The 61,479-nt window shown below is 34.4% G+C and overlaps 6 protein-coding genes across 7 annotated transcripts in view; 3 read left to right on the top strand and 3 right to left on the bottom strand.

Moving 5' to 3' along the window:
* Window positions 1-821: 821 nt before the first annotated feature.
* On the bottom strand, window positions 822-6,269 carry LOC110775895 (transcription factor MYB11). The gene is made up of 3 exons (XM_021980492.2): window positions 5,894-6,269; window positions 4,779-4,908; window positions 822-1,856 (listed from the first exon to the last, which is right to left on the bottom strand). Exons 1-3 carry the CDS (start codon window positions 6,024-6,026, stop codon window positions 968-970), a joined length of 1,152 nt encoding a protein of 383 aa, XP_021836184.2. The 5' UTR covers window positions 6,027-6,269; the 3' UTR covers window positions 822-967.
* Window positions 6,270-19,617: 13,348 nt separating this feature from the next.
* Window positions 19,618-28,758, top strand: LOC110777283 (dnaJ protein ERDJ3B). The gene is made up of 10 exons (XM_021981892.2): window positions 19,618-19,948; window positions 20,066-20,214; window positions 20,801-20,933; window positions 22,500-22,611; window positions 23,882-23,998; window positions 24,403-24,489; window positions 26,130-26,189; window positions 26,325-26,402; window positions 27,081-27,152; window positions 28,322-28,758. Exons 1-10 carry the CDS (start codon window positions 19,872-19,874, stop codon window positions 28,478-28,480), a joined length of 1,044 nt encoding a protein of 347 aa, XP_021837584.1. The 5' UTR covers window positions 19,618-19,871; the 3' UTR covers window positions 28,481-28,758.
* A 6,938-nt stretch (window positions 28,759-35,696) lies between these two features.
* LOC110777276 (phospholipase A1 PLIP2, chloroplastic) lies at window positions 35,697-40,904 on the top strand. The gene is made up of 5 exons (XM_021981885.2): window positions 35,697-36,743; window positions 38,092-38,586; window positions 38,927-38,986; window positions 39,142-39,558; window positions 39,957-40,904. Exons 1-5 carry the CDS (start codon window positions 36,063-36,065, stop codon window positions 40,536-40,538), a joined length of 2,235 nt encoding a protein of 744 aa, XP_021837577.2. The 5' UTR covers window positions 35,697-36,062; the 3' UTR covers window positions 40,539-40,904.
* A 3,532-nt stretch (window positions 40,905-44,436) lies between these two features.
* On the bottom strand, window positions 44,437-50,378 carry LOC110777267 (transcription initiation factor TFIID subunit 13). 2 transcript variants are annotated; one of them, XM_021981873.2, is made up of 6 exons: window positions 50,220-50,378; window positions 47,684-47,861; window positions 47,572-47,609; window positions 46,332-46,391; window positions 46,179-46,253; window positions 44,437-44,918 (listed from the first exon to the last, which is right to left on the bottom strand). In XM_021981873.2, exons 2-6 carry the CDS (start codon window positions 47,784-47,786, stop codon window positions 44,808-44,810), a joined length of 387 nt encoding a protein of 128 aa, XP_021837565.1. In that variant the 5' UTR covers window positions 47,787-47,861; window positions 50,220-50,378; the 3' UTR covers window positions 44,437-44,807. The 2 variants fall into 2 exon arrangements, with proteins under 2 accessions (XP_021837565.1, XP_021837570.1); XM_021981878.2 differs by having other exon boundaries at window positions 47,684-47,864; window positions 50,220-50,375.
* An 811-nt stretch (window positions 50,379-51,189) lies between these two features.
* Window positions 51,190-55,020, bottom strand: LOC110777257 (uncharacterized). The gene is made up of 3 exons (XM_021981865.2): window positions 54,676-55,020; window positions 54,355-54,574; window positions 51,190-51,694 (listed from the first exon to the last, which is right to left on the bottom strand). The coding sequence occupies exons 1-3, from the start codon at window positions 54,873-54,875 to the stop codon at window positions 51,479-51,481; spliced, it is 636 nt and encodes a 211-aa protein (XP_021837557.1). The 5' UTR covers window positions 54,876-55,020; the 3' UTR covers window positions 51,190-51,478.
* Window positions 55,021-57,083: 2,063 nt separating this feature from the next.
* The window catches only part of LOC110775885 (BRCT domain-containing protein At4g02110), a 6,621-nt gene continuing 2,225 nt past the window's right edge, over window positions 57,084-61,479 (top strand). The window contains exons 1-5 of the mRNA XM_021980483.2: window positions 57,084-57,292; window positions 57,391-57,480; window positions 58,538-58,642; window positions 59,345-59,368; window positions 59,763-59,847. Of these exons, the coding sequence (XP_021836175.1) occupies window positions 57,200-57,292; window positions 57,391-57,480; window positions 58,538-58,642; window positions 59,345-59,368; window positions 59,763-59,847 (397 nt within the window). The 5' untranslated portion in view covers window positions 57,084-57,199. The remainder of the gene's footprint in view (window positions 57,293-57,390; window positions 57,481-58,537; window positions 58,643-59,344; window positions 59,369-59,762; window positions 59,848-61,479) is intronic.

Below are 61,479 nucleotides of genomic sequence, written 5' to 3'. Positions count from 1 at the left end.
AATAGACAAAATGTTCTCTTTCACTACATATATCGATAACATTAGGTGGTAATAAACAGAATCAGCGGCAACGAGTTTATACATACTTTTCACGTCCACTTCGATCATTTTCTCGCAATAGGAAAAGAGAGACGACATTGGGGCCGAAAGCAGAAAACAGACAAAGTACGTTTGCTTTTAATACAGGTATCAATAACATTAGGTGGTAATAAACAGAATCAGTGGTAACGAGTTTATATATAATTCAAGTCCTCTTCAATCATTTTCTCGCAATAGGTAAAGGGGCGGTCTTGGGGCAGAAAGCATAAAATTGACAAAACGTTCACTTTCAATACAGTATCAATAACATTAGGTGGTAATAAACAGAATCAACGGTAACGAGTTTATATGTAATTTTCAAGTCATCTTCAATCATTTTCTTGGAATAGGAAAAGAGAGACGGCCTTGTGGCAGAAAGTAGAAAACAGACAAAATGTTCTCTTTTACTACAAGTATATCTATAACATTAGGTGGTAATAAACATAATCAGTGGTAACACTTTTATATGTAATTTTCAAGTCCTCTTCAATCATTTTCACGCGATAGGGAAAGAGAGATGGTCTTAGGACAGAAAGCAGAAAACAGAGAAAACTTTCCCTTTCACTACAGGTATCAATAACATTAGGTACGTGGTAATAAACAGAATCAACGGTAACGAGTTTATATGTAAATTTCAAGTCCTCTTCAATTATTTTCTCGCGATAGGAAAAGAGAGACGGTCTTAGGGCAGAAAGCAGAAAACAGACAAAACGTTCACTTTCACTAAGGTATCAATAACATAATAACTACACCAACCAAAAAAGAGGGACAATATTGAGATACGAAACCAAAGTCAACATCAAAAACACCAAATAAAGAGACATACACACAACTTACAAAAAGTCACAACTTTTTTTTTCTTTTTTTTTTTATTTATTATTTTATATATTTAAGAAAGAAGCCAAGCAAACATAGCTTGTTCTTTCTCAGCATCTAAATCAGCAGAATTAAGATCAGAAAAAACAGGTTGATGATCAGCTTGTTGTATTATATGATCATCATTTTCACATAACCAAGAAATGAACTGCTCCTTCTCATCCCACAGCTTAAACTCTGGTCCCACATAATCAACGGTCCCTATTTCCCAATCCCAATCAAACCCTCCATGATCTTGATGATCAAAGTTTGATGATGATGAAGCCGTTGATCCTGATCCTCCACCGTTAGATCCTGTAGATGAGCTCACATTAATATTATTCTGATTATGATGATGATCTTGATGATCTTGATGATCTGCTGCTGCAAATGGGCTCATTCCCATAGGCCCATTACTCTCACTGGGGCCCACACCACCATCACTTTCAAGTCCACTGTCCTCATTTGTGGTTGCTAAAAGCCCATCAAGGCCCATTATGTCTTCAATACCCAACAACTCTGATTCTTGGACATCACTAAACATTAAATTCTCATTTCCCATCTCTTCTTTATTACTATCATTATTATTAATATTACTAATCTCATGGGTGGGACCCATTGTTACTAAAACATTGTTGTTAATATTGGTAATCTTGTTGTTGGTGGTGGTGGCGGCGGTGGCGGTGGTGGTGTTGAGGGATTTGTTGTTTCTATTCCTTTGCATAGCGGCTCGGCTAGTTCGGCCGCCGCGGCGCTTAGGTGGCGCGGCGGCGTTGCTCATGTTAATTACGATTTTGCCACCACTACTAGGGTCGCAATTAGGCCTCCGAAAAGTGTGGATTTTCCTGCTCAAATGAGAGTTCCAATAGTTTTTAATCTCATTGTCGGTTCTTCCTGGTAGTTGCCCAGCAATCATGGACCACCTGAAACAATATAAATGTTACGTTATAAACTTATAATATAAACTCATGAGTTAGGAACAAATGTAAATAATTCACATGCAACATTAGTTTGTTGGTCTATTTAATTTGTACTACCAAAAGAAATAACAACAAAATCAGACAGGTCGTTACGAAACAAATTAAAAGTATGAGATATGACATGTGGTTGGACTAAAGTACGGACTATGGAGTAGTTTCTTTTCCTTGTCAAAATATCAATATCATGCATACCCTGTCTCCCGGGCCATCTATTTATGTTAGAAGGTGATCAAAACACGGGCCGGGTCGGGTAGCATTGGGTCATCCCTCAACACAAACGCTCAAGCCCAGATTCATAAAAATTGTTTCTGGGTCGGGATAGGGCTTAAACTGCACTGTTTTTGGGTCGGGCCGGTCATTTGATCTGGCTATAGTTGACCATGAGTAATTTTAACTTACTTTTACTGAAATAAACTTTATAATTATTATTTATTAGTGTTTCGGTGTGCATATTACTGACATGGGATCGAAAGTCGTCTCATGGTAGGGTTTTTCTCTCTTCACTCTCCATGCTACTAGGGGGTGACCACAATCCAAGTCATTTTCAAATAAAGGGCAAACATGTCAGGAAAACAAAACATTAATGAAGAATCAAGAATAGGGACCAAAGATGAACAACTTGCACACCAAAAATAAGGTCACTTATTATTAGACTCCAATTTCCCATTAATTGTATTGGTTTGATTCATGAGATCTTAACAAGTGAAAATCAGGTGAACGGAATACACATTCAGTGAGTTTTGTCAAAAATCAAAATTATAATCGATCATTTGATAACACGTGATTTCATCATAATTCTCAATTTAACAATAATTCTGTTTGATTTCATAACATTGAGTTTAATTATGAGGTCAAATATTTACCACTATGTCAAGTCTTGTTGTGCAATACCGCGTATATGATTTTAACGGTCATCAACGGATGTAGTACGTATACGGTCGTATACGTATACGATTTCTAATTCAATTGCTAGAAGCCTAGAAGTTCCCATAATAGTCCCCACGGGCCGGGCCCGGAATTTATTAAATGAAAGCGCTCTTATTTAGTGAAGTGGCCATGCATGCATGGCCCTTGACGTGTACTACTTTCGCACAAACCAAATGAATTTTAGGAATCTATGTATTCATTTTATTTTGATGGATCAACGAATGTTGTTCCTTTGTACAATTGATTTTTTTAGACTATTTTGACGATAATATATACTGTACATATACTGTATCATGCATGAAAGTACATACGTACATTGATATATACATGCATATAACTAAGCATTTTGAAATAAGTAGCACTTATTAATTTATTTATCGTATAAATCCCCCGAGTTATTAGTTAAGGATAATCGATCATGCATACATCACGTACGTACGAGTACGTCTACAATTTTACTAAAGAGTGTCTTTTTCAAAGTTCTAAAGAGAACATTTTTGTTAAAAGAATATGTCACGTGGATGTTAACTATCTTTTTCTTTTCTAAAGCTTTTAGAAATAACTAGAAAATACGAGTTTGAAAAGACTGTTTTTTATAGACCAAGTTTCAAAAGTTTATTTCAAGATATTTCATAAAAAACAACATACAACTTCGTAGTAAAAGCTTATACTCCGTATGTTCACGATCTAATTTAATTCATACGTAGTACTTTGTACTTCGTATTTCATAAGTTCTTAGATCTGTCATCTGTGTATTATATAGTTGCCGCGTGTTTGTATGACATGCACCCAACAAGGTACGATCATTGTGTAGGAATTGAATAAGGTTACCTCATTAATTTATGACGATATGGACCATGCATGCAATATCAATTTTATTACACCCTTCAAAGATCGATCATATTAAAAACTCAACTACGTTACATAAGAAAGTACTACAACTATATACTCTCTTTATCCCTTAATACTCGCATCGTTTTGACTTTTTGCACTATTCACATAATTCATTTTGACCCTATTTTATTTCTAGTATATGAAAACAAATGTTAATATATAATATATTGTTAGATTCATCTTAATATATATTTTCAAAATATTAATATTTTTACAAGTTTTTATAATATGTAATTAAAGATATTGGTGGTCAAAGTTGTGCATTGGCAAACGTGTCAAGTAGAAACGGTGCGAGTATTAAGGGACGGAGGGAGTAATTGGTAAAATTGACTACACATTGCATATTTTTCAGTATTTTTCTGATTTTTCTACTACGTGCAAGCAAACAAGCCACACTTCTTGATTTCGGCCACTTTAATTAGTAGTCCCGTAAGACCAGGGGCTTTAAATGTACTCGTATTTCAACTAACACCATTTAGTTCAAGACATCATAAGACATAAATAGTCTATTTCCCACTATATACATTACTCGGTAAATTAAACTGACTGATAAAACTGCGTAACGAAAACTCATTTTGGCACACCATTTTATTTTATACGTACGTTATATGTAGTCTTGTATTGAAATATGCTTACTTTTGGTCCATTTTTCTATCACCCCGTTAAGATTTATGTTTTGTTCTGTTCAGCTTATTTTCATTTATTTCAGGAAAAAATATGTTCAATATAAATAAAAGTTGACTAAATACAATTTATAACTAAAAACAAGTTTTGATAAGTTCTAATAAGTTCAGCTAATTTCAGATAAGTTCACATAAGATAAGTTCAGAAAAAATAAGTGAAAATCAGATGAATAAAACGCATCCTAAATTATGGACAATCGTTTGACCCTCTATCAAGGGCATAGTATTGAAAATAATCAAATATACTTTATTAAGGGGAAAACAGTCATTTTCCATAGACAAAAATGTCAAATTACAAAAATGTTAGCAACTATTTTAAAGTTTCTCGAAAAATAAAGTGTTGCAACAGAAAAGAACTGACCTATTACCCATTGTCGAACGGAGTTTAATAATGGTCTCTTCTTCTTCCGGTGTGATATTTCCTCTCTTTAAATCAGATCTTAAGTAATTAATCCACCTTAATCTGCAACTCTTTCCACACCTTAATAACCCTACATTTTAAGCAATTTAAACAAAGTACCAAAATTAGTTTGGTATTTCCAAAAATAGCCAAACCATTAAAAATAAAAAATAAAAATCCAAATTTAAATTTTTCATTTATGTGAGTCCGATTCTCATCAAGTCGGCTAGGGAAAAACTTTGTAGAGTTGTAGGCCGGGCATTTACTCACTTGGATACAGAAATATTTAATTAAAACTTGTCCTTTCATTAATCAAACAATTGTTTTTTTTTATCAATTTATGGGTTCCACGAATTTAATTATTTTTGGAAATTAAAAGATTGCCAACCAAATTGAAGGTGATATGCATATAATTTCACCACCTAATCATATTTTAGGACCAACTCCAGCAAAGTTTCTTGCTATTAAATAATCTTTCGTCTCATTTTAATTACTCCATTTGACTAAAACATATTAAATAATCTTTTGTCTCATTTTAATTGCTCCATTTGACTAAAATATATGAGAATTTTTTTAGCAAATGGAGCAAGTAAATTAAAGTAGTACCATACATTAGAATTAACATGCATGATTTTGTAGGGAAAAAAAAATACCATTCAATCATTATTAGTAGGTATAATCATCTCATTTAATGTTTTTCCTAGAGAATTAAATCAATTATTTTCCTTTTTGGAATTAAAGTTGACTAATTAACCGATGACACAACTTAGTATTTCGTATAAACCAAAGGAAAGTGGGACCAAATTCCTCAAGATTTATTTATTTCTTTATTTAACTATAATCATACTTCGTAGAATTGATAGTAATAAAAAATGATTTATAAAAATAAATGTGTTTAGGAACAAAAAGAATAATTATTTGTTCTTTAATTCATCTTTGAAAAAAGAGGTTCATTATTAAATACTACTCCATGCTACATTTATGAAATTACCTAATATCGTTTACTAAAGTTGTGTATGTAATACCTAAAATGGAGACTAATTAACAAACAAAAAATGAAGTAATTAATTAAAAACCTGCATTCTTGGGCATTGCCCTCCAAGATCCTTCCCCATTTTCTTGAATGTACTTCATCAACTTATCATCTTCTTCTTCGGTCCACCTCCCTCGCTTCATCCCCACCTTCTCGCAACACGGCGCTCTCCCCATCGTTCTTCTTTCGTGTTCGGTCTCGATCTGATTTGAGCTGAGCTTAACTTGTTTTCGAAGTCAGTTACGAGTAGTCGAAAGTGGTAATGTGACAAAAGAAGAAAGTGAGAAAATGAGATCGAGATTTGGATTTGATGAGAAAGGAAAGTTTGTTAGAGGGAAAGATTTTTTTTGTTGAGTGTTATAAGTGTGTAGTGGTAAATTGCATGGGGGGAGTGTATGTACTATAGTACTACTTACTATAAAGTGTGACACCATATAAATATATATAACGCCTCACAAAAATATAAAAAAAAAAGTGAAAAAAAGTTTATGACAGAGTGGAGGTTTATGTGGGGCCAGTATTAGTATTAACGGCTGTGGATTGGGCCACGTCGACAAGGACATGAATATTGGAGACGTGGCATTTTAAGGGTCGGACGCCTCGTGACGGGGCTTTCCATCCCCCACGTTGATCTCTACTAGGGAGTACTTGTTTCTCTCTCTAGTTTCTCTCTCTAGATTCTTCTTTTTGTTAATTAAAAATATTATTTTGGTCTTTGAGTATTTTCTGATACAAACTTCTAGTTTAACTACAATCGTTGGATTCATTGCTAGGACAAATTTGTACTTTAATGACTAAGATTTGGGTTATCAACTATTTGTAATAATAAAGTAATCATCTCTATTGAAAGTAAGGAAAATCGAGCAGCGGATTTGATAGCTAAGGGCTCGTTCGGTATTACTGTAGGTTTTCAGTTTTTGGTTTTGAAAGTCCTATGATATTAATTGAATCAGTAAGTAAAAAGTAGTCATACTTATAGTTATAGTAATCATGTTGATTTTGAAAACTGATAACAAAAAACTGGAAATTGTTTTTTTTTGTTTTCATATTTTGGTTTTTAGTTTTATAAAATTCAGAAAACCGGAAACAAAAAACGATACTGAACGGGACTTTAAGCTAGCTAGTTGTAATGTGTTGACATTTTTTCGATACTAAGGGCGCACGTGCATTCATAAAGACGTGTCCTTTACTGATGTATTTGTATCTTGTTGCATGTTACGTTATAGCTAGATAGTATCCTTACATGCTATTTCCTCGATCTACTATTGTTGCGTATGTTCATTGCTTGTTGTGTATATGAGGTAGGCTGGTCTGGATAAAGCCTCGGTAATTCAGACACCGTGCAAGCGGTTAAAAGGCTCGTCCAATGACATAGCGTTCTCTTTATTGGCGGAACCAAAAATTATACATAAAGGGCCAAAACTAAAAAGGGCCAAAACTAACTTACAAGAATTTTATAACAATGCAAAACAGAAAGAAAAATAAAAAAAAATAAGAAAATAAATATTAAATCATCAAATGTTGATGATTCTCAGAAGAACTGAAGAACCAGTTATGGGTAAGGAGAGAGAAGAAAAGAATTTAGAGAGAGACAGTTCTCTTTGTATATTTTGGTAAAATGTTTTACAAGCCAAAAACTTTTTCTATAAGTCAACCTTTAAATATAAATATATTTACACCACAAAATATCCCAGTAATAAAAAGCAAGTATAAAAGTAAGGGGGTAAGATTTGAATCTTGTACCTCCAACAACTTCTAAGGTAAAATTATCACTAAAGTTATATTAACATGAGTTCATAATGCTATTAATTTTTTAAACATATCATAGGGGGTCCACCGTCCCCGCCTGCCCCCTAATTCCACTCATTATTCTCTTTATTAGAATTTCATCTCTTACTTTGTACGAAGTATTCATTTCTATCGTGCATTATCTGAACTCATAATTCTGAATTAATCTTATCGATCTGAAATCATTACTAGGGTGTAAAATAATGATCATATAAGGGTGGCTATTTGATCGATCAAATTAAGGAATTTAAGAAAATGAATAAGCAATGTAATATTATTGTCTTTTTATAGGAGTTATTAAGGTACTATTATTGTCCTACTTGGAAGAAATAATGTATCCAACAACCTTCAGAAATAATGCACCCCTTGTAACTTTGCTCTTTTTAGGTCCACTGTCTTAATTTCTTCACAACAACATTCTATTTCTCTCCACACACTTCTTTATAAATTATAATCTTCTTGTTTTTTTAAAAAAAATTATGTTTTTCGAATCTCCCATTTGGGGAAACTTGAGAATATTCCATGTTACTACTTGGAAGATTATTTATACTATTTTCCTAAAAAAAAAAAAGATTATTTATACTATGGAGGAATAAAAAAAAATCTAGGTTTTTGTTGTGATGAGACATCTAGCTAGGGTTTATCGAAGGACAAATAATATACCTATGGGGGAAAAAAACAACTTTAATTTATACGTAGTATTTTATTTTTGTTTTGATAAATTTAGAGTGAGCACAATTATTTAATTTAGATAATTTATTTACTATATATTCTAGCAATATTTCACTTGTACTTTTGAAACATATGATATTACATGGAAAATAACGTGGTGTACTTTCTTATCAAATAGTTAAGTCAAGCATTGTAATTAATCAAATAATTACACTATCTGGTCAAGTAGTTAGACTTTGTCATCGTATAGTTATATATATTTTCTTTTTTTCCCTAAATATCGCACCATTTTGACTTTTACACTATACCCTTGACAATCTATCTTTGGTAACTTATAAGTAGCACGTAAGAAAAAATGTAATCATGTAGGATCTTGGTAGTTTCGTTTCGATAAATACTTTCTAATATCAATTTTATAATATTACTTATGCATAATTTAAGGTATTACATGTCAATTTTATTTGTTAGAAAACGTAAAAGTCAACATGGTTCAATATTATTTAATTACAAATTTTCACTATCATCCCTTGACTAAAATATTTGCCTCATGTATGATGTATGAAGTACGTATCTTTCTTCTTAGGGGTGGTGACGTGGTGCCCTTTCCCATTTGGATATTCATAATGGACTTATTTTAACCTATTTTTAGAAATAAAGATTTTTCCCAAACTCAAAACTTTTATTAGTTGAAGAAATAAGTAAAGATATTTATATTTTCCCCTAATGTAATACTATAAAGGGTAACCCATTTTCTAACGTCCTAAAAAGTCAAAACCAGTTTTGTACAAGAAAAAAAATAGGAAGAACGTACCAACAATAGTGATTCTCCATCACATCGTATGTCTCTTCTAATAATCGAAACCACTTTTTTCGGAAAACTGATTTTGGCACATTGCCTTTTACGTACATTACGTCGATATTAAGATCAATAATTACACTCAAGTTTTTTGTTTCTTCCTGGTACACATCACATAATAACGTAAAGCACACGATCTCGTATAAAATTCTGACTACTAATATGTAGTGGCGAATGTTCCATATGGCTCGGGTGGGTCCGGCCCAAAAAATGGAAATTTCATAGTGTATTTTTAGTTACGGTCTCCTAAGAATTTGTTTTTATTGTAGAAATTACATTCTATAAATTGCTTAATTTTCTACTGACCTCCTCATACAAATTTGAAGAATATTGCAATTGACGGATAATATGAAATGAAAAGAGTTACTTACGACTTACGAGTATATTTATTAGGGTGAGCTTATCCCTTAGATTTTACCCCAATTTTTCATACTCTGCCACATTAGCTTTCCATTAATCTTTACATTTTTTTTATTTTTTTATTTAGACTCTCCCTATTTTTACACATTATCCTCAGTCCCCAGACTGACCTCTATCTCACCTAAACTCCTAATAAAGTTAATTAAGTAAGATAAATTGTGATGATGTGACATAATTTGATTTGGTTGGAAATTAAGAATGAAGTCCTTTAGTGAGTCTTGGATTTCCAAACTCAGTTCTTTTAACACATTATCCAAGAGTCTAAAGCCCAGTTTTGTTTACCTTATTTCCACTTATTTCAGAAAAATAAGTTTAGATAAGTTTAGTTAAGTTTAGATAAGTTCAGATAAGATAAGTTCGAAAAAAATTAGGGTTGGTCAAGTACAATTTATAACTAAAGTAAATTTTGATAAGTTTTAATAAGTTCAGATAAGGTAAATTCAGAAAAATTAAGTGAAAATCAGGTGAATATAAAACAACGTTACTTCCTTCCCGAATCTCCTACATACTAGAGATAAACTCATTAATTCTTAGTTTAATATGACGACATCTTAAAGCTACATACACTTGCAAGTTCCTTTCATCTCGACATCTATTTAATTAGCTAATAACTAGGTAGATATTATTGTATTCTTACTTACTAGATAAACTTAAACTCAAACTAATGATATATGTAATAATTAAATCAAGTAATACCAGTCTATAACTTTGTCCATATTAGCTACGTGCGTCACACCATCAAATTGATAGTGTGGCTGGTCACACATGAGACGCGCTGTAAAGCTACATGTACACTTGCACGTTCCTTTCATCTCGACATCTATTTAGCTAATAACTAGGTAGATATATTGTATTCTTACTTAGTAGATAAACTTAAACTCAAACTAATTATATATGTAATAATTAAATTCGAGGAATATGCATATGTAGAATGATATAAATGGTTCAAAGTGGTGACACAATTACACAATTCTCACCAAAGTCTCGAGCATTCAAAGTTGTACGTAAAACATGTAGCGTGGAAGTAATTGATCCAATTGTTTATGAATGGCTTGTGGTTCATCATATGACACTAGTAGTGCTGCAAAACAGTACTAATTGTTACCATCATCATTAATTGCTAATTGCTAACTTACACCCTTTACTTTTGTCGTTTTTTAATACACTTTCAAGTTTCAATCTTCTTCGATTTATGACAATATATTTAAGTTTTTACGATAATCTCGTACTCTCTCCGTCCCTTAATACTCGTACCGTTTTGACTGGACACGCTTTTTAATGCACAATTTTGACCATTAATATCTTTAATTACATATTATAAAAACTTATAAAATATTAATATTTTGAAAATATATATTAAGATGAAGCTAACAATGTATTATATATCTAATATATATATATAAAGGAGGCATATTTGCTGAAATATTAGAGCGCCACCTAGGATTACTAATGGTTTCGGCCAATGGAAAATAAGATTTATAATTTATTTTTGAATTAAAAAAATCGAATGCCACGTAGATAATTAATTAGGTGCCACGTAGATATTTAAATTAATTAATTAAATACTAATATATACAATTCCATCCAAAATCAAACGCTCTAATAATTAAAAAATAAATCTAAAATAAAATTCATCCAAAATCAAACACTAATCTAAAATAAAATTCAATCCAAAATCAAACATTAATCAAATATTAGAGCGCCACATAGGAAATCTAATGGTTTCGGCCAATTAAAAATAAGACTTCAAATTTAAGTTTGAATTAAAAAGTCGAATGCCACGTAGATAAATAGTTAGGTGCCACGTAGATATTTTTATTAATTAATTATTAATATTTCTTATATACAATTTCATCCAAAATAAACACTATAATAATTAAAAAATAAATCTAAAATAAAATTCAATTCAAAATAAAAAAAACTAATCTAATCTAATATATAGAATATAGCAGTTGATATATATAGGAGTTTAATTTTAACGTAACAAATTAATAGAAACCGTGCGTCGCACGGGCTAAAATCTAAAATAAAATTCAATCCAAAATAAACATTAATCCAATATTAGAGCGCCACGTAGGAAATCTAATGGTTTCGGCCAATGAAAAATAAGATTTCAAAATCATTTTTGAATTAAAAAGTCGAATGCCACGTAGATAAATAGTTAGGTGCCACGTAGATATTTTTATTAATTAATTATTAATATTTCTTATATACAATTTCATCCAAAATCAAACACTATAATAATTAAAAATTAAATCGAAAATGAAATTCAATCCAAAATAAAAAAAACCCAATCTAATCTAATATATAAAATATAGCAGTTGATATACATAGGAGTTTTATTTTAACGTAACAAATTAATAGAAACCGTGCATCGCACGGGCAAAAATCTAGTTATAAATAAAATAGGGTCAAAGTGAATTGTGTGAATAGTGCAAAAAGTCAAAACGGTGCGAATACAAAGGGACAGATGGATTATTATTTTTATTCTATTAATAGCAAAAACCGATAGAGAATGGCTATTTGGAAAGAGTATTTTTATTTTTTAAAAGATATATAAATATTTGTATCATGTTAGTGGGTGCATCCTTTCACAACCCTTGGAAAATATCGGAAATTCAATTATTTGGTGGGGAAATGGAAATCTAAACATTTTTTTTAATAGGAAACCCGAAAATGATTGTGATAGGTTGAAATTCAATTGATTATGCGGGTTTATGCCATATAAGATACTCACTCTGTTTCAAAATAATTACTTCGTTACACGCTATTTTAGACATGCATGTAGTTAATAAATTAAAGGATGAGATTTTATAATATAAAAGGGTATTTACTATTTATGCTCTGTTTGTTTTGACGGAAAACATACACTTTTTTTGAAAAATGATTTTTCTTTTGGTTGTTTTATAAAAGGGGTGAAAACACTTTCCTTTTGAAAAGAAAAAATGTCACATTTCCTCACACCTCTACATATACTCCTTGCATTTTTCGTTCTCTTCTTCCACCATCTCCTTTCCACTTCTATTTTCTTTTTCTCTATTACTCCTTTAAGGTTTTTTAACTGCTTCACTCTTACTTTGACACTATTCATATACTATGTTTGACTTGAATGTATTTTGTGAATATATAAAAGTCAAAAAAGTGTTGGATTAGTGACAATGTATATTTTCATAATATAAACTTTTTACAATTATCACAAATAAAATTAGAGATATTTAATGGGAAATGATGCATTGTCAAAATATATCCGTTCAAGTGATGCATTTAAAAAAAAGTGAATGTTTTTTTTCTAATGAAACAAATAAAGAAAAATTATTCTACCATTGTGTTTTTCTTTGGAAAAAAAAATCCGTGAAAAAAATATATTCTATTGAAAATGTTTTCGTTGAAACAAACGGATCGGGGATATGTGAAGGTACGTTGGTGAGAGTAATTTTTACGGAGTAGTAGGTAAGGTAAAAACATTTTAATATTAGTGAATCATTTGAGAATATAAAAGATCAAGTGTATATCAATTATTCTGACACAATAAACCTATCGGTTATTATGAAACAGAAAGAGTATATAATAGTTGTTCCATAGTCCGTTCAAAAAATGCTTGTAACATGCAATAGGCCGGTTAGCATGTGTGGTTACTACTTAAGCAACTTGGTAACCAATGCTAGAAAACAACATCTAGCAAGTTATTTCAATATGACATCTAAAGATTTTTTGGGTCGATACTTAGGCGTTCTTTTCAACACTACGTCGTTTACCAAACAGAATTTTAACCATTAAGTCATAAAAGCGGAACAAAAAATGAATAATTGGTCTTCTAATTTAGTTTCAAAAGCAGGGAAAACAATTCTAATTCAAAGTGACGTAAAGGCCCTACCTTCTTATGCTATGACGACCGCTCGTCTTCCAAATACTATTTCTAACTCTTTAGATCAAATTAATCGTAATTTCTTTTGGAAGCAATCCCCAGAAAAGAAAGATTTTCCCATGATTTCGTGGGATAAAATTTGCCAGCCTAAAAACCAAGAGGGTCTAGGACTGCGAAAAACTGAAGTTGTTAACTCTGCTTTCTTGGCAAAGTTAGGTTGGAAGATAGATCATAATAATTTGTGGGTTCAGACTATCCATGCCAAATATTTGCAACATAATACTTTTTTTGAATGTAAACCTCAAGCAAAGGATTATTGGATCTGGAAAAAAATCCTCCAAATTAGATCCCTTCTTCTCAAGGGTCTCGGGTGGAAAATAGGCTCGAGATCTAATGTCCTTTTTTGCCTCGATAATTGGTATTTTTCTACCAATTTAGTCAATCATTTGAACTTGGACATTTCTGTAATCCAAAATCTAGATCTTACAGTCGATCATTTTATCACAGATGATCGAACTTGGGATATTCCTACCCTCTCGTTGATTCTCCCTCTCTATGTTGTGCAAACTATCAAAGGAATCCCTTTACCAGTAAGTGACTTACCAGATGAACCTTGTTGGGGTTTTTATAGTAATGGTGATTTTACAGTTAAATCTGCTACATGGCTAGCACATACTTTTTGTTCCCCCACTAAGTGAGAATTTTCTTGGATATGGAAGCTAGATATTGCTCCAAAGTTAAAAATTTGTGTTTGGCAATTACTGCATAAAAGCCTCCCGACCCGAGATAATTTATCTTATCGTCATATAAACATTCATAATAATTGCCCTTTTTGTACTACTTCTAGAGAAACGCAAGACCATTTATTTTTGCATTGTCCCGTTGTTAGAGAATATTGGGATGCAAACGCCTCAGTTCGATGGATTGGTACTCATCTTCGATCTTCTTCTATTCTTTCTCTCTTCCGTGAACTCCGTAATAATGTAACCTTATCGACTAAAAAGATCATAACTTCCATTTGAAGTATTTTGAAAACACGTAATGCTCACATTTTTAGACAATCTCCTGTCTCATCGATGGGAATATACAGTAGAGCTTTCAGGATTCTTACGGAATGGAATATGCATACACGTCTTGATTCATTGGATGTGAACATTAATAATAATTCTCTTTCAAAGTCTCCACGTACCACGCAAGTTGCTTGGACACCTCCGACCCGTGGTATTTGAAAATTAATTTTGATGGGTCAATTCGTAACAACTCTGGAACAGCTGGTGTAGTAATTAGAGACCACTTAGAAAATAATATTGTTAGTCGAACCTACAATCTTGGAACATCCTCTCTGATTCTTGCTGAAGCAACAGCTCTTCGTAATAGTCTTCTATTAGCCATCGAAAAAAATATACGACATGTTTTCATTGAGGGTGATAATTTATTAATCATAAATATTTTGCAGTGAAAAACTCAATGTCGGTGGATAATTTAGTCAATCATTTGAACTATCCAAGTATTGATGAATGATGTCAAACAACTTTTGAATAATTTTGATAGTATTTATTCTCGCCACATTTATAGGGAAGCCAATCGCGCTGCAGATTATGTTGCCGCATTAGGTCATCGCATACAAATGCATTAAGAAATTGACCCATACATAGATAGTAAATTTTCTTATTTTTTATCTTTAGATAAGTTAGGATATAGTTTTGAGAAAAGACTATCCTAACTTTTATTGTTTCTTTCTGTTTAAAAAAAAAAAGAAGTTAAGTTGATTATAATTTAAGTACTTGTAGATTGTATTGAGCCACGCATTTAGAATTGGACAACCGGGGACAAGGCAATCAACTAACTAATCTTGAACATCGAATATTTAAGGGGTGGGGTTAATCATATAATATCAAAATACTAAATTCCATTTTGTATAATTTCATCAAAAAAAGAGATGGAAAAAGAGTCCAAAATCTCTAGTAGTTTTGACAACATATTGTGGATTGGACTTGATATAATCTACTTTAAATTTGTTTCTAAATGACTTGGTTTATTACAATTATTCATTTAATATGACAAATATTTTGCCAACATCCATATGATTTGCAAGAAAAAAGAAAGTGCTTTGGATTCGTTTCAAGTTAAATTGAGTGTGATTTGATTTTCATCTTAACCGTACTCACAATTGATTTCAAGGTAGAAACTCGTCATATAATATGGTTAGCGTGTGCTTTACCTAAGTTTGGGACCACCGAATAGTTTCTAGAACTTCGTTTAGTTTGTAATCGTGCATCATATGAATACATCATTTTGTCATAGAGTTAACTTGCTTGTTTGCTTGAGAGGGATTTAACATCTTAATTGTGTCATTATCTAAACAGTTTTTCACCCTCCAAGAAAATCAAAGTTTACTTGTGTTCTTCAAGATACTGATCTTAACAACTATTGTATATATGCCCTCAATCATAACCACTAGGCTGGTCAAGACTTCATTGGTACTTTATATATATGTTAGTATGATGAAAAAGTGAATATATCACATGCTTTGTTTTAGTGTATTTCGGTTTTTATTTTTGAGCTTGGCAATGCATAAATGCAGCCGATAATATTTAATTATCAATAACTAAATTTGTAAAATCATTGATATTTGAAAAACGTACATTGAGACATATTTAGTAATTTTCTCCCTCTTTCCGTCAAAAACATAGTAATTTTCTCCCTCTCTGCTGGCTTGAGAAAGAGAATGCATGGATTGTTGTATTTGGTAGTGATACCGCTATTAAAGAGGGAGATCTTGTCGAAAATGTATCAGGACTCAAGTGATTCACCAAAGCGACGCTCTTAAATATAAATGAAAAATAGTCAAAGCATACTTTGTGAATGCAACAAAAATAGACATGTTGCAAACGAAGCTTGTTTGGCGGAGATTGAGAGATGGTGGAAAACTCACCATGTAACTTAAGTTCGAGCCTCTCTATCTGCTTGTGGTTGGGATTGAGAATTCTCTTACCATTCCCCTTACTCTCAAGTCTCAATAGATATAAGTGTTGATTTAATAAGTTTTTTTTTCTTTCCATTGAAAAAAAAACATGTTGCAACTAAATAAATTGGAGGATGGAGATAAAATGACACAAAGAACCATTAAGGGCTATACTACGCATGATTATGGCCCATAAGAAAGCCCATAGGGTTGTCCAATGTGTTGAACTGCTTTTCTCATTACATCTTCCAAGTTGGAAATCACTAAGGGCCCTTTTGGTCTATATGTCCGTTCTATTGTCCAATATCAAGAGTTCAAGACTAAGCATTGGTGAGTTGGGCCATATTTAGTCATAGACTCATAGGTCAACACTCAACACTAAACATTTGACACTATTATAAAAATAATACGGAGTAATAAATGAACAATGATAATAAAGCTAGATTGATCAATTGTTTGGTGGTTTAGTGGTGATTGAGGCTGAACTTGGTAGATAGGACCCGTGTTCGATCCTCTACAACAATAATTGGGAGGGGACTGGAACCTATCCACCCAGAACTCGCCCTAAATCCGGATTACCCCTAAGGATGGACCGGGTTTTAACACAAAATAAAGCTAGATTATAGATTTGACCATTGTTTTTCTTTATTAAAAACAAGAAGTTTGTGAGAAGCGATTACTCCAAAGTCACAACAAACTTTAGGTGTTATTGAGTACGCCCGTTGAGATAAATCTGTATGAATGTATTAATTGCTAACTTTCTTAGTCATTTGGAATCAAACAAGTAAAATTATCCCCGAATAGGCAACAAAAGTAGTTTGGAATACCTATCTCTATGTGTGAGTAAAATGACAACATTAAGTCATTAACTATAATATAGTCGGAAACAATTACTCCAAAATCACAACAAAATATCAGGTGTTATTATTTTTTTTTAATAGGTAAGAAGAAGGGACCCTAACTGAACCAGCATCTAGCACAGGTTAACCCGCCCAGCTTCCGCAGGTCATCGCTTGAGCCACTCCCAAGCATTTTGCAATTGATGGGGCTCGAACTTGTGACCTCCAAGTCACAAGGTGAGTTCCCCACCAACTCCACCAACTTATGTTGGTAATATCAGGTGTTATTGAGTACGCCTATTAAGCTAAGTATATGTTGTATCCGGTGCTAGCTTTCTTACTCATTTAGAACTAAACAAGTAAAAGTAATCCCGAATGAGAAATATAAGTAGTTTTACCTATATCCATTTGTGAGATTCTAAAAAAAAGAACTTGCATGAAGAAAATTCATTCAAGTTTGTTATTGATGTCTAGCCTCTCCAAGCAAATTCTTTAAATTAACGAGACTCAGTCATTATTGTCCATTTAAATGAAATCAAGTTCACTTCAATTTAAAGAGGGGTAATTTTTCCAGGACATGTATAGGTAAGTGCCGGGGCTATAATCATTCCATAACAATCGGGCCCTGTGTAATTTTTAAAATGGGGCCCTCAATTCATTATTTTAATCAAAAATTCAATTTTTATTAAACAAAAAACCACCCCTTACAAAAGAATTGTCAAAAAATTAAACGAAATTTAATTTGGGGAAGAAGAATAAAATTAAATTTGAACAAGATTTGTGGAAGAATGGATGAAATTTAATTGAATGATTTGAACAAGTTGGGGAAAATTGAACGACAGTTCCCATAACTGAAGGAAATAATCATTGTAATTTCCGAAAAAAAGCCCAAGAAAAAGTCAAAGTCCCAAAATCAAGCGAGCAAAAACATAACTTTTTATACTTTTGATTTATTAGCATATTACCTTAACCAATGCTCCAATTTAGTGTTTATGCTTATTTAGGAGACTATTTACACTATATTTAAAGTTAAAATTTGGGGGCCCTGTTCCGTCGCTCACCCCGCGCTGCCCCAGAACCGGCCCTGGTAATAGGTTTTTGTTAAATTGAATCCCAATCGTGATATATGTAGAGATCTAATCACTGGCACCGCTTTTGTTATGGCCTAAAGGGGTCATGTCGCTCTTACCTCAAAAATTAGTTAATTAGTGAATTTTTAATCTTCCCCTCTCTCTCCCAACTTTGAGTAAATTGTACAAAACTTATACTATATGGCCTAATTTTCTAGTAGCCAAAGGGCTATCAGCCATATAGCTAAGAGATCATCTTCTAATTTATAGAGTATTTACATAAAATTTTCAAGATCGTAACTTAAGAGGAGCGTTTTATTCCCCTGTGAAACATGAACCGAACATAACTAAATTTGTTGGAACAACTTAAAAGTTGATTTATCGACCCGATAAGACATGATCAAACATGATTGGAACTTATTGGAATGATCAGATTCGATCGCAAGAGAGTTAACTTAAGATAATCAACTTGAGAGAGTCAACTTATAAGACCTGATTGTAACTTATAGACCCGATATGATATGATTGCGACTTACTTTTTTTTTTTTTGAAGGCGAGGAAAACACACCATAAATCTAACAAAACACAATCCAAAATAAAAGACCAAAATTCAAACATGTATTTGAAATGAAATGTTCCTTTAGACCTTGTGTTTAATACTACCTCCGTTCCTAAATGATCTTTACGGTTACTATTTGCACGGTAATTAAGGAATTTTGGTGAACATGTGATGGTGGGGTAACAAATGGAAAATGAGTGGCTATAAATTGTCCAACAATGTGAGTGGGTGGAAACTAATATTAAAGTATTGTGAGTGGGTAAGTTATGGTGGGCCAAATAAGAGTAAAAATGGAATAAAGTAGGAGTGTAAAGAACTTTCAGGAACGGACTAAAACGGAAAGCGTAAAGAACTTTTAGGAACGGAGGTAGTACAACTTAATTTAACTGAACTTAATTTTTTTTTTTTTTGAAATAACTGAACTTAATTTAACTGAAAAGAACTTATTTGTTCATTAATGATGCGAAAAAACTTATGTTTATTAAATTTATTTTTATTAAAATAAGTCAATATAAAAAATACGTTCAAGTCCTTAACATGAAAATTCAAAGTTTTACATATCCCAAAAGTCCCAATGTCTCATATCGTCCATGCCGTTCTGAAACGGCAAACACCCAACTTTAACGAGAGCATCCCACGTGGCGTTCTCCCATTGGACACAGCCAACAAAAACTGCATTCTGATTGGTCGATTTCGATTAAGAACACGTCGGTTTGATTACCCAGTCGTACTTTTTACACTCTTCTTTCGCAAAAACAAACAAAAATTTCACACTCCTGCTCAAAGAAGAGAGCGCAAGCGAAAATCCGAGTTTTGTGGAGATTGAGGGAAGCATTTCAATTGTTCAATTGTTCAATTGTTCAATTGTTCAATTGTTCAATCAATCAATCAATCGTCAGTTTAGAATATCCAGACATTTTCTGAATTGAAACCCTAGAAATTTGAAATTCGGAGTGGAGAGATCACGAATCTCTCCTGAGCAAATCAATGGCGATTCGGAGAACAACGTTGAATCTGTTGTTTCTCGCTTGCATTTTATCTTACACCGTTTTCTCCATTGCAGCGTATGCTCATTTCTCTCTCCTCTTAATTTTTGATATTTTTTTTCAATTTTATGTATGAAATTGTGAATGAATGAACGAAGAGCTGATTTTTGTGTAATTTGTTTGGGTATAATCTAGGAAGAGTTATTATGACATATTGCAAGTGCCGAAAGGAGCTTCAGATGATCAGATCAAACGAGCTTACAGGAAACTCGCGTTGAAGTATCATCCTGACAAGAATCAAGGCAATGAGGAGGCCACCAAGAAATTTGCCGAGATTAATAATGGTAATTCACTTTTTTTATAAATCTGTTCCAATTTATGATCAAATTTGGTATCAAATTACAGTACGGAGTATCATTTTGTTAATCAAGCTCGAAGTGGTGATAGATTTGGGGTCAAATTAGATAAATTATATTAAGTATTAACAATGTCAATAAATGTAGTATGTAACTGTATACTTTTGTTTTACAAAGTAGTTATTTAAATTGCTATAGAGTATAAGTTTGTTGTATTAGTTACGGAGTATTTGCAACTTTTAAATTGCTGGAGTTAAATAGATAGTGATTTAATTTAACATCTAATTATATTTCCATTTTGTTAACAAGTGCGAAATGGTGATCAATTTACACTCAAATTAGATAAATCATAGCAACAATGTCAGAAAATCTTGCTGCTGGCAATTTTTTAGTTTATGAAATACTAGTTAATTTGAAATTGTGCTTTATATTATTATATATGGTAGTTGTATTCAAATGTTGGTTTGATATTATTATTTTTGGAATATTTTTATTTTCTTAAAATTGTCAGAGGTTAATTAGGTAGGTGTTTTGGTTTAGGATTTGATTATTAAGATTTGTTTGTTTTTGGCAGCTTATGAAATTTTGACAGATAGTGAGAAGAGGAATGTATATGATAGGTACGGAGAGGAGGGTCTTAAACAATATGCCGCAAGTGGCGGAAGCCGTGGTGGTGGTGGTGGTGGGTTCCAGGACGTATTCAGCCAGTAAGTTAATATATCCCTTGTACTGGCACTTCTGGAAAAGTGAAGCTGATTTTTTATGTTGTTAATGTTTTAGTTTTTCTACTGGAACGAAGTTGGTTTTCTTGTCAATCCTTCATTGAAAGAAAACGCTCTCCTTTACTTGGATAATGTGGACAATGTGGTACTCTGAAATGTTCTTTCCGAGAGCATTTAATTTCGAGATTAGGACAATTTGGGGTAGAATAGACTTAAAGCTCAGAAATAGTTAGTAGGTTATTGGGTAACAAATCAGGGAAATAGGGGTTATGAGTGTCATGCCAATAGTGGATGGGATATGGGTTATGCTTATACATAGTTTACTGCTAAAAATTTCCTCCTTGATAGAAAAACAATGTCAGTGTTCACTGAAACATATTGATAAATGGAATTTTGTACATTGAAATGTTTGAAGGAAAAGGAAGAGAAGGATAACTATTTAGTTGAGTTAGACCATTTTGTTGGTCTTACAAGTTGGACATAAGTGTATGGGTAACCGGGGAGTGAATTTTCAAATCATTTACTGGTGGTCTGGTGCAACTGTCATCATATCAGGCTTAGTAGTTAGAATGAACTCTGCCTATACATGTAGAGTGCCAGAAGGTCAAATGAACAGAAGGAACTTGTGGAGACTATTTTTTATTATAAATTTATAATAAAAAAGGAAGTTGTGAACATTGGTTCTCTTTTGACAAAAAGAAATAAATGAAGACTGGTTCTTCTGGTTAGAAAGAACCTTGTGAAGATTGTTTTTTACAAAAAGCGCATCTTATTATTAGCTTGAACAAATGTTTAAAAAAGTGCGCTTGAGGTGCAGAGCGTTAGGGTCCATGCGCTTTCTGTGGTCGTGGCAAAACTATTTCGAAGAAATCTGAGGCGCACCCCCTGAGTCAACAACATTTTCTTTCACATTTTCTAGTTCATTAGGTGCACTTCACTTCAATGAGGTGCGCCGTAGGGAACTCCAAATCTCCTTGGTGCGCCTTGACTCCTTGAGCTTTTTTATACATTGGCCTGGACCATTTCATAGTGTAATTCTTAATTGCGACTTATAGAAGGAAGGTTTTTAAACTAGCCTTTCTGCAAATACAAACTTAAAGTGGTCATTTTGCTCCCCCCCCCCCCCCCCACTCCCAATTAAAGATAAGTAAATTAATAATCCATTGTGCACCAAACCATAGGACTCTTTTTGAAACATATGTGCGTTGGTCTTGATGATATTTCTGTCTCATGTATATGATTTAGAATACATGTTAAATATCCTTGTTTATCTTTTCTGCTTTGGAACTCAAGGATATGTAAGAGTTTTCTCGTTTGGTAGTAAATATAATAATTGTTAAACTTAAACCAGATAGAATTTGGTTAGTAAGTTCTTTTACTTTAGAGTTGAGACCCTGCTCCAAGGACAGTAACGTAGGGTTGTGGTTATTGTCAACAAAGTCTAAATCTACTTGCTTGATGATGCGCCTTTTAATTCTTTGTGCATTAGGTTAGCTTAATAAATGGCCATTCTGATCTGCAAGCTAATTCACAATTTTGATGTTTTTATAGATTCTTTGGAGGAGGCATGGAGGAAGAGGAAGAGAAAGTATTGAAAGGGGATGATGTGATTGTAGAATTAGAAGCATCATTGGAAGATCTGTACATGGGAGGCACAATGAAGGTAGGTTTATATCATTTTCTGAATTAATTAATGCTATTTAATTATAGAGAGACCTTTTTGCTGCATGAATTGAGAAGGACACCAATCACATCACCGTAGAGGCGATACAAAAAAGAAAATATAGAATGACTGCATTTTTTACAACCAGGAAATGTCTCACGAGTTATGCATTTAAAAAAAAAAACATGCATAAGTTGTGGAGCAGCATTTCTCTACCCAATTAGTCATCTGAAATTTTGCTGTAAATTATTAATCCTCGATTACTGTCAGAAGTTATGAAATTGAGTTCAGTGGATGAACATAAGTTTTTGTCTCTCTTTCGTAGTTCCCTTTCCTTTTTCTCGTTCAAGGTTGGATTACCCTGTTGTTGACTTCCATTGTGGTTTAGTTTGCCCTTCTCTTGACTGAAGTTACTGATTTTTTATTTTGAAAATAACCCTTCTCTTTAGTTCTAGGCAGTAGTGAGTCCATATGGCCTGGACTGTGAGCATCTACATCCCCATTTTGTAATGATTTGGCCAGCTTCTTGGCTCAGATCAGTAAGCCTATACTTTTGTTCCCCCTTTTAGATCAAAACGCACATAAGAAGACAACTAGACAAGGTACAATTTACCAGTTGTCCAAACTCTAAGGTCTAAAGCAAGCCATCATTCATTCATTCCTTAGCACGCAAAGACTGAGGAGAATAAGTGAGAATGTGACCTGTACAATACTATTTATATTGTTTTTTTTGTATTTTTTTGTTGTCTCTCCCGTGAGGTTAGAAAATAATTTCCCCTCGTAGTTTTTTTCTTCCTCCTTCCTCAACTGAATCATTCATATTAGTGAACATTCAAGTATTACAAAAAAAAAAACTTTGGTTTTCTTGAATATGGATCTCGCCTGTAGCTGGATTAGGAATTTTCTTCAAAAAAATTAAAAAGTACTTTTGTGTGTTATAAAGTTGCTTTTGAACCCCAAATTAAAAATTTCTAGATCCACCACTGATTCTAGCCGATCTTTTTCCTTTTAGTACTACTCTGTGTACCTAACCCAACAGAAAGCAGAGCTCCTTCTTACTTTAAGGCTATCTAATCTCATGTACTGTGAAAGCATGTCCTAACCCACTACAAATATTTTTAGAATAAGTAGTGTGACCATGCTTTAGCGGTGTTGTATGCCAGCAGGTGACTTGAGAGGATGTTATTTATAATTTGTACTAGAGAGCTGGACATAACTTTTCATTTTGAGATGATCACTATACCTAAATTATCTGGCTTGTACATGCCAGGTGTGGAGGGAGAAAAATGTCATAAAGCCGGCATCAGGAAAAAGAGACTGCAATTGTCGTAATGAGGTCTATCATCGCCAAATAGGTCCAGGAATGTACCAGCAGATAACGGAGCAGGTATGGCATTTATAAATGCTTTTAAGCTACTATCATGAAGCCTCTTTTTTTCCTGCAGGTATGATTGTGCTTATTAGTGTCATAGTATGCTTTCCGTGTTTTGTGACTTTCGCTAGTAGTTGGTGTGTTGTTCACCCGGTCATGCTGTAAATCTGTAATAGGCTAATAGCTATAATTTATCCGTAATCGTTTATGACCCGGCTGTCTGGGTTAGAGTTAGACTGTCATGTATTTATGCTTGACCTTTCTTTTGAAGAGTCTCGGGGGTGGGGTTGGGGGGGAGGGTGGGTGTCATACAGTCTTAACAATCACTATGATCCATCATGTTTGAAGTTTGATGTGCTTTATTACAGGCGCCATTGTATTTTATCTAACTAATACACTCTTCATTCTACGTTTTGCAGGTTTGCGACAAGTGTCCAAATGTAAAATATGAACGCGAAGGTTATTCTTTAACAGTAGATATCGAGAAAGGGATGAAAGACGGAGAGGTAAGGTTTTATCTATTTTTAGAGGCTTACATCTGATGTCTTTGAACAAATGTCTTCGCTTCATACTATGGGACTCTTACTGTACTGTGTACTGTATTTTGTCTGGATAATGCAATGGTAAAAGACAGTTCTATTGGGTGTTGGGTTGGGTCCCATGTATATAGTGGAAGGCTGTTTTGACTGATAAGCTTAGATCCCGTGCTTCCTTGATCAAATGATGTCTTTTAATGTTGGGATAAATACTAGCCCATCCTGGACCGTATTAAACCATTTCCCTTGGCAATTTAATCATGAATTCATGTTTTTTAATCAAATCTTATTCCAGTTCTCAGAGCTGAAGTCGCTTTCAACATTTAGCCTCACATTAAAATTGTTCTACATAGATGGTGCTGCAATAATCCACTTTGTACATAAACATCAAGAATCCCTTACTATGTACCTGTTATTGGTTTGACAAATTGACACTACTCTAGAGGCTATCCTGGAAAACTCGTAGAAAAAGGAAAGCAAAGATCTAAGTGAAAATAGTTGGACTCATAAGTCATAACTCATTTATAAGGCTTCAGGTTCTCGGGTACTTGAATTTGATACATCTTTTATCTTTGAACTCTTGGGAAAACACCTGTTTCCTCCTTGGGTACCTTGAGTTTTTCCGTATAAGAATCCAAGTCATAAAAATTATATTGAGGGCTAGAATTGAATAAGATGGATGAGTATACATGCAAATATCTCTATATTAAGGTTAGAAGGACCACCTCCTTTAAACATGTCGCAGCAAAGTCATTCAGAATCAAGCTGGTGAATATTCTTGCTGGAGTGTTACCCTTCATTCCTGGTGTGTTAAGGGTAAAGGAAATAATACTTGTGGACAGCTAGATGGTGGATAGATCATGTTTGCAATTATAAGCTATAGTGTCGGCAACAACAAGACCCGTTCAGAGTTGACATTACCTGGAATTGACATGAAATTGTCACAAATTAAAAGGAGTTGACATTACCTGGAATTGACATGAAATTGTCACAAATTAAAAGGAACAACCCGGTTGCATGTAGAGCTACATGCAACCAGGTCGTTTTGTAATTTTTTAACACCTCAAGAAGCACAAATTTTAGTTGGAAAACACATTTTTACGATTAAAAGCACATTTTACAATTTCCACGCAGATATGTTTTTTCAAATACTGTAATACGGTTATACGGAGTGCCTTCTTCCAATTAAGAAAAAACCTAAATCTAAGAAGTGAGCAAGCAACAACAATTTACATATCCTCTCAAAGCCTTTGCGCTCAAATTTGAGAACTCCAATTTATTCAAGTGTATATTTTTAAATTTCCTTAATGGTTAATTGCATACCTTTTGATAATATGTTCTTCTAAGCTGTAAAAATGTGATTTTACTCTGTAAAAATGTGCTTTTAACTATAAAATGTGCTTTTAACTATAAAAATGTGCTCTTTGAGGGGTTAAAATTATAAAACAACCCGGTTGCATGTAGATCTACATACAACCGGGTGTACCTTCTACCAATTGAATTGAGAATTCCCTCTACCTCCTTTTATCCCACATTCCCCTATTAATTGTTAAATTGTCTTAAAGGTTGAATTATCCTTCTTAACACGCTGCACCTTGTATACTTTGTAGGAGATTCTTTTCTATGAAGACGGCGAGCCCAAAATAGACGGAGAAGCAGGAGATTTGAAGGTAGGCTTTCTATGTTGTTAATACTCTGTTTCTAGATAATAAGCTCTTCCTACATTGTGCCGTTTAGAAGTATTATGTTTGTATGAGAAGTAGTTTAAAGACAGTACATATTAATAACCACCTCCTGTTCTGCAGTTCCGTATCCGTACAGCGCCCCATGATGTATTCAATAGAGATGGCAATGACTTGCGTACAACTGTTACAATAACTCTGGTAATTATTACCTTTGATTCTTTGAATATATATGTATCCAAGTATTGTAAGTTGCTCAGTTGCTCTAGTAGCTCTTTATTGGTGTTTTTATTCAGTTTCATGGGCATGCTTTTATGTGCCACAGGATAACCAAATTTATTTGACTTATAACCGGTAAAGGCCAAAATCATAGCAAATCATGCTATGATTTTTATGATGTTACTCCAGAGTAACATTCTTCTGTTCATATAATTTTACCCCATAACAAAGATAAGGAATTAGCTAGGCATTCTGTTTAAGCTGATTTATTGCCACATCTTTGCTAGCTGTTAGTTTGTACTTGACCAGTCTTAGGATCTGAAGTGTTTTGCTCTCAAATTAAGTACACTCGGTAAATAATATAGATTGTTATCTAGCAAGGAGACAGAAAAATTTGTGTTATTGTTCATATAACAATTAAGGAGTCATCACTAATACTTTTTTATGCCTATATTAGGGCTCGCCTGGTGTGAGAGTATTTATTAGGGGATTAATTTTGAAGGGGGGAAACAGTTTCCAGTAATTTTATGCCCATACTTTTTATGCCTATCATGCTTTGGCCAATTTAGACAGATGTTATTGCTTGAAATTAGGGATGCATCTTTTAATCCCTGCCGTCTCATATTATTTAAATTTCATGATTGAACTTTGTGCTTTCAGGTTCAAGCTCTTGTTGGATTTGAGAAGACAATTAAACACCTTGATGAACACTTGGTCGACATCAGCTCAAAGGTGAGAGTTCAATCACTTGGTTATTGCAACAATGATTCATGTGCATTACTACTAATTTTGTTTATCAAGCTTATAATTTCATATTTTCTACCCAAATAGATAAAACCTGTTATATTCTCCAAGATTATACTTCATCTTGCTAGTCTAAAATTGCACATTTAAGAAATTTAGTTCTTCATACTTCCCCACAAATCATACTCAAATTACAAATACTTATTAATCTTAGAACTGAACAAATAACTTGTTGCAAACCAAATGAAGCTCAGGATTGTAGAAATACTAATTTTGTTTATCAAGCTTATAATTTCATAATTTTCTAACACAAATTCAAAAAGCCTGTTATATTCTCCAAGATTATACTTCATCTTGCTACTTTAAATAGCACATTTGAGGAATTTAGTTCTTCATAATTCCCCACACATCATACTCATAATACAAATACTTACTAATCTTAGAACTGAAGAAATAACTTGTTGCAAACCAAATGAAGCTCAAGATTGTAGAAATACTCCGTACTAATTTTGTTTATCAAGCTTATAATTTCATAATTTTCTAACACAAATTCAAAAAACCTGTTATATTCTCCAAGATTATACTTCACCTTGCTAGTCTTAAATAGCACATTTGAGGAATTTAGTTCTTCATACTTCCTCACAAATCATACTCATAATACAAATACTTATTAATCTTAGAACTGAAGAAATAACTTGTTGCAAACCAAATGACAATAAATTGTAGAAATACTAAGATCATATTTATCAAACATCAAGAGTTGGACTTCAACCGAATAAAATATAATCTTTTATATTTCTCTCTCCCAAACACCAAACCCAAGACCAACAATATTTGACAATATTTATCAAACACCATCTCCAAAATGTCACTTTGCAATTAAAACACCATCTCTAACATGTCACTTTGCATTTTTTGACCAAAAAAAAACAATATTGTTTGGTCCCCTAATATGCCAGATGTCAAGTCTTCCATACATGGAATTGGTTTTCCATTTGATGTTCATGAACACCAATTTTTAAATGGTTTCACTCTCTCTCTCTCTCTTCCTTTCTATCTACCTATTTTATTGTTTTTTATTCAATTTTCTCTCTTGAACACCAAAAGTTGGTGTTCGATAACATGCTCTAATCTGGCAAAATCTCAATGATGTTCAGAGTATTACTAAACCCAAGGAAGTGAGGAAGTTTAAAGGAGAAGGAATGCCATTACATTTGAGCAACAAGAAAGGGGATCTCTATGTCACATTCGAAGTCTTGTTTCCAACTTCATTAACAGAAGAACAGAAGATCAAAGTCAAAGAAATTCTTGGTTAGATTGTTGGAATTTTTTGTTCTGTCAAAAGACGTTCTAATGTGTCCACTGTAACATGAACCTTCTTACCTTAGATTTCATGTGCTTTACCTTATTCTTCTTAAAATTTTCCTTCTCGGTCTTTAAAAAAAAAATATGAACTAGATTTAGGGTTTTCTTTGTATTGCATTTGCAAATGTCCTGTATTTGTAAGGGGCTTCTGCTGAGGTTACAAAAAAGCACCATTATTGGGATAATTTAGGATTATTACATGATTAATATAGCATTATATTTTTTTGGACTTTGATGGACATTATAAACTACGACAACTTTTGTGTAAGACCGCCTTACCGGAAAGACCACTTTCACTGTTTAACTAATTGATTTCATTGCTTAACTAATTAGTTTCAGTGTGTAACTAATTAGTTTCATTGTTTAACTAATTGGTTGTAGTGCTATACTAATTAGTTATAGTGTTTGACTAATTGATTCCATTACTTAACTTATACTCCAATGAAAGCTTTTTTATACGGTTTTTTCATGAAATGCCCATGAGGTTTGCAAAAACGCACCAAATACCCTCGCGTCTTTTGAATCACATAATATGCCCCTATTTTTTAGTACTGTTCATGAGATGCACCTTCAGTTAACAGACGTTAGTCTGTCGTTAGTAGTATTTTACTATTTTACCCTTAATACATGTTTTTCGACATAAATTCAAAAAAAAAAAACTCTAACCTCTTTCTCTTTCTCTCTCCTCTCAGATGTTCTTCCTCCTTCTCTCTAGTTGCCGCTTGATTTAGATATCGATCAGAGTGGCTTGCCCAATTCTGTTTTGGTAAATTGATCTGCAATTGCAATTGTGTAATGATCACATTATGAACTATGGGCAGATCTGATACTCCCAGTAGCAAGCCTGCTTCACCTATGCCAAGAGTAGCCAAATTAGGTAAGGCAAGATCACTTAAATCAGATGCTGATGGTGGTCGACTTGGCTTCGCGGAGGGTGGTCGTTCTCCGGTGGCCGCGTTGGGAAGGTTATCGATTCTCCGGTGGCGCGGAAGTTTCGCGGCGGTGCGTTGGCTGGGAGGGGGTTGCTGATGGCTGCGACAGTAGGTTGGTGGTTGCTGATGGCTTCCAGAGTCTTCTAACAAGGTCCAATTAAACCCCCATTCTTTTCTTTTCAATCAAATTTATAAGTTGTTTTATCATTGATTTTGTTTCTAAATTGCTTCGTTTATCTCTATTGCACCCACATCGTGATTTCAGTGATATAAGAGTAAATCTAATCTGGGGTTGTTGCATTTTTGCGTAAATTTTGTTGCTTTTGATCTAATTCCTATTGATATAGCTAGGTTAATTGCATTTTTGCTGCATCTTTGTTCTAATCTATCTGAAAGAATGTTGTTCATAGTTGGTTGCAAATGCCCTAATTGTAACTTTTGGAGGGTGTTCTTGATTAATTTTTAGTGTTAATTGAAAATTAAAAAGATAAGTTTTGCCTAAAATGGTTAATTTGATGCAGCTGAACTCTGGGAAAGTGGTTGTTGTGGGTCCTGGAAGTGTTATAATGTGGGAATAGTAGTTTCAGACTACTCGCAATTAAATGGGATTTGTAGGAATGTAATGTGCTTTGATATGAATTGGTCTATTTTGTTATTATCTAATGTCAGTTTTCTGTTTTTGATCATTCAGAAGCCACTACCGCGTATGAGGCTAATGAGTTGAAAGAGAAGAATCATGCACTCAATGAGTTGAAAGAGGCAAAGAAATAAGCAGATGAGGCTAATGAGAAACTTCAGGAGTCTTTGGTGGCTCAAAAGAGAGCTGAAGATACTTCAGAGATTGAAAATTTTCGAGCTGTTGAATTCGAGCAAGCAGGATGAAACAAGCAGAATGGAAAAAAGAGTTAGAAACTGTGAGGAGCCAACATGCCTTAGATATGACTTCTCTTCTAACAGCTAATGAAGAGCTTCAAAGAATCAAGCAAGAGCTGGTCATAGTTAGGGATACTAAGAATCAGGTGGCTACTTGATTTAGATGTAATACTGCATTGACTAATGCACTGATTGATATGTATACCAACAGTATAATTCAATTCAATCAATTTCTTATTGGATTTGTTGTTTGAGCATTTCAATTTTCTTTGATTATTACTTCTATTTTTGTTTTAGGTTTAACTTTTAGGTTGATTAATTAGGTGAACGATTAGTGGAAATCAAATTCTGAAGTTTAAAAGCAGTTTGAGTATTTGGTGCAACTTAGTTTCAAAATAGGTGTATATTGTGCAATAAGTTTACACATAGGGGTCTTCTGTGAATTATAAACACGACTTAACGGAGGACTAACGGAAGGTCGGTTTAGGGGTATATGGTGCAAACTTGGGAAAAAATAGGGGCATATTATGTGATTCAAAAGACGCGAGGGTATTTGGTGCGTTTTTGCAAACCTCAGGGGTATTTCATGAAAAAACCGTTTTTTATAAGACCGCCTTATATAAAAGTTTGTATATAAACTATGCCTTCTTATGAAGTCTTTTTTATAGACCGCCTTATATGAAAGTTTGTATATAAACTATGCCTTATTCTCAAGACTGATTTTCAAGCATTATATAGATTTTTTTTTTATTAAAATTAAATGAAAAATTTTATCAGTAAAAAATAGACAACTTTTACGTATATAAGGGTAACTTTTAAGTATTTTACGTCAACTTTAACCTCTGTGTACAATATTTATCGTACAACCCATGTAATTCTGAACCAAGGGAACCTACTCAGTACTTTTTTTCTTTACAGTTCGGTAAACTCAAATCCCTTGGGCTTGTCTTGTTAAAAGATACTCTCAACCACAATATTTGTGGCATTAATTTTCTGGGACACATACATGACCACAAACGAAGAGGTAACATCAGAACAGGACATGCTCCTTTTAAGTCATTTCACATTGGTTAGTCGTCTTTACACATAAGGAGTACGGACCTACCTTTTCAGAAAAAGAATGAACAACCTTAACTCAGTATGGTAAGTATGGTAACCCATAAACGAACTTCAGTGAAAGATCTTGGTCGAATCTTGTTTAGGTTTCGTGATGTTTACTTCATTTTACACTTAGTTTAAGACAAAATAAGTTCAAATATAGGTTTATAAGTTTAGATAAGAGTTACAAGTACTATATTAAGTATAAATAAGTTAAGTTTAAGAAAAATAAGTTTAGGAAAAGTAGAGGAATATCCAAGGTGAAAGTAAGTTATAATACTTGGGTAAAATAGAACGAACCATTTTTTATGCTTGCAAAAAACTGTAAGCATGAAGTGTAGGTAATTCCGATTCCCTTCTCATATTCCAAATTTCAACCTTAAATAGTAGGCTAGTTGCCGTTCTATGAATTACTCCACATTGTTGTAAAAAGTGTGTTGATCTTGTGTATGGTAGACTAGTAATTATCTGATTTATTTCCCTATCTTAGAATTTCACTTCATTTTATGATTGTTTCACCTGTATAAGACTAGTATTCTATGCACGTGATGTGTGTCGATATTTTCAAAAAGATAATTAGGATATGTACTTCCTAGAATTACTTCCTTAAAAGATTACTCTCTCCGTCCCAGATTAGTTGTTGCACTTTTCTTTTTCGTCCGTTCCAAATTAGTTGTTACATTTCTAAATTAGGAATGACCCCACAATTATTATATTGTCTCTCTCTTCCCACTAAATTTTTTTTGTCCCAACACCCCATCTCATTCAATTAAAAAAATACCCACTAACTCCTATCGCATCTACTTTTTCAATAAAATAACAATTGATAACCAAACAAGCACTTATCACCTAAAACTTTGTGCAAAAGTAAGTGTAACAATTAATCTGGAACGGAAGAAATAGTTTGGTTTTATCTTCAAGAATTATTTGAATCACCATAGTCATATATATAGTACGTAGTAAACTATATTTGGTACTAAACTACTCCCTCCGTCCCTTAATACTCGCACCGTTTCTACTTGACACGCTTGTCAATCCACAACTTTGACCACCAATATCTTTAACTACATATTATAAAAACTTGTAAAAATATTAATATTTTAAAAATATATATTAAGATGAAGCCAACAATATATTATATATACTAACATTTGTTTTCATATACTAGAAATAAAATATGATCAAAGTGAATTATGTGAATAGTACGAAAAGTCAAAACGGTGCGAGTATTAAGGGACAGAGGGAGTATAATCTGTAACATACTAACATAAATACGTATTTGATTCCAAATTTCTTATAGAGAAAATCTTACCAACTAACTTTGCCGCCAATAACTTATTCCCAACTACTCATCTGAAGTATTTAATTACTCACCCAAACTATCAAATGAATTTGATTTGATGAATGAATTTGATTTGATGAATGAATTTCGTACAAGAATGCTGCAAAAGTGCAAAATGGTCCCACCTACTCTCCAACTACTTTGGGCACATGCAAACTTTACCGAGTCAAAAGATCTCCAAGCACTTCACTCGCCTTTTAGTTTTAGCCCTGAAAATGTGGTCAAATTTTAATAATTCATCTTCCACTCAACAAGAAATGTATTGTCATTTTATTTTCATTGTCAATTATTCGTTTTTAATGTTGTGATCAAATGTGAATGAGATCTTACAAATTGCATACAACAAAAGTCTAAATTTACGGAAAGTATGATAGATTCAAGTCCGGATCTTCTAGAGTTTTAATAAAATTCTACAAAATAGAGTTGTATCTAAATCATATATTTTAAAATTAATGGCTCGTATTAATGGGAAGGGGAAATTAGGAAGTGGATATTGGTGAGAACAAATAAGAGAGATCACTAGATTTTGGAAAGAAAATATATGAGCCATTGATTTTCCATTCAATGGTTGATATTGCTCAAACTCTACCGCGTAGAGTTATTTTAGAACTCTAGAGGATCCAAAACCGATAGATTCAATGAAAAATAATGAGCGAAAATCAAGTGATTAACATAGTAAGCTTAAAAGCCAATTTTTTAGCCAAAATAGAAAAAAATGATTAGAAATTTAGATTATCTTTGTTACAAAACTAGATTTTGGGATACTTTGATCACTTATTTTACAAAATACTCCTCCAGTTTTTTAAAATTGCATCATCTATGAGTTAATCGTTTGGTAATGCATAACTTTAGTTATTTTCTAATAAAAATACAAATTCTTGTAAAGAAAAGAAATCTCATTTAATAGTTAATACCTACCTGGTGAATTATTGAGCATGGTTAGATATTTAAGTAAATATCAAACAATCTTACAAAAGACAACCTAATAAGAACCCGCATTACTACAAGTAAATTTCGTTGTATAATTACTCCTTAGTTAACTAAAACAATTAAACAACCAATAGAAACAGTTTACCTGTACCATAGACACCAAGTGCAGTACTAAAGACGCACTTCTTATTTATTTACTCCCTCCGTCCCGGAATACTCGACCCGGTTTGACCGGCACAGAGTTTAAGGGACTTGAATTGACTTATTTAATTTAATAGGTAGTAGTTGATAGTGGGGTATTATTTTAATGTAGTTAGTGGGAGGTGGGTTAAGAGGTGGGGTTGGGGGAGAGAAGGAGTTGAATTTTTAATTATTTTTTGTGTGGAGTAGGGGGTATGTGGGTTAATAGGGGTGGAGTGAGAAATGATTTAATATTGTTAGAATATTTCCATTTTTAGAAACAGGTCAAGTATTAAGGGACGGCCCGATAAGGAAAACAAGTCAAATATTTCGGGACGGAAGGAGTATTGTTTTTTAGAAAAAAGAAAGATACGACAGAAATTATGACAGTGATCTCTCAATACATATCATTACTTATCTCACAATGCAAATGGGAGATTTATCATCTATATATGAATTAATATCTTATTTAGAAAATTGGGGCTCGAAACTTCACATATTGCTTACACAAAACAGAGAAAATTGTTTTATTTTCTTGCCAAAGAGAGTATATATGGGATATTTTATTAATTTAGTCAGATCTTCTGCAAAATTATGACGTGGCAATTTGTGTAGCTGCCCCCAAAACTTTTGAGGGAAGAAATGGCCAAATTATGGGAAATATCTGTGCAATGACGAGTTTAAGGCCTTTAAGCAGAGTTCAATTCGTGTCCCAAAAGTATGACACTCAGCAACTTGCACCACAAGTCCACACAACTCATACCATGACTCGGCTAATTCAAACTAAGTACACACGTTCTTGCCTCGTACTTGTTAAACTGGTCGGTCGGGTCGAATAGTGTTTGATTGAACGAAAGAACGCTACATTTTTTCAAATGTTTAAAAAATTCATAAGTCTCAGTATTTTGTTGATAGTAACACTCTAATTTTATACGCTAGTCAATTTCCTTATCACCTACGAAGTATATATTCTTCTCATAGTTCTCACGATATAGGTGATCTGATTACATACAACTTTGTTAAGGTCTGTCATAGTTATTGATATTAGGTGAAATAGTCCATCAGATACCAATCAGTTTTATAGGTTAGTTAATCTCCTTTTATTTCTTCCATGTGAGACAATTAGTCTCAAGTCAACACTCACATATGGAGTACTCTTAACACCTATCTCTCACACTTGTGAGTTGAGACTAATTTTCTCTCAATGAAAAACGACATTTGTTTTAGGATAAAACCTTGTTGGGCTTATATGTGTTCAATCTCTTCTTTGATGATGCAGTGATAGCATGAATAATGTTTTAAACGTAGAATTAATATTAAGCTTATTTATAACATACACTTGACAATATTTTGACACTAACGTGGCAACGTCGACACGCCGTACATACCTCCTAAAAGAAAAAAAAATAATGTTAAATGTTTAAGAATTAAACGTGACGGGTATAAATAGAATTAATATTAAGCTTATTTATAACATGCACTTGACAATATTTTGACACCGACGTGGCAATGTCGTACATATCACAAAATATCATATTGTATATAAACATTATAATTTGATATAAAAAAACAATTTTGAAATATCAAATATGGATAAACTATTATTATGAAGAATTTCACAAATACACGAATCATGTTACAAATGCATAACCCAACAAAAAAATATCACAAACATACCTTTTTGTTGAACTTGGACTCTTTTTTGCCAATTTTGTTTCAATTTACCAATTTTTATAAATAAATAACTAAATAAATAAATAAAAATTGCACAAAACGGCATTTCCCAAAATTTCGAAACTTTCCAATTAGATAGGCGAGGGTTTGTATTTAGTTTGGTAACCCACATTAACACAATAACTTCTTCTTCTCCTCCTCTTTCTCTCTCATCGTTTCACAAACAAACACACACACAAAGATTGAAATACACGTATTTGCAGCAAATTCAGCCACCTGCCTTTTTCGCGTTTCCCCCAATTCTCCTCTTTCTTCATCTTCTTCCTATAAATTAATCAACAAATCAAAAAAGTTGAGCTATTTATTTATTCATAATACTTGTATTTCTCAACAGAAACAATCACTAATTTAAAACCCCAGAAAATCTCAGAAAAAACTGAAAAAACCAACCCAGAAAAAACCCAGAAAAGTTCAGAAAAGTCCAGGAAAAAAATACGAGTAGTAATGGATAGTCTTTGTGTGAGATCTGGGCTACATGGTTTGGGCTCAACAATCACAGGGAATAATGGGCTTGATTTATTCCGGCCCAGCCCATCTCTCTCTTCTGTCGGAAGGTCGCCGGCGCCGGCGACTAATGCAATCTCAGTTGATAGAACGGCGTCGTGTTCATCATCTTCATCTTCTTCGTTGACAAAGTTATCAGCTTTTAATTACCCATTTAGATCTCTGTTTTTCGGGGGAGATAGAAAGCAGAGGTCCAATTCCAAAGGTGTAGCCTTGGACGACGCCGTTTTGATGGAGGAAGACGATATTAGTACCAGTGTGGGGCCCAGTGAACCAGAGGGGCAAAATGGGCAAAATGAGAATTGGGTTTTGAAGATCCTCCATGTTAGGTCTCTTTGGTCTTCTTCCCCAGAGAAGCAACAGCAAGGGAAGGGTGGTGAGGTGGAGGAGAGAGAAAATGAGGGGCAAGGGCAGAATGGGAATTCCACTTCTTGTTCATCTTCTTCATGTGGGGAAGATGATGGGTGTGAAGTATGTGATAATGATGATGATGAAAAAAGTGTAGAATTTGATAGAAATTCATTTTCTAAGATGTTAAAGAAGGTTTCTTTAGGTGAAGCTAAATTATATGCTCAAATGTCTTATTTGGGGAGCTTGGCCTATTGTATACCTAGCATCAAGGTATGATCTTTAATTCTTTTTTTCATGTGAATTTGATTAAATTAATTAATTATTTAGTTATTAGTATGATCATTTTAGGTATTTTTGGTGATTTTTTTGAATGGTAATGGTAGTACATTATTGTTTTATACACAATTATTATGTGATTGAACATTAGATGTCAGTTAGCTTAGTTGGTAAAGTCTTCCGATATTTTTTGATTGAAACTGAAAAAGAGGATTTAGACTTTATGCAAATTCAGGTTGAATTATCTAGTAGTACTATTTTATTGAGCTTTTTGCTAATTCAGCTGTTTAAGTTATTAATCTAAGCTTTTATATTGTATTAGATGTTTGTTGAGCTGTTTTTTATGATGGAAGTTTTAGCTAAAAGCTGTTCTGATCTGTAATACTTGGCTAATTGCAAGTTGCAGCTGTTTGCAATTTGTTATGTCTGTTTGAAAAGTTAGGAAAAGGAAACTGGAATATCTGGTAGATTGCAAGTTGCAACTGCTTGCAATTTGTTAGGTTTGTCTGGTAAATTAGGAAAAAAGTCAAGGGCAAATCAGTAATTCGAACTGTGTTCGACACTTTAACAAATACGCCGTGATTCAATCGTACGTAGTACTACTATTTGTATGCAACTAGAAGTTACTTTTTAGGAATGAGAATCAAGTTATGAACAATTTCAATTATTTGACATTAACTTGAACTTTGGAAGTAGTTTGAACTTTGAGGTCAGCTAATTTAGCATACTCTCGAGCTTCAAAGAGTTTGGTGGTGTGGTCCAAGAAAAAGTGTGGATTTATTTTCCTCAAATAATGGTATTTAGTATGATTTATGTGATTGGAATATAATTGATCAATAAGTTGGTTTCAAGATCGATGAGGTTTATATATTGTTGAATCGCATTTAAAGCATGTAGTGCGGGTTATGCATTGAGAGAAAGATTGATTGATGATGAGTTAAATTGGGAAGTGCTATAAGTGTTGTAAATTGTCTAGCAAAGTCCTGAATTTGGCGCGAGTAATATTAAGTATTATTCCTTATTGATTGGGTTGTTTAAACGAGAATTTTTTTTATGGTTTTTCCAAGTATTGTTTAAATGACAATACTTTGTGAAATAAATTCCAAAAGCCTGTAAGCAAGTAGTATTTTTTTCCCCAGATGTTTGAATAAACAAAGTTGGTTTCAAAACAAATACAAAAAATATAAATCCAAGGCTTAAGAATATTTTAATTCATGATGACTTGTAGCCTTGTGTGCATGAATTATGGAGCAATGTTTTATGAATTATGTAGCTTCTAGAAACTACCATTTTCTATTTATTGTTTATATTGGAAATTGACTTGAATCCGTTCTGAATGTAGCCGAGAAATCTTCTAAAACGATATGGTCTTCGTTATGTAACCTCTTCAATCGAAAAGAGGGAATTGTTAGCTGAGGCTGAAAAGAAAGAACAGTTAGCTAATTCTGAACCCGAACAACAACAATCTGGTGAATTTAAAAGCAAAGAAAACAACATTCAAGTAGAGTCGGCACAAAGTGATGATCTAAATAAGAACGAAGAATCTCGAGTTAGAGAATTGGCTGCTTTTCAAGTTGCTGCTTCTGCAGCTTCTTTTTTGCATTCTCGGACTAGAAATTTCCTTTCCCCTCGATCCTCGAAAGACAATGCGGATCACCACACAGATTCAGAGATGGCTTCTTTAATGGCAACCACAGATTCAGTAACCGCTGTTGTTGCTGCAAAGGAGGAAGTGAAACAGGCTGTTGCTGATGATCTGAATTCAATAAGATCTGCACCGTGTGAGTGGTACATTTGTGATGATGATAAGAGTGCTACTAGATTTTTCGTCATTCAGGTATTCACTTTTTTTGGAGTCAGTTTCAATACTATTCAAATTAGTAATAAACAAAACCTAGAAAAAATCACACATTCGACTGTATCTTACTGAGCCCGTTCATGCATCACATGATTCAGGGTGATTTTCACTTATTTTTTCTGAACTTAACTGAAATTGTTGGATATTATCAAAACTTCTTTTAGTTATAAATTGTACTTGGTCAACCGGTCAACCCTTATTTCATGAACTTGTCTTATCTGGATTTATCTGAACTTGAAATAAGTGGAACTAAGGTGAACAGAACAGAGCCTTAATCGACTGCCTATCTAATGATTGCTTTAAAACAATTTTTGTGCAGGGATCTGAGACTCTAGCTTCTTGGCAGGCCAATCTACTCTTTGAACCCGTTCAATTTGAGGTAATTGTTCTTTTTCCCCTATTCTTGTTTTCCATACGTTATCTATTTTCATTTGATAGCTTGATGTATTTGGTAAAACTTGTACTATTTATATGATAAATCTACCCTTGCAAAAGAATCCGTTATAAAGTATCATGCCCTTTTCCTTCACACAGGGTCTAGACGTGCTGGTGCATAGAGGCATATACGAAGCTGCAAAGGGCATGTATCAACAAATGTTACCCGAGGTTCTCGCCTTTATGAAAACTCACGGTACCCGTGCCAAATTCCGGTTCACGGGACATTCGCTTGGTGGAAGCTTATCGTTGCTTATTAACCTCATGCTGCTCATTCGAGGTGAGGTCCCGTATGCCTCGCTTCTTCCTGTCATCACTTTCGGGTCTCCTGGTGTAATGTGTGGAGGGGATAAGCTGCTGCGCAAGCTCGGGTTGCCTAAGAATCATATTCAGGCTATTGTGATGCACCGTGATATTGTACCCCGAGCTTTCTCTTGTAATTACCCTAGGGCTGCTGCACAGTTACTCAAGGCCGTCAATGGAAGCTTCCGGAACCTTCCTTGCCTGAATAACCAGGTAATTTCACCATCTGAAAGTAATTGGATATGTTGTAATGGGTTATACAGGGTTTGTCATAAAACCTTCTTATGAGTAATGTTTTTAAAATTTTTAAAAAAGCATTGCCCAGCACGAGCACAAAGTCGTGGGCCCTAGGCCGGGCCTGAGCCACACCCGCACGACAAAGCACACTAAATTTAGTAAAATTAAGCTTAGGCATGATGATCCGGGCCTTGTTTTGAACTTTTCATCCCGACACGATGCAGATTGGACTTGATTTGGGCGGCCCCGTTTAGGCCCACGGCCCATGGGTGTGGTCCGAAGCCCGATCAGACATACAACCATCTTACATAGAAGAGTATACTTCAGCATTTAGATGTATCCTTGTTGACATATATGACCATTTTCCATTGCAGAAGCTACTCTATGCACCTATGGGAGAGATGTTGGTTTTACAGCCGGACGAAAAGTTCTCTCCACAACACGACCTACTACCTTCCGGAAGCGGTCTATACCTCCTAACCTACAAGGTCGGTGGCGACGTCGGTGAGGGAGAAAAGAAACTCCGAGCTGCGAAGAGCGCGTTCTTAAACATACCCCACCCGCTCGAGATCTTAAGTGACCGCGCCGCCTACGGAAACGGCGGGACCATCCAACGAGACCACGACATGAACTCCTACCTCAAGTGCGTGAGGGGAGTGATCCGCCAAGAACTCAGCCGCGTAAGGAGGGCCGAGAGGGAGAGGCGCCGTAAGGTCTGGTGGCCTCTCGTGATGCCACGTGTCGCCGCTAGAAGCATCGTTGTGGGGTCCACATTGGGCCCGGTGAACGTGGGCCAGGCGAAAATCAAGTTTGCCGGGTTGGTCAAGACCGGGAAGGAGTCTTTGAAACGTTTTAGTAGGCTTGTTGCATCACAGCATATGCATTTGCTTGTTGTGCTCTTGTTTCCTGCTAGAATGCTGCTAATTGGCGCTTACAGCGTGATTAATTACAGTTAATCACGATTACGTGTGTGATTAATTATTGGTTTGGGATGATGCAGATGAAAAAAAATGTACAGAAAATGGCTTCCCAAATTTGTTGGGATTATTCTTTATTCATTTGAGATTTAGAAGCTCTGCATAATTTTTCATACGTGAAGAGCAGTAGGCAATTATTTGTCCTTAGAAAAAGAAATTAAAATGTCAGTAAAAAAAAAGAGACATTATTTGTAGTTTATTTTATTTTCTTCTCTTTATTGTAAACATATGGTAATTGTAGCTAAATACATTGTACAAGTTAGATGTCATATTCATATACTCCGTACACGAATTTGAAATTACTGTATGATACACCGTATTTATACAAAAATACGAATTTATTTATGTTGTGGTTTTTATTAATGTAGGACTCAAATTGTGCAGATATTTTGGAAATTATATTGAATTTGAATGGCTAGTCTTGGATGAACTGTCCTTGTAGTAAGATCACAATCATGAATTAATTCTTTCAATTATCACGCTTTCCATTTTAATCATGAATCTTCATTGAGATTTTATTTGAAGGATTTTTGTTCTAACAAAAAGTTTTTATTTAACTTATAACTATTTTATACGTTGACATATAACGTCTTTTTAATTTTCTAATGCACGTACCAAATCCTATTATTACGAAATGAAAAACGGGAAATGTTGTTTTCCTGTATATGTACCTGAAGAGATAATTTCGATTATTTAGGCTTCGAAAAAAGTTTCAATTTTAAATTATAGGGATAATATCCCTATTATCAAATATTAAGTTTGAATCAAATTATCATGTACTTGTATGTTATCCTCAATTTAGTTATCTTTATTTTACAACCTTAATCGATTGATTTGCTTGGGTACGAACGGGGAGAATGCATAGTCAAACTCATATATTCAATACACGTGGAACAATATTAATTTTAAAGAACTTTCTTAATTATATGCTCCGTAGATATTTAGGTAACACAATACATTTTTATTTCTCAATGTGAAAAAACACCTTTTTCAAATATTTAGAGTTGTCGTGATAAACTATTGTCAATTAGGTTTAGGTCCCATTAACGTATATTCAAAATTGTTTTCACCTTGTTTATGATTTAATAATGAAAGTGACCTCTACACCAATAATAATAATAATAATAGAATTGTCCATCTTTGGGTTTGATATTTTTGCAAGCTACATTGATTTTTAATTTGTCTTATTTGCTAAATTTACACCTTATTCAGTTATTTGGAGCTTCATGCAATCAAGTTCTTCAAATAGTAGTTAAGTGAAACAAGCAATTGTGTGTTCTTATGCTACTTGAATTCCTTTTAATGGCTAATTTTCTCTTTCATATCACTTTTACATCTTATTCCTTCCATCCAAATTATCCATCCATCATTTTTTTTAAATAAAAAATAAAGTAGTTAATATAAATTCTTATAAAAAACCTGCTGTCAATTATAAATTGCAAATGCTCAAACATGTCACAAGATCCATCTCCAACCTAGCCGGCATGCTGATACTATACTGAACAGAGACGGTTTAATAGGAAACTAGCACGTTTTCCCATCAGATTGCTAGTTACTTACTTGTAGTTAATTGTCAAATCGTGCTTAACAGTATACTACGCTAGTTGAAAACTGAGAATATATGAACCGTCATGCAATTTTTATAATAATTTGTACACAACAATAAAATAAATAAATAAATAAATAAATAAATAAATAAATAGGAGTAGAAAATTGTTGTGGCCATGAAATATTCTTTGATGTGAAACTAAAGATAATGAATGAATATTCATGAGTCAGATTGAGATTAATTAAAATAATAATAACAAGAATTCCACGTCAGAAAAAGGAGGATGGACAACAAGACAACTTCTCGAATTCAGAGAATCTGAGACCAAAACTAAGGTTTTAATTTGGTGAGAGCAAAAGGTCTTGCGTGCACAAGTTGTACAATAAATTTATTGTGCACCAACATAACTTTAATCCAGTTTTCTCTAACTTTTACTCAGTTTTTTCTAACTTTTATATTATTAAAAAAAAGTTAATAGATAAACATTTTAAAGTGTTAAATGATTAATTTTATACATTATTATGATTTTGAAGAAATATTTTTTTATTAAAATGAAATTTTTTATTACTAAAAAGTAGATAACTTTTACCTATATAAGGGTGACTTTTAACCATTTTACGTCAACTTTAACTTCGGTGTACGATATTTATCGTACACCCCATGTAAATAAGAATTTGTGTGGTGAGAGACAAAAAACAGTTGTGTTTTTCAAACTGTATTTTGGGCTGTTTATTTACATGTATTTCTATTAACCTTATCCATAAAACATTACAGCGTGGCATGCTTCACAATTCTGGGTGTTCTGTATTTCCAACTTGCTCATAATTTCAGGTGCATTTTGGAAGAAGAACATTCTTAAATACTTATCATGTTTGGTCAAACATGTTATACATTTGACAAATTTTGATCTTTCCTTGTGAGAGTTTGTTTTTAATTAGCTATTTCGTGATGATTTAGGTGTCTTTGGTCTGATCAATGAAAAAAGAGAATAGTTTTACGTGTTATAATCAGACTAGTCACATATGTAGCACGTATACAAGTTTTGTCACTTTGTAGACAATCGTCATACTAAGACCATATAATTTCAAACCTCTCTAATTTACTACGTGGATTTTAATTACATTCTGAAGATCGAATAATAAGGTTTAATTATGAAGCTTGATATTAGAGCTAATCAAATTAAGGGTTGGGCCACAACTTAAAAATTCTGCCGCTAGGTCGGGTCGAGCCAAATTTATAACTAAAATTGTAATTTTGTGTTATCCAAAACCCACCAAAATATTAAACATTCGGGCCTAAATTTTCTGCCAAAACCCGTTGTTTTCGGGCCGAGTCGGGCCAGACCAACGGATCGGGCTAATGATTGTCTACTTGATATTAGTTGCCTCATTACATCATTTAATCTCTTATCATTTTCAACCAGGATCTAAAGATCATTAAAGATATTACTCTTACGTGCACCTAGAACACATATTGATGTCCCGTAACAGGGACTTTCCACGTAACGGGTACTTTTTGTAATGTACGAGCTATGAGCCTATGACTATGAATAATTCAAAGCCAACTCCAAGCTCTTGACACTAGTTAGAGACATGTTGTTTGTCCCATTAGAACATCCAAATCCAAAATTGTACCCCAAAAAGCTTAGCTGGGGTTCAAGCTAAAGAGTTAAAATACAAAGATAAACTTTGACTCACAAATCAAATGCCCTACTATCCAACAAAAGAAGTTGATGCAGCAACGATGTGTCTCTTATCCCTTTTCCTATTTCACATGATTTTCTCATGTTATTTGGATCCAATTTTCATCCATATAGCCATGTAGGTTAATATGGACCATATATTATTCGACTCCTTAAGCATTGCGGGCAATATGCACAGTGACGGATCTTAAACCGTTTTACGAGGGAGATCAGTAGAAAAATTAAGCAATATGTAGTAGTATGTAATTTATACAATTATACACAAATTTTAGGGGTACGCTTAACTAAAAATACACTACAAAAGTTTCAGTCTAGGAATTGGGCCCACCCTAAGCACAACTAACATCCGCCACTGAATACGAGGGAATGAGAAATGATGGATATATTTTCAGGCGAGGACCAAATTAGTTACGGGTCACAAGAAAATGCAATGGAGATGGGTAGCCGTTTCAAACTCTGAAACATGATAAACTAAACTCCAAAAGACTAAAAAACTTTGAAGTTGTTGCAAACATTTTCAACTTCTAACATTGGTTATAGCTTGCTTCTCCACAAACCAAAGTTTGCATTTAGCCCACTATTCTCAAAGGAACTACCAATAGCCCAAATGAACTTTTCTATCTTCCTTAAAACTGAACAATAGTATGTATAGCTTAGCTACAATCAAGATTTGACGATTTACAATTTAGCATATACTCGACTCGATTGTACCATTTGTACGTGTTGTACGATGTCAAGGAAGCAACACACGAACACACACCCAATTCTAAAAAGTTACATCAAATGCTCAATGATTAATTCAATACCATGCCTAAATCAAAGCATATTAACACAGTATTTGCCAATTTGCCATCCTCTCAGTTCCTTTAAAATCAACAAAAAGGAGTGAAAACTGACTGAGTTCTAAAGGTAACTTGTAATAAAGCTTGATCATTCAGATTTTTGTATGGTGCTTCAATTTGTAAGTTTTCAACTCCATAACAGGAAGCAATGTGCATCAGTCGCCACTGACCAGCTTTTCTTCGTCTACATCAAAAGCCTTCCTAGCTTGTTTGAGCTCCTCGTTCATAGCAAGTAGTTCTGTGGCACGATTCAGTTTTGGCAAGTCCTGAATTTCAATAAATAAATAGATAAAAAAGTTAGGTTTATATTACGCATAATAGCATGTTTCACCAATGAGGTCCAAACCTAGTGGTTCAAATTGTTCAATGTTAAGATCGTATATAAGCATTGCCAGAATCACACTAGAATGACAAATTGACACAAGGTCAATGCAAGATGCAACATTTGGGCAAGGCAGGTTAAGTAAAAGGTTAGGGTTCATGCTGGATGCAATTAGAGGTGGTAGTTGGGCCATGGCAGAATGGGCTGGTTCACGGGTCAATCCTTACAAATTTGTAAGACTTTCAAATCGGGGTCATCGCCTCATCGGTCGGTTACGGGTCGGTTATAATCGGTTCGGGTATAATCGGATAATGTAGTTGTGTGGGGTCATTGTGCTTATGCGGATTGAATGTGAATTTTTTTTCGGGTCACTCCGGTTTTTGTCAGAAATCGGTTGGATCGGGTTACTTTTTGACAGACCTACAAATTTTTCATGTAACCCCACCTACTTGTACGGGTTTTATTTTAGATAGATATATAGAGGCCATATTACATACGACAACATAGATTGTAGTCCGTAATTCATTTCCTGTCCTTAACCTTAACTGTCTGCATGCATGTACCACTGAACCAACCGTCACAGGTCAGTCCAAGTCCAGTGGCTTAGAGGCCCAAGAGGACTCGGGCCTCACTGGCTACCTCAAAGGAGCAAGACTGCCCTAGCATCAGAATTGAGCTTCTTTAACAGGACTATTAGATCTTAATGTGATTGAACATTCAGACATATTAGAAGAGAAAACAGGTGCAAGTAACTTCCTAAAATTGAACACCACGGACCTTAAAAAACATGGAGCTAAGCAAGATAACCAACAACTGTTTCAGCAATCAAGAAACCAAAAGTATGACGAAATAACCAGCAAATCTGTTACTTCTATCTAAAATATTAAAAGACATGTAATGTTACAAACCACTAAACACTTTCTTGCCCCTTAAAACAAACCAAATTGGGTGAATATAGAAAGTATTATCAGCAAACCACATACCTCGTATTGATATTGGTTTATTATTTACTTCCCAGTGGTAACAAGTACTAAGAAACAGAGGGATTATTATCCATGATCAATAACCTTCATGAAGTTCCAATGAAATCACCCCAGAATTTTTAAACGACATGTATCACGGACTCACAGTCATGAGTTAATCCATAAGCTACACAATGGAAAATAGACAAAAGAAAAAAATAATAGTAAAAAAGTCAGTTTACCTTGCGGATGATGAACAAAAAATCTTCTGTCAACAGCCTCCCCCTCTTTGAACCCACATCTTGGGCCTTATGAACCTGAGTGTACAGTTGGTGAGAACATCAGAACATGGAGAGTTTTACTGAACTTCCAATGCAGAATCAGGACTTACATACCAAATCAGTAACATATTCCACAACAATGTCTTCCATAAGGGCCACAGACTCCGGGAGTGGCTGGATACACAACAACCAATGTAAATTAAGTGACATAGGAGAAAGGAGTGATAAAAGAGAAGACACCAAATAGAAATAATGCACTCTATCTACTTTAAATACCAGATATAAGCAATGTCAGGTCTAATAATATAGCAGTTGGCACTAATTAGAGTTTTAAAGTTTAAAGTACCAAAATGACCCCTACCCCGCTTTTCCCAAGGCCTGAACCATGAAAAAAATCATTGAAATCAAGGAAGTCAGTGATTCCATTATGCATATTTGTTACCGACACCAAGGATAGACAGAAGGAAAACCTTCCCGCCTAAAGCTAAGAGCCTAGTAGGTTAGAAAATAAAATTTCTGAAAAACAGCAATGTGTCACTCATTTGTCTTCTCCAATATGTATTTGAGATTTCATTCTAATTGAGGAATGTCCACACAGGCAAAACCCTACACATCAACCAAGAAAACAAAAATTCAATATGAAAACTGCAAAGCATGGATAGGCTTATCTGTAACTCTGTAAGTATATAACCAACCATTTTGTTTGGAAGGCATATGCATGATCAACGAAAGATAAAAACCCAACCTTTCCTCTTAGATTTACATAGATAAAACTAACTACTCTCCACCCATCCCGAAAACAAATACACTCTTGTTGAAGCAGGGTAAGTGGGAAACAATTAAAAAGAAACCCTTTTGCTGCCAAGATAGACCGTAACAGAAGCATCAGTTCAACTAGAAGTTATAAAAAATATCAAATAGAATTGAAGGCACTAACTTTGTTCTTGTTCACAACAAACCATCACTAACATTAATCTGATGATAACCATTGCAGCAAAATCAAAGTCTTTCTAAGAAAAATCAAACCCAATTCACCAAACTTTAGCAACCCACCAACAAAATCACTTCTCTAAAACAAGAATTTGATAGGAACAGGCCTTGAAAGAATGTTTTTTTTGAACTGTAACCGCTAGCTTGGTTCTTGTTCAAAAAGCACTAACAATAACCATTGCGCAAAACCAAAAATTTTAAAGAAAATCCAAACCCAATTCACAAAAGGTCAAATTCTCACAAAGCCACCAGCCCACCAACAAACCAACAAAAGAACTTCCTAAAAGAAAGAAATCAACAGAAAAACCATAATCGCTGAAAAATCAGGAAGCAAGTAAAAATTGAAAGGGGGAAAGGAACTCACATTTATATCGTCTCCATAACCATACATCATGTGCTGCACTGCAACAAGAACTTCAATTTAGAAACAAATTATTTTCAAAGACACAAGGGGGATAAAAGGTGCAGGTACTCACAGTCTTTCTGGAAAACACCTCGTTTACGCTTGAAGGAAGAATCAGATGCCTTTGAGGTTTCAATTTTCTGTTTGGAGGAACCTCCTGCACCTACTCCACTCATGTTCCCTCTCTAATAGGTGTATACCCTCTGCTTGTTGAGAATCAAGCTTCAAATGTCCAAATTTCTCTCTTTCTCCTACTTAAGAAAAACAGCATATAAAGAGAAGTGTTAAACCACACATCTCACCCTTTTCTCTTCCGAAATTCCCCCCTATTTGTTGTTCAGAAATTCTGATTTTGTCCCTCTGTATGTCATTTACATTAAAAACAAGGCTCCTGTGCAAGGCCAAGTTGAAACCCAGGATATGCAAATAGTAATCGAGTAAGTCCAAATTCATAATAAAGTTATGCATATAGTAGTTCCGTAGCATATCACAAAACCCAAACATTGCCTCCTAGTTAAATATTAAGGAAACTCCCAGAACACCCCTATGAGTCACCAAAGTCAAAGATATGGCCTTTGTGTTCATATTAACATATTTCGGTTATAAGCCTAGGATACCTCATATTTTTAATGGTGTTTTAACGAAGTGCAATTCATATTTTTATTCCCAGGGGATCTCCTTTCTCCAAATACTACAGGGCTAGTTTCCGTTTTTTCTCTAGACAACGTGGATATAATGTACTTTCAGAGGGTGTAGCACAATTCACCCGATCTACACATCAACCCTATAACTCAATCCATTCAACACTCAATGACACATATTGAGATTACCCAAGACTGATCCTATCCAATCAAATCTAACTCAGTGTCCAATTATGCTGATAACATAACTGACCTGACATTCAGAATACCCAAAACAAGCTGGCCTGAAACCCTATTACTCGATTGAAAACAACATGAAATTCAATGGTGAGATTTTATGCATATAAACTAATTATCAGGATAAGTATGAGTTACTTCACTAGTTCACTTGTATTCCAATCCATCTCCTCTTTAAAACATCAAAAAAGACAACTTATCAACTTTAAACTAATAATTGTATAAACCTGTTCAAATAACGCAAGTATAAACTTACAATTTTACAGTACGAACTTGAAGGGTTTACTTTGCATATGAATTGAGGGTGAACCTTACCCAACAAGATTCAAAACCCAAACTCACCCAACGCTAGCTAACATTAAATCCCATAAAACCGCAAATTTGATGGTGGGTTCATGGGTTGTTAGGGGAAAAGTTCAGGATTTAACGCATTCTAATTCTTCTAAAGACATAATCATGCAAATCATTGAAGTGATCTATGTTACTTAGACACTTTGGTTGATAGAAGGTGTCAGTGTCCGATCCTCCGACACTTCGACACGACATGACACCGAAATATAGAGTGGCCGTCTATGAAATTTATAACATTTAGAGTGTCAGATCCTTGGATCCCTTGTCGGACACGACACCCCAATAAGAGTCTGAGCAACATAGGAAGTGATAGTCCAACATTAATAAGATCCATGAACTTCATTATCAAAGAAATTTCGGATGAAAACCTCTATTTTTCATTCTTTGACAAAAGAAGGTTAAGCTAGTTAGTAAAGGTAGGAAAAGTCTCCACCTACCCATAAATCCAAATTAGAAATCTTTGCATCATCCTTATAGATTCTATAAACTGATTTCCAAAGGTTCAAAAATGTAAATGGCGATACTAAGTACCCAATTATAATCATAAAACTTACAGAGTTCATAGTCATTGAGCTAGAAAACCTTAACTCAAACCACTCTAAAAATATGTTCTCTAGATCGGAAAATTGAACTAAATTGTTCTAGTTAAATTTAGACATATCTTAGCAATTAGCATAATAGACTCTTTAATGAATACAGATAAGGTCATATTACATGAAAATCGAATAAAAGATTCATTCGGGTTCAAGAATTACTCACCTAAGACACTACTTAATATTGAAATTTACAAATTAGAAAACATTAATAAATCATAAATCCACCAAAATTAACTGGTACGCCACAATTTGGCATTGCAAACCCCTGTCAAAATTCCTTCCCTTGATAGTTGAATTTTTTAAGCATCACCGTAAGCTTGGATTTAACCATTAGCATAACCATAAGTTCATCATCATGACACAATTCAAGGCAACACAGAATACCAAATCCTAAAAGGGTTCGTCTACGTTTTCAATCCAATGCCACACAAGTTCATACTAAAATCCCCAAATCAGAGGATATTCTTAAATCTATACTCCACTAAAATTGACATTATGATTCTATATCACTACCTGGTATTCCAAACCCATGTTACAATACAGTACAATTCCTTCCCTTATAACCGATAATCAGAAACCCTAAGCGTTAGTATAAATCTTGAATTATTCAACAAACCCCCAAATTAAGGTGTACATGGAAGATAACAATCAGATGAAATTAATTAAGCACTTCGAATACATCATCAGGTGCCCTAATTTCTTAAAGTAATACATATACTTTTTCAGCAATTTTGGAATAATCAAGAACTTGCAAAAAGAGGAGAGAGAAAGGAGTTGTTCGTACCTGGTAATTGGTGGCTGAGAAGTTCCGGTCGGATATTATTCCGACGATAAGGGCGGTAAGGCGCGGTTCTCCGGTGACTCGGTGAGGTTGAGGGAGTGAGAATGCCGAGGGATGTGAATGAGCGAGAGCGCAAAATTTATAATTGTGGGTATTTATAAGGCAACACTTTGGGGGTATTTATAATTTTCTGGGTTAACATAAAATCATTAAAAATAAAATCTAAAACCGTTTAACAATCCAATTTCTAGCGCATAACAATCCCAACCACGCGTAAAGATGGTTAGGCCCGGCCCGGCCCGGCACAGGCGGGAATAAAGCATAGCTCGGCACGAACACGAAGTAGTGGGTCGGGTCTGCTATTTTTTTGGGAAAAGCACGACACGACTGGGCCCGCTACGACAAAACAAGCTAAATTTAGTAAAATTAGGCTAAAGCACGACAGCCCGACCCGACACGACGGCCCGTGGATGTCCTATTTTGAAATTTTCAGCCCAGCACAACCCGATGTAGGCCGATACGCCAACACTAATTATTGGAAGGAAGATTCGAACCTGTCACGACATCATATCTATTCACTAGAGCTGACAATACCTGACCCAACTAATAACTCAAACCCAACCTGAAATTACTGAGAGAGACTCGAACCCCCTGAACCGAACCCGAATGGCCTCAATTCAACCCGATTTGACCAATTTATCATATTTGAGTAATACGAAGTATTAAATTTTAATTACAACTCTCATAATTTTTATTTGGAATAATCAAAGTTATGTTTAAGAGAGGAATAAGAATAAATTGGGACGAAAGGAGTACACCATAATAAATCATAAAAGGTGATTTAAAACAATTGATCAGCGACATTTTGAAATTTGCCTAAAATTACTTGAACACACAAGTCAAAGAAAATTCACACAACCCAATTTGAAGTCGACTCTATCAATTTAAGTAAACTTTTTGAGGACAGCGGGAGTATCAAAGAACTGGTAAATCATAGATTTACTGTTCTCAGCATATACTTCGTATAAATTACCATGAATTCTTCAGAAGGTATGGCAGTTTCAGAATCCAACACCATAAGAATTACTACTAGTTAATTACATAGTTGGAATTTGGAAACACTGGAACAGCTTGAATAATTTCTATCTTTATTGAACAAGTACAAAGCTTAACAACAAAAACAACTCCTGTGTAAACTTTAATCTTCCCCTGTTCCAACTGAGTTTGGTTAACAGGCGTAACGGGAATATGGCATGATCTGATCATAGGTTGAGTTTACCGGCTAAATACCACGAATGCATGGCGAGGCATCCAAATGAAAAGATGTTAGCGAGAGAAGACAAGCCATGGATCATACCGAACTTCTTGTTCATCGCTGCAAGTTGTGGGTTTTTCTTTGCGATTTCTTTGTTCTTTGTCCACCCCACTTCTTCCCCGATGTTGTTCTCTCGTTCTACCTTGTGTCTTTGCTTCATCATCTGTTACCAGCAACAGGGTAAGAGATCTCTCAAAACAAAAACAAAAACAAAAAGTCATAAAACATACTGTGTACTTGAATATAAAAGAAATCGAAATTCTGCAATCTCGACCGAGTTTAATCTTTATGGAATGATATGCAACTGAAGCTAAAGTGAAGGAGCAGTAGAAGAGATCAGGATATAACCATATAAAGATGGGTTGTGGGCGGGGTGGGGCCGGGCCGACACGAGCACGAAGTTGTGGGTCGGGCTTGGGCCACATTTTTGGGGAAAGCACGACTAGGCACGGTACGAGTCGACCCGGCACGGTACGAGTCGACCCGGCACGGCAAAGCACGCTAAATTTAGTAAAAAAATTAGTTTTAGGCACGACGGCCCGGGCCGACACAACAGCCCGTGGTCCTGGACCTGGTTTTGAACTTTCCGACCCGGTCCGACACGTAGTGGCCGAGTGGGCTTGACGCGGGCCCGACATGTGGCATCATCCCGAAGCCCGACCCGGCCCATGGCCATTTTAGTAACCAAGGTAGACATCATAATATATGCAATTATGCATGTGTTCATGTGTGCAAATACTCAAATAGTAGTTAGATCTCAGAAAATGGCTAATATCCTGAATTTCATACGTAAGAATTCAATAGTAAGACTATTGTAAAAGAAAAGCAACTCATCATTGAACAAGACAACATTGGATCATGAGAGCCTCAAAACTTCCCAGATGGAATTTATGTTAGATGAGAGCCTCAAATTGGCATAGGCATCATCTAATATAGTACTTCGTTAGATGTCTCAGATCATATGGTATATGACTAGCACAATTTTACTTTGAGGCAGAAATTTTGCAAGCACACAAGCCAGTCAGGAAATAAAACCATTAAGCATTATATTACGGCGTCCATAATATGCTTCGGTAATTATATCATGCCCAAAATAAGTAGTACAGCATTTATAAACATAAACGCAGATACAAATTCTGGATTCAGGATATGCATGAAAAATATTATATTAACTGATTTGCTAAGTAATCACTGCTAATGCTCCAAAGATAGATGATTAAAGATACTTTAGATATGCAAAAATCACGCATGTTTTCCGCATATCCCTACACCACTAAAACAACTCAACTAGAGTGCTCCACAGACCACGCCAAGTGCAAAAACAAAACTTGGTTATACTTGTTCTCTAGCAAACACTACAAGAGATGCATATGAATTTGTTTGATGCTACAAGTTTATTGGCAATGTACTTCTCAATTTTTCAGTCCTTGATCATTACAGACCCTTAGTTTGAGTAACATAAACGGCCCGTTAGTAGCCGGTCATAAATGGTGTCAATGGGAATGAATTTGTATGTAAATTTGTTAGGGAAATCACTATCCACTCCCGTGGTAATCCTAGCAAAATCATCTACTTTTATTCATAGATTTCCATTACCATCCATTACCATTTGGGGAGTGATATTGGGTGGGTATGCAAATTTATGAAGAGAAACACCAAGTTTCAGATAAGGTTTCATCACCGTGGACATTATGATATTTTTCTTCCCAAATAACACTTAGATTTATTCTCACTTACACTATTTATTACCGGCTAACAAAGGGACCGAAGATGCTTCAATTTTTCAATCCTCGATCATTACAGACCCTTAGCTGGAGTAACATAAAATGCTAGTACTTCACTAGCTTGCTAGAAAATCAAACAAGTTAATCATACGAAGACTTTGGCCACAAACTAAGCAACAGGCCTTTCCCTTCATTATAATTCACTCTCCAACCATTTTAGACCTCTCTGGAGCTTCTAATCCTAATCCCAAACACAAACCTGTAATTTACCCTCCTCTAAATGTTAGGGACAAGTCTAGACTCTAGAGTGAGATCGTGTGCTTACTAATTTTACCATAAGACATCAAAAGTTACTCCTAATAAGCTAATAAGTGAAGAAATGCATTCTCATACCAGACTTCACCAATTCTTCTACACTTCAATCTAGACCAACGATAAAGAAACCCCTAACACAGATGATCAATACAAGGGTTGCGAGGTTTATCTCCGAAACAAACTTAGTTGTATATCTCAGTGAATACATTCAACAACTTTAATTATATACTGAACCACTCTGAATTGAGGACAGCTTCACCATGATCAAAGTAATAAATCAAGAGCAAAGACATACGAAGTATTGACTAACTATTACTCTGTTCTTCGTACTACAAATAACCTAATCTTGAATGTATATTATCAAATCATGAATTTCACACAACCCCATTTGAATTCCAACTAACATGATTCAGCTCTATAATCAACAGTTGCAATTTGAATCAGCAAAACCATATAATTAATAATTGTAAGAGAGAAATCTTAGTGAATACATTCAAAAAATTTGATTATGTACTGAACCACTCTGAAATGAGGGCACTCGGGCAGCCTCACCATGATCAAAGGAACAAATCAAGAGCAAAGACACATTTGATTAACTATTACTCCATTCTTCGTACTACAAATAACCTAATCTTAAATGTGTAGTATCAAATCACAAAGTGCACACAACCCCATTTAAATTCCAACTAATGATCTAATATGATTCAGCTCTAATCAACAATTGCAATTTGAATCAGCAAAACTATACAATTGTAAGAGAGAAAAACAAGAGAAAGAAGATAACCTTGATGGTCATAGGAGTGAAGACCAGCAAATTGGAGAGATTGAACAGAAACGCAAAACCCAGAAACCCTAACTGATACTTCTCAGTAGAAGACGATGATTTCCAAGGATGTAAATACCCAAACGACGCCGTCGAAACCGCGCAACAAACACCCACCAAAGTAAAATACGCCGGGAACATCTTACTCTGCAGATTCCCAAATTGATGCCTTGGCAAATTCCTAAAAAAACACCCAACAAAACAAAACACGGAATTATTGACGAAGAACAATAAAAACCCAGAAAATGTTTGAAGAGGGACAGAGAGAGAGTAATTAGTTACTTGAACATGATGATGCCGCCGATGAAGGTGGCCCACAAGGCGGCGCCCCATGCGGTGGAGAAGCAAAGGAGGTGGGAGAGTTTAAGGACGGTGGAGAGAGTGGAGGAATCTGGGCCGTCTGATTTGAAGGTTTCAGGGGAGAAGATGATTCCGATTGCTAAGAATGATAGTGCTACAACAAATCTGGATAACCACCCCATTGTTTGTTGTTGTTGTTGTTTGATTTTGGTGTGGAAGATTGGTTTTTGGAAATGGAGAGTTGATGAAATTGATCTTTGTTTACCTTTGTATCTTTGTTGATAACTGTGTTTGACTTAAACCATTTTTCGCGCATTTATTTCCAGGAGTGGCTCGATCACCTAACTCATGTTTGCAATAGAAAGCGATATTGAAAACATGAGTTACCTGATCAAATGGCGGGTCGGATCGAGTCATAAAAACTACCTGTTATGTCTAGCCGGGTCGGCTTGAGTCAAGATTAAATCTGGTATTTTGGGCTTAGAATATCGGGCTTTTAGAGAATTTTTAGGTCGGGCCAAAATTATAACTAAGAAGCGTAGTTTTAAGTTTCCCAAACCCGCCCAAAAAATTTAAAGTTTTGGGTCGGGTTGGGCCAGAAATTTCTGCCGTGGAATTTTAGGTCGGGTCGGGTCATCTTGATCAAGTCTATGACGCTTTCTAATTTCTATTGAATGGTGTTCTGTGTCAAGTTTACGTGCCTTATAGTTGGCTAAGTGCGTAACGGAAAGTGATTTTGGTACGCCATTTGACTCATTTTGACACACCTTATTTGACTATAGCACAAACTTTATGCTCTCATATAGAGTGGATCAATATCAATTTACATACAAACTATTGTGTATTGTAGTCTCAAATTTCACTTATCTTCTCGTTCTTTTTTGTTTGTTCATAATTTTTTAAGCACTTAATAATGTTGCGAGTGTACTTTTTTCGTGGTAGGTTGATTCCTAACATAGATTGGTCTGACTCAATACCCTTTATCTTTGAATCGTGTTTATTTAACTATGTTGATATGTTTAACATTGAGGGTTAACTATATAACAGACTTAAAGGTGATACCTAATCAAATTCCGTCTACATCATTTGTTGTCTGCCGCCGTGACATTTGTGGACGTGCGGCTCTCTCTACACTCGGAAAAAAAGAACTACAAATAAAGGTGTATTCAATTCTTTATGGGTTCATTACAAAACTGTATGTCCATGCTTAGTTAATGTTTATGTCACAGCATTGTATCTAGCCTTTTTGTACTACATGTTTTGTGTTCTACTTCTAGTAGAAGCTAATTTCGTTGATTAGTAGTCGTTGGACACTTTTAATTTCTACGCCTTTTTTTTTTTTTTTGTTAGCACCCGTTTCACCCTTAGGACTAATTTGGATTCGGGGCGAGTTTTTGTGGATAGGTTCCAGTCCCTTCCCAATTGTTGTTGCGGGGGTCGAACACGGATCCTCCCTACCAAGTTCAGTCCCAATCACCACTGAACCAACAAACAATTTCAGAATTTCTACGCCTTTGATTGTTGCTAAAGTTGGTATTGACGTGGATGTTCATGGTCAAGCTGGACAACCTAGTCCATGTCGCTTCTCAAAAAATTGATACTCCGTGTAATCGTATATGATCAATTGATCATCTATAGATGTTGTTGTTGTTTTTTTTGTTTTCTTTTTGTTTTTTGTTTTTTTTATTATCTATAGATGTTGTTTCAATGTCAAAAAATATATATATAGATGTTGAAATTTTTGTAACAAGGTTCACATTTGTGACATCGTTACAAAAGGTGTGGGAAGGATCACGTATTTTTCGGATGTTGTATGAAAGAATTGGATTACACATCTATGTCTTGCATTTATGTTAAATGAACGTTAAGTCGATAACCATGTATTGTGATGAGCTGTGGCTTGATGGGGTACGTGTAGTAGAAAACAGAAGATTGACAAAACAATGGGTAAGAATAGGGCATGTCTCAGATCCCGCGTGCCTAGTGTCTGGAACAGGCCAAGAAAAAGTCGTGTCGTGTCAGACTCGTACATATCTTCCATAATGAAGCATAAGCACAACTTAACCCACGTGGCGGTCCGAGTCGTGTCACACCAGCGAGTCCCTATGTTTGCTAACTAGTTAAAATAAGTGTGCTTATATGCTGCCAAACCGCGTACTTATACCAGACTCGTGTCAAATTTTTAAAATAATGTTCATGAACGACCTATGGCCCACCGACTTGCCTCTCATGCCACACTGGATTACAATAGGTTCGCACCGTGTCAATCTGTCGGACCAATTTCATACCTTGATACCAGGTTCAAACCGTCTCCTACCGGCCCGGCGCGACCCGACCCGGCCCGGCATGTCAAACTCTATGGGTAACGCATACACAAATGACCGAATTATCCCGCCAGTAGTAACCCCAAAATTTCAAAAAAGAAAAAACACCCAAATCTTCTTCATCTCTCCATTTTTCTCTCTCTTCTCTCTCTCTATTTCCGCCATTTTCAATTCTACATACAATGTGTAGAACAGTAGAATTTATGCACAGTTCATCACTTTTCTCCGGAATCGGCTTCTTCCTCGCCGGATTCACCCCTCAACAACACCTCCAGGTTTGTTTTTTAATTTTCTCTCTCTAGCTAACTTCTTTTTGTTTTCTTCAATTTCGTGTTTTCATGGAGATTAATTTGATATTACGTATTGTTGACAGTATGAGCTGATGATTATAAGAGAAGGAGGAGTTATTACCGACGAGTACGGTCCTGATTGCACTCACGTCGTCGTCCACAACCTCGTCCTTGTACTCTCTCTCTCTGTTAATTTTATTTTGCACTTTTTTGTGATTTTTGTTTGTACTTTTTTTTAATTAAGCATGAAAATTAGAAAGGCGAAATAAAGATGAAGCTAATTGTAAATTTGTTGAATTAAAAAACTTGATTTTGACATTTAAACAATTCAATTAAAGTAGAATATGGAGAGAGATGGATTAGGATAAAGAGAAATGTGTAATTTGGGTTTATGGATTCTCAAATCTAACATGTTTGGGGCACCTAGGTTAATTGTTTTACCAAAAACATGAATTTGTAACATGGCGATTCTTGCAATAGGACATGTACAAGTCATTGTTGGTTCTTGGTAAAATGGAGCATTCTTAGACTACTTATTTCCAGCTCTCCACCTTATAGAATTCGAGTTTTTAGGTTTTACTGAAACTTATTTATTGGAAAATGAAAAGGATAAATTTGCTTCTGAGAGGTTAGTTGGAGACCTTTGAGTAGTACAATTTCCATCCCCATTTTTAGTATGTTGCATTGTGGTGCAAAAGTTATGGATGTAGGTTGAATTTGGATGCAAATGCTGGGATTGTAAGAGTTAGGAGTACTCAATTGTTAATGATTTCTTGTTGCAAATGAGGTGTGTGTATGTGTGTGATTTTTCTTTTATTAATTTTGTGCCTAGTTGACATCTAAACTTGTTTTATGTTTGCTTGAATATTCAAACCTTCATTTATTTTTCTGTATGTGTAATTATGTAGGATGATCCTATTTGTGTTACTTAGGTTTTACTGAACTTATTTATTGGAAAATGAAAAGGATAAATTTGCTTATGAGAGGTTTGTTGGAGACCTTTGAGTAGTACAATTTCCATCTCCATTTTTAGTATGTTGCATGGTGGTGCAAAAGTTATGGATATAGTTTGAATATAGATGCAAATGCTGGGATTGTAAGAGTTAACTTTCAATGATTTCTTGTTGCAAATGAGGTGTGTGTATGAACTTTTCATACGTTTGCTTGAATATGCAATCCTTCATTTATTCTTTTATATGTATAATTGTTTTCTTTACCCATTCTGTGTAGGATGATCCTATTTGTGTTACTGCTAGAAGGGATAGGAAGACGGTTGTAACACGTTTGTGGGTTAATGATAGTTTAGAATACAAAGAGCTGATGGGCATTGACAATGTAAGTTTCTTCACTCTTTCTTAGTTTGATTTGATGTGTCAAAATTTATCAATTGCTCTTAACAGTATGGGCAGGTTTGGCACAATTCTGTGAGCATCTGAGGGCCTGTTATGTATGTGTTCATGAGTTCATGACTAGTGAATATAGCTTGTTATGGTTTGAGCTATTATCTGCTGCTCCTCCTTAGGCTCCGTTTGATTTGGCGTAAAACTTTTCAATGAAAAATGAAATTTTTTTTCCAAAGAAAAACACAATTCCAAACAACTTTTCATTTGTTTGGTTGAAGATTGATGGGAAAAGGAAGATGGAGGTAGGGAGGAAAAATGGAAAAGTAGTTTCCCTTCCTTTCAAATGGAAAATGTTTTTCCACCTTTGAGAGAGTTATAGAAAATTATTTTCCATCCCTTGCCAAACCAAACAATGTAAAATGATTAAAAAGGGGATAATCGTTTTCCATGAAAACGTTTACACCCTACCAAACGGAGCCTTAATTTCTTTCTTGTTGTAGTTCTTCTCGTTTGATTTAGCTTTGACCTAGCTCAAACTTGTTCTTGAATTCGCTCAATGTGCCTATTTCTCTTGAAGTCTCATTAAATTAGTTTCATGTTTACTCACAGATTTTAAAATTTGTATAGGCCATTGAAGGGGCTGACTGGAATTCCTGGTGCTAATGAGTTTGTTATCTGTTTGACTGGATACCAGGGCTTGCAGAGGGAAGACATAACGGTATGTGTACATTTCATCAAGTATCCCTCTCTCCCATCTTGAGTTGCTTAGTTGTTGAGTTTAGAGCATGATCAGCCACAAGTTTCAAGACTTCAGTTGTGCTGACATGGCATATGACTCATTTAGTCTTAAAATCAGGCAAAGAAAGTGGAGCATTGAAGTGAATGAGTCTTGGGAAAGCCTTAAATTGAGTCTTAAAAAACCAAGACTCGACATAAGACTCAGTGTATGAGTTGAACTAAATAATAAAATAATATTGTACATAAACTTACAAATGTTGAATAAATTTGAGAGGTGAAGAGACATGGCATTTAAAAAAATTCTTAAAACAAGACCCCATTGATTTTGCTCTAAAGTAAATGTATCTAATATTTTACTTTTTGTTTTTCCTTAGACGATGGTGCAACTAATGGGGTCCCAGCTTTCTAAACCATTGGTGGCGAGAAGAGTTACTCACCTTATATGCTTCAAGTTTGAAGGTTAGCAACAACTTTATCAATCTCCCTTCCTCCCCTCAGTAAATCATGTTATGGTCAATGTAGTCTATTCTGCAATTGGTATAACTATGTTGTTTACATGATGATTACTTCTTTTGGATTTCACTCGCAGTTACAGTTAGCTAGTCTGTCAAATGTGTAATTAGAATAAAACCTTTTGGTTCATCAATTGTTTTCTGTTTCATGAGCTACTTTATCCTTTATCGTAGAAAGTGTTACCTAATTCCCTAAACACACCATGAACCGCGAACCAAAAAAAGTGAACCATAAAATTAGGTAGTGAGTTGTGAACCCATACCTACCTGATCTCATAGTCTACAAACATTTGGTTTTCCTTGAAATTATGAAAATCTTCCTTTGGCTGGTAGGATGTGAAAATATATATATATATATATATGCACACTGTTAAGTGGTAAGACTATGACAATATTACTCTCAATCTCAAGTTCTCACCCTTTCTCATTAACCATACAATAGTAGAAAACATAACTTAAATACAATTCTACCTCTAGATTTATACAGGCTATAATCAATTCTTAATTCTTTCGTAACACATCCGAGCGATACAAATTGAAAAAGTAAAAATACTCTATTTTACCTTTCAAAATCATGCTTAACCCGTCATTGATGTTTTGGAGCAAAACTAATCTAAACTCAGAAGTACGAGTCTTTTCTCCAACACATACTTATCTTTTACTACTCCATATTATTCACATCGGAAATATTATATTAACCATAAATCTCGCCATTAGATTTATTTTTCTAATCCACTAGCACGTTTTTTATAGACGGTCCATCTCCCTGAGCTCTTAATACCATATTTTCCATCCTTCTCGTTTATAGCTTTTTCATCACTTTCTCTTGCACCCTTTTCATCTTTCTCTTTTCCTTCTTCATCATCCTTAACATGATCTTTCTCCTTATCCTTCCTAGAACTTCTCCTCTTTTCTTCAACCATTCGATGCAATTCATTCACATCCTTAGTGAGAAGATATATAGGCTGTATAAATGAGAAATCTTCATCCATATTATCATCATCACTATTATTATTCAAGTTAGCTTCAATTTCCAAGTACTGTATCCCTTTCTGCACAAAGGTAACCAGAGCACTTGGTGGAACTAAATTGCCATCTATGGTGCACTTATTGATTCCAGCCTCGTACCCTAAAGAAAAAGCAGAGTGTGTAAACCCTGATTCTTGAAGATATCGGAAAATTAGATAGTTTAATTCAACGGAAGTTATGGAAGTCATCGTTGCAAAATTCACCGGAAATTTAGCTCTTGTGTAAATATATAATATCAAAGTATATACATATAATACAATAGTTTCCTAAACTTATTCCAACTCATATTAGGAAACATAACTTAAATATAGCTCTACCTCTAGAATTTGTACTATGCTGGAATTATTTCTTACCTTTATCTTTAACCATATTCTATTATTAATATGGAAAGTTTATCAGTGTATTAATTCTATTTTCCGTCTCTAATATTTCCATATCTCTAACAGACTCCTATATTTTGTTGTCATAGATGACATACAAAATAGTCATCTTATGGTACTTTTCTTTTCTAGGGTGCACCTCCTGGGCTTAGGGTATGGCCAGTGGCGGA

The sequence above is a fragment of the Spinacia oleracea genome, chromosome 5 (assembly GCF_020520425.1).
Source record: "Spinacia oleracea cultivar Varoflay chromosome 5, BTI_SOV_V1, whole genome shotgun sequence".
NCBI classification, from domain to species: Eukaryota; Viridiplantae; Streptophyta; class Magnoliopsida; order Caryophyllales; family Amaranthaceae; genus Spinacia; species Spinacia oleracea.
This window is presented reverse-complemented; position numbering and strand designations above follow the sequence as displayed.

Coding starts and splice junctions, on each gene's coding strand:
- LOC110775895 (XM_021980492.2), bottom strand. CDS start 6,026: ATGGGGAGAGCGCCGTGTTGCGAGAAGGTGGGGATGAAGCGAGGGAGG. Junction 4,909..5,893: donor GGCAATGCCCAAGAATGCAG/GTTTTTAATTAA, acceptor CTTAAAATGTAG/GGTTATTAAGGTGTGGAAAG. Junction 1,857..4,778: donor CGTTCGACAATGGGTAATAG/GTCAGTTCTTTT, acceptor ATATTGTTTCAG/GTGGTCCATGATTGCTGGGC.
- LOC110777283 (XM_021981892.2), top strand. CDS start 19,872: ATGGCGATTCGGAGAACAACGTTGAATCTGTTGTTTCTCGCTTGCATT. Junction 20,215..20,800: donor ATTTGCCGAGATTAATAATG/GTAATTCACTTT, acceptor TGTTTTTGGCAG/CTTATGAAATTTTGACAGAT. Junction 22,612..23,881: donor ACATGGGAGGCACAATGAAG/GTAGGTTTATAT, acceptor TGTACATGCCAG/GTGTGGAGGGAGAAAAATGT.
- LOC110777276 (XM_021981885.2), top strand. CDS start 36,063: ATGGATAGTCTTTGTGTGAGATCTGGGCTACATGGTTTGGGCTCAACA. Junction 38,587..38,926: donor CTAGATTTTTCGTCATTCAG/GTATTCACTTTT, acceptor ATTTTTGTGCAG/GGATCTGAGACTCTAGCTTC. Junction 38,987..39,141: donor TTGAACCCGTTCAATTTGAG/GTAATTGTTCTT, acceptor TCCTTCACACAG/GGTCTAGACGTGCTGGTGCA.
- LOC110777267 (XM_021981873.2), bottom strand. CDS start 47,786: ATGAGTGGAGTAGGTGCAGGAGGTTCCTCCAAACAGAAAATTGAAACC. Junction 46,254..46,331: donor TGGAATATGTTACTGATTTG/GTATGTAAGTCC, acceptor CTGTACACTCAG/GTTCATAAGGCCCAAGATGT. Junction 44,919..46,178: donor TTTTGTTCATCATCCGCAAG/GTAAACTGACTT, acceptor ATTGAAATTCAG/GACTTGCCAAAACTGAATCG.
- LOC110777257 (XM_021981865.2), bottom strand. CDS start 54,875: ATGGGGTGGTTATCCAGATTTGTTGTAGCACTATCATTCTTAGCAATC. Junction 54,575..54,675: donor GGCGGCATCATCATGTTCAA/GTAACTAATTAC, acceptor GTGTTTTTTTAG/GAATTTGCCAAGGCATCAAT. Junction 51,695..54,354: donor TCACTCCTATGACCATCAAG/GTTATCTTCTTT, acceptor TGCTGGTAACAG/ATGATGAAGCAAAGACACAA.